This window comes from Teleopsis dalmanni, chromosome X (genome assembly GCF_002237135.1).
Source record: "Teleopsis dalmanni isolate 2A chromosome X, ASM223713v2, whole genome shotgun sequence".
Lineage (NCBI taxonomy): Eukaryota > Metazoa > Arthropoda > Insecta > Diptera > Diopsidae > Teleopsis > Teleopsis dalmanni.
The window spans coordinates 19,793,691-19,865,779 of NC_051848.1; the positions used below are offsets into that span (position 1 = coordinate 19,793,691).

Below are 72,089 nucleotides of genomic sequence, written 5' to 3' on the forward strand. Positions count from 1 at the left end.
TGCAATTAGGTGATTACTTCGTAGCGCTTCAAAAAACTTTTTGGAGAGAATAAAATATTGTTCAGTTTTATAGTAAGAATAACATCCAGCTATTTACCCTAGGTTGATGGTGTAGCTTTGACTATTTAATCTTAATATAAAATTTAAAATTTTATATTTGTTGGTAAATACAAGAGCTACATAACGTATTTAATTAATACCAACAATTCTAATTCATTTACAATTCTGTTCATGTCTTCATTTTTTTATTGTGAGTTGAATTAAACAAATATTTCGACTTAAGGCTTGAAAGGTCCTTTGATTAATTTAGTGCACAAAAAGAATCTCTAAATACCGTATGAACTTTTTCATGATATTTGTAATGCACTTGACTTATACGATTTATGTCTGATGGACACAGAGCAACAGGCAGGCAGATTTGCTAAATATTTCCAGCATTCGCCATGAAAATCAATTAAAATCTTCTACTTAATAAAACATCAACAGAAACTCACTTTTCGAAGTACGGAGGAAAAGTTCGCTTAAGCCGATACACACAACTTAATCAAATGTCTGCAATCTGATAGATAATAATTGGAATGGCTTACTTCATTCATTCTAGTTAGTTTCTTTGAATAAAATAGCCGCCACCAATCTATGAAGCTAACACCAATTCGTGTGATGGATGTACAGAAATCTACAAGAAGTATACTTCCAATCAGTGCAATGGCAAAAATTAGTATTGAAACGAAAACAAATCGCTCAATACGATTTATACTAACAACAAATATTATTTTTCCATGTCAGTTACGTACCAGAGAAGCAAGAAAATAATTGTCTACACATAACTCCACGGCGAGAGAGCTCTTAATACACTCCAACTACCTATGGTATTTTTCCTATGCCCAAGGGATGCATTACCTTATGTTAGATTCGCAAAACTTTTATTTGAGCGATAATATCAGCGCATTATTTCAGTATTTCACTTAATTTTTGTTAGTAAAGTCCGCTTAGTAAAAATGTTGGAAAAGTAGGAAATGTAATAAAAGCAGTATGGGGCGCCAGTGCGTAAGACAAGATTTCTAATGAACTCAATCAAAAATCGATTTGCTTTCGATATTATTGGAGTATAAAGTTCAAATGCAAACATAAAGCTATCTATCAAAATTGACGAGCCGAACATCAAATGGAATTTATGATATAAATTGCCAGTGCTCTAAGTGGTTACGAGGAAATGTCCAGATTCTGCTCCTTTCTGTTATTCATTTGCGATAATTCGAACACTCAGTGTGCGTCATATGTGAAGTAACTCATTTGAAAAGGAAAAGGAATTATTAATAATCGCTGGGGAATTTCGGTTTTGTGATTTCAAATCACGGCTGACGCATTTGCATTGAAATTTATTCATGCTGTGATGTTTAAAAGACTTCATGATTTAATTGTAGTAAATAAAGGAGCATGTGTGATTTGTGATATGTCAGGAATCATAAGAAAAATCGCAATTTTTTATATAATCGCAATTTCAAACAAAAAGTTATTAAAAACCATTAACTACTCTCTATGAATAATAAGCCACTGTATGGTGACAGATAACCCCATTTAACCTCATTAACAGCCATATATTTACTATTAAATTTAAATATAACGACTATGTGTAACACAGTTTTTAAATAAAAAACAAGTTTAAAAAAATTTTTAAAATATTGGATATATACAAAACAATTTCGTCTCAGAATAAAGGTGTCATTTATCATATCTGCATTTCAATAAAAATTACTACTATTTCAGAAATTAGTATACGGTATAGTTATGATTTATTCAATGTGAGCTGAGTTCGGATACAGATTTGTTCCGACAATTTTTTAATAAAATTTTATATTTTATTTTTTATATCATGTTTTATGAAAACAATTAGAACCGATTAGATTATCAACATTTTCAGAAAGCCTTACTCCACCCCAGATTTAATTGCTACCCTATTAAATATCGCAATTAGCATAATTTAATTTTATTATATTAAAATATTTAAGCGTAACTGGTGTAGTTCATCAGGGATCCCAACTAAATCATTTTCATTAGTCATTAGTCGTCGTTTTCCATAAATTAGCAATTTCTGGTTTTGACGTCTGTACCACTTCTTGTCAGTGCTTTATCAGCTTGGAATATTAGCAACAGTTGAGCTGCCCACGGCTTTTTTCAGAAAACGATTACATACTATTTTCAAATCACTATTATAAACTCACAATAACTTTTGTCTTCTAGAACAATGCTTTAATTTGGCTGTTTATAATCAGTGTCAGCAGATCGTACATATATGACTAGCTTAAAGTTAGCCCTTAGCGCTGTACTTTTCATCGTTGCACGGTCTACAGTATCACTATTTTTTTGTTCATGCATAAATGATGCTCACTTATCAATCCAAATGGTCTTGAGTTGATATAACCAAAAAAATCCAAGTTTACTCATTGACGCAATTATTAGAGTACAAAAAATTTAATAGATTCATAAAACCACAATTCAAGTTCATTTTTTGACGCAATCGATATTGTTCACACTTCTACACCGTAATATAATGTAGAAAAAATATATCATTTCAGTATCTTCAGCCAAAGTGGTAGAGATAGCATCCGGCAACATACACCTCCTTTCCTTACCTCCTTAATTTGAAAGAATATTTCTGTACAATGATCTATTATGCATTCAGCATGCATCGTAGATAAATATATAAAAAGTTATAAATACTTCAAAACAAAATATTATTTATATGAAATATATAATTAGTGAAATGTAAAAATTTGGCATGTTTCTACTGCCGATTACTACTGCTCCAAATAAACTTCCTATTCTAATTTTGCTACTCTAGGGATGACAATGCAGCAGGAGTACTATCCTTTTTCGCTCTACTATTACCACTGAATAAGTCTTATTTGTACTTTTTAAAACCATTTCATAAATCACAATTAAGTTATAAATTTGATTTTAAATATAGCGCAGTTATACCAGTTAATATTATTCCATGCAGTTTTATGTACCGTGCCAATCGTCCTTGTCCATTTACGGTTGGCTTGAGTTTTGCTCGAGTAGAAGTTGATAGAACGAAACTCTATGTACCTAAATTGCTTATATATGATTTAAAATATATAATTTGATTAAAGTGAAAAAATAAAATAATATCCGAAGTGTAAAACATATGAATATAAAGCAAAAACAACGAATATTAAAATTGATCTTAGTTTGAATAATGTAAACGCTGAACTAATATATCGAAACTTATTAATCCAATGTCTTTAAGGAGAAACAAAGTGAAACATGAAGTACACATTTTTTTTCGTTCACAAAGTAGAGAATATAATTTTAAAAATAATGTATAGTTTATATATATATATATGCTATATATGTATATAACATATATAGAATTAATTCTTAAACTGCCCCAACCTAACGCTATTCATTAATTTCAAATAAAATAATTATATTTTTATTGTTTGTAAATTCCAATTAAAATTTCTTTATATAAGCATAATATGTACTCTTCAATATTTATTTAAAATTACCAAAATTAATTACTCTTTAAAATAATAAATATTGTTTTTAATCGAAACACAGCGTATACGCGAGTAAAAATAATTTAATAATAACAAGAACATAATTTTCCGCAAGAAATTAAACAAAACGCATAATTAATTTTGGAACTACCCATTAAGATAGGGACTAAATTTTATTTGTAGATTTCGGAAGCGCATAATAAGCGATTAAAACATCTTTAATCAGGCGATTATCGCAGCAGGCGATTCGCATCGCTTTTGTTACTTACTGAATATACTCATATAAATGATTATGTTAATGCATTACCTTATAAAACAAACAAATAGGCAGGCAGACAGGCAGACAAACAGACAGACAAACAGACAGACAAACAGACAGACAGTCAGAGAGATAGACATACAGACGGACCCACAAACGAATAGATAGAAGATACAAGCAGAAGAGATATGTGTAAATAATACGCGTGAAGACTGTAGCGAACAAGCGTTTCTGGTACATTACAGGGCATGCTGCATTTGCACCTTCTGCTCGGTATGTGGTCATTATGAATTTCAAAATATGAAGTTCCGAACACAGGAAATTTAATTCAATTAGGCATCTTAGAAGACTGCATGCTAACAAGATCTGAACGTTTATGAATCGCTTTAATTGAACAAGAAAAAAGGAATAAATTTACTTAGAATTAAAGTGATATATTGGGGAATCAATTGTGTGAAGGCGCTAACGATGCCGCACAGCACTGGAAGCAAGCAAACCCGCGAAGTAGGTAAATGGAATAATTTTTGGAAAAGATTTTATTTTAAGTTGTATCCATTTATAAATAAATAAAGACATTAATTAATTTGTATAAATAAATAATTGGAATTTCTAAAAACTTTTTATCATTATTATGTGCTTCGATAAACAAGTAAATAACTGTCGTTTTATCTAAACCATATATATATAATCAAAGATATGGCATGACAAAAAATAGTTTTCAAATAACTCTAAGATAGGTAAAAGATAGATAAGCTTAAAATTTTAAATTAATTTCATTAAAAGGATTTCGATCATTACTTAAGAAAATCAAAACTAAACAGTTTTAATACACAAGTCTCAAGTTACAGTGTCACTAATTGTTACAATCTTCCAATTCCAACAGGCACAACAGTATTAACCCCTAAAACGGACATCTAAATTAGTGCTAAAAATTATAGGAGCAGCGCAAATCTTAATACTGTACGGAAAATTGTAAAATAGTTCATGGATCACTAAAAAAAATTCCATATACCGCAAACGACATGATTTCCTCTATAACAGTTTTTGGATGACGTCATTTTTCTCAAAACTATAGTGGAACAATCTGTAAAATGGAGATTTTTTTAAGGATCCTTTTAAAACTTCTTAAATCAAAAGGCAAATAAACACATATTGAGTTCTCGAAAATATCATTTTACCAATAAAAATCCTCTAGAATAATGCATATTGTTTCGTTCGAGTTTATCTCTTTTTTCTTTTAAATCAATAAATATATCGACAAGGCAATACACTGTCACCTCTGCTTTTGATTTTCTTTTGATGCTTAGAAAAGCAATATAAGGACAAACAAAAGTACATTTACTAAGGTTCAATTGAGGTCCTAAAATTTCTAGAATAAGCGATCAATCACAACCGCAAGATTTAAAAACAATTTTATAAAAACCACACTGGCACATCTTTAAAGGTCTGAAAACAAAGAAATGTCTAGCCAAGGTAAACACATATACAGCTTAACAATCTTACTTTTATTATAATGAAACACACGTTTAAATGTGTTAAACAGATTAAAAAACTAAATCACGGCTACTCTAACATTAGGCGTACAGTCAAATCTCCATAGCTCGCAGTACTATTTTGCAAAAAAAAGATTCGACATGTGAATATTTTGAGCTAAAGAGTTTTTTTGTAATTGTATGTTATTTATTCTCTGAACCCTGTTGCACTATATTTAGTACAAGTTATAGTTATGGAAGTTGGACTTGAATTTTCAACATGGAAGAATCAGTTCTTATATCTGGATACGAAAAATGTAAAGCTACCTTATATATTATAAATTATATAATATATATTATAAATTAAATTAAATAAATATATATTATATATATAAATGGCCATCACTTTGGCTGTAGATTCTGAAATGATATATTTTTTCTACATTATATTACATTATTTTACGGTGTATATAATATATATAACGTTTTATATATAATATATAATATATTATACATTATATGTTATATATAATATATTACACATTATATATTATACATTATATATTATGTATAATATATATTGTATTATATTTAATATAAAATAAATAACATATTATATGTAATGTATATTACATTTTAAAAACATATGACCCTTTTTCCACCGTTGCCTATCAATAATATGCACTATATCCTTACGAATGAAGATATGACATGAATATCTTAAAAATATCGGCAGTAAGCTCAATCAAATACAAATAAAATATCAGTTGCGATGGATTAAACATGAACTCGGCAAAGATAACAATAACATCGCACTAATGGCATTGCTATAGAATCCGTAGGACTTAAAAATACAGGAAAGATGAAAAATTCCATAAAACAAAATGCGTTATATTGATCATAGCACCAATTCCAAAACATCTTTTTTGACCAGAACTGTTGGAAAAACCTTTCGAAACCTTTTAAAGAACTTCATGCAAAAAGAAGTTTTAAAATATTAAATTAAATCTTAGTCGCTTTAATTTATATACAACTTTTTTTTTATATTAATATAATTTTCATTTTAATTAATATCTAATAGCTACCAATAGCTATCTTGTATACAACAAATACTTTTAAACTAAACACGTCTGACTCTATTTAGATTTTCTTAAAATTTTTTACTTAGCTCAACATCATAATCAAGCACATGGTATATAGGTACGTAGAACAATTCAACAAATCTATTCCAAGTCCTCACACTTAACACATGCTAATAATTTAATTATTTCTAATTAATTACTTTGTTATTACAGCGCCTCATTATTTGTATTTTATGGCTATATAAAGCCCGATACCAGTGTTTTTATTTTATTAATATTTATTATTGTTTATGTGAGAGCAATTAAAAATATTATTGACAGTTTATTTATTGCATTTTTTGTATTGTTTGTTTGTTTTTGTGTTCTGATTTCAAATTAATTACATTTTTATAGCTTTTAAGTTATTAATTGCTTTCTCATCAATTGTTGAGGCATTAGGAAATAAAAAATTCTTAGAAATAATATTCAAATTACTAAAATATACAATATACACTTAGTGCATTATTTCATTAGTTGTGCTGACTAAACAAAACAGATTGCTGACTATAATGTTTCTATATTTTCTCTAATTAAATATTTTTAAACTAATTTTAAAAATTAATTACAACGTTATTATAATAGTTCAATAATGATTAAAGATTTGCTTTAGAAGTCCAACAAAGAGAAATTAAATAGAAGCTTCATATTTTTAATGAGAAGTAAAAACACAACCCATTATGTCGTCAATATGTTTTTTTTACTTAAGATATTGACTCATTAATTTTATGTAAATGAATTCATGAATTCATGTAAATAATCACTTCTGAATTTTTTTTACAATTCGATTTTGATACAACAACCTCTTTAATCCACCTTTTTACATAAATCTGTACATATGTCAACTATAGCAGGAATTGTACTCAGTACCCTTAATACTGAGTGTTTCACAGGTTTATTGGAATAAAACATTAATTTAATATAACTTAAAAGATATATGTTAAATGCAATGAACTTACAACGTGCATTTCTGAGTGAACATTTAACATATTTTGAAAGTGATGCCAATTTGTTTCAACCAGACTTAATGATGTTTTTTCACAACTCTGAAAGAAAAAATTACGGCTATTATTATAGGCTCCAATTAGATATAACTTTATTTTCGAAATGTAATTTCGTTTTAAATTTTTTAAGTTGTTACGTGGAAAATATTTTCTTATACGTATTTTGGCAAATTTGCTTTTGCCTTGATTCATAATAATTCCTAATATAAGGATCGAAATAAAAGTTAATCCTAGAACCCTAAAAAACTAAACCGACTTTAATTTATTTTCTAAGTTCTTCAAACTGAAATAACTTCCGGTCTTTATAAAGATATACTTATGCGTATTTTGGTGAATTTGCTTTTGCCTTGATTCCTAATAATTCCTAATATAAGGATCGAAATAAAAGTTAATTCTAGAACCCTAGAAAACTAAACCGACTTTAATTTATTTTCTAAGTTCTTCAAACTGAAATAACTTCCGGTCTTTATAAATTGCTGTTATGTACTTCCTAAGCGGTAGAAAGGAAGAATGGTAAAAGTGTTAATAAAGAAGTAAAAGTCATTCGGAATATTTTTCTTATATATTATATGTTCTTACTTAAACAAATTTCAATCTTCTGTGTTAAATCTTAGTGAAGTTCATTTATGTACAGTATCCATCCATGTTAACAAACTCATCTGCAATTGTTTTTGTTCGAATTTTTATTCTTATTAATATAAGTAATTCCCTGAATGTAGTTAGGCAATTTGAGGTTCTATTTAGCCGAAACAATTACTGTTGTTCTGCACACAGCAAGCACAAGGCATTGCCAACTGTAAAACTTATAAGATGAAGATTCCAACAATGCCACGAAATGAAATAAAAATTATCATGTTCCCATAATTTAAATGTCAAGTTGTGTCCATATTCAAAATTATTTATACTCCACTCTATACACCAGCTCTAAATGTTGAACTGTTCATTTCTGTATAATATAGATTATTTCCTTTGCTGTTATTGGTAAGAAGATTGTTGGTATGAAATGAAAATTAGTTGCACTCAAGCTTACTCTGAAAGTATGTGGCCATATCTGTGTATATGGCAACATATCCAAATTGAAGAAACTAAAGCTACAAATGTATATCATTCTATTTGGCTTCCTACCAAAATCTCCTGTAGTTGATTATAATAGCAAAAAAAAATAACAATAATACGTTTAAATATTTCTGACTGTAGAAATTTTGTTTCGGACTGCTGAAGTATTCACGCGCCACGATTTCATTTCAAGTTAAACAAAGACTGAGTTCAACTAATACAACCTCCAGTAATTTCGATCTCATTTTAGTGTTGTATAATGTGTATCAAATAATCGGTTGCATGCTGCAAAAGTATTTGCATATAAGTACTATACATGTCAAGATAGTCCCAATTTTGAAATATATCCTCTATAAATATTATAATACACACACAATGCAAATAATGTTACCAATTACTCAATGCAAAAATTTTACCAAATAAAATTATTAATTATTATTAAGTGTTGATTAATAAACATTTAACTAACTACATTTAAATAACTGCATACTTTCCACATCACTAATAAAATTTTTTTTTGTTGGAGCAAACTTAAAAGTTTAAGTACTTTTTCATGTAATTTTCGAACTAACCATTGAGTAATCAAGCACTGGGTATGAATCCAAATCAAACGATGATGTACCAAATGATGACTGTGTTTGAGAAATTGGTGCTGTAAGTTCAACTACACAATTTAATATTTAAGTTGATATGTTCGTGATAATGTTAAATACACCATTGATACGTTTGCGTTTATCATTTTCGCCATTATCATTACCGGTGCTGACTGCAGAAAAGTCTCTCATGGTTGTCAAAAGCGTGATCATTCAACTGTAACTGCTATGACAGTCCGAATCAGTCAGTCTGGTATCCTTTGTAACATCTTCTTAAAAAGACCTTTATAAATGCCTGAAGATTTTCAAAAATCAATTTCATTTTGTCAATGTGGGGGAAAGCAACATTTATTTTATTTATGTATGACTTTGAATACAAAATCAAAATAGAATAGAAACGTACATATATATAATAGGTATAGATACACAAAGTGTATAAGTATACTTATCTATTGACTAAGCATTTAAAAATGTATGTTACATACAAATTAAAAATCAGTTAATACACCTCTTAAAAATAATTACACTCTACTGTTTATTAGATATATGTATCTTAAATATGATAATATATATTTAGTAGTCTTTTACACAAAATATATCATGAAGTATGAATAAGATTTGTCAATATGCTATTCAAATTAATTTCATTTTCAATGGTAACTGGCAATTATTAGTTGAATATATTAATCGAAATAAATGCTGATATATTCTGGGTATTTTTTATAAGTTCATATAAATGTAGTTCCGGTAAGGTTAGAATTAAGAAAAAGGCTGCAAAAGTATTCAGATAAACACAGGTTATGAGAATGGTAAAGAATTTATTGTTAAATTTAAATAGGTAAGTCTATGGTCTATGCATCTAAGGTTATGGTTAAAAACCATATTGTAAACGCAATTAGAGAAATATTCATTATACTGAGGTTCAGTATACTACATTTATTTATAGCAAATACTCAAATCAGGCATTTAATATTGTCCACCCTATTATTAATTTGCTTTTTTTAAAGTAGTTCATCTCAGGGTGTAATCTCAACTCTACTTTAAAAAAAAGTTATAATCTTTACTTCTGATAATCCTGTGATTCGAAGGTCGTTTTCAAAGAGAAATCTACGACTTTGACTGCTTTTTCCTTACGTGAGTATTTAAAAAGTTTGCATGACTCATTTAGAGTAGTGAATCGATGCGATAACTCTTTTGAATTATATTTAAATCGTTTCAAACAATGAATATTCTATGAATATATTGGCTTTATACTTTTAATACAACATACTGACATTATCACATACCTTTATTTGTCTATTCTGTGATTGGCCATGACTTGAGCACTAGATTCTATGCACTATATCCTGAAAGAAAGTATAGCTCCATTGAACTGTATATTATTTATTTAATATAAGGAAAATATCATTAATTTATTTTAATTTTATATAATAATAAAATGTATCGGAATGTATCTCAATGTATCTCAAATTTTGAATAAATTCCATTTAAATTATACTACTTTCATTACCATCACTACATAATGGATTCAATATCTTATATCAGGCTTTATTATCTTATTTGTAAGTTCTGGACGCTTAGTAGAGTTTCCATACTATGGCGTTTTGAAAGTGCTTTCCTCTTTTTTTAAAACGTTGAGCTTATTCAATGTATTATTTATCCACTTTCACAAATTCACTATCAGAGAAAAGAAGAAGAATTTGTTTTTATATATATGAATTCACCAAAACTTACTGTCAAAACTAAAGAAACTGGCATGCCGGAGAAATAATCTAGCCTTAAGTTTTTAATATTATCTATTTAAAAAAAAAAGTGATAATATTTAAGAACCTATTAACTACAGTTAGTAATATCTTCTCAAACTCACGATATGAGCATAAGTGACGAAAAGAAACTATTAAAAAGTTAGTAAAATTCGAATAGAAATGAAAAGATAAAAACAAAAATTTTAGTTAATTTATTGAAATTCCTTTTGCATGGTCAGCAAAATTTTAATAAATTAACTAAAATGTTTGTATTTGTCTTTTAATTACTATTTGAATCCTTCTCACTTTTCTTATTTCTATACTTAACAATTCAAACACATGTCTCAATGTATTTAGCACAGTACAGTGATTATATCATGTAATCATAAATATTTATTGGAACTGATATAATCATATTACTCAAATAAATTGCTTATAAATCAAGACTGGCTTAAATTTAATTCATGCCCAACATGTTATCTGATTTTAGAAATGTTACTCAAGGTAATCTCTAATCATACATCAGTAATATCGACATACAAATGAGCACAAATTTCGAGCACTTTAAATTGATACGAGTATTAAGATTTCAGTGTTTGCAGCCATTAAAATAAAATAAAAAATTAGAAAATAAATGTAAGTCTGCGCCTACAATTGTCATCAAGAATTTTTTGCAATTTTTACTGCTGAAAATGGTGGGAACCATATTCATATCGCATAATCTGAACAACACAATACCACATATAACAACAATATTCAATATGCAAAAAGCGATCTATATACAAAAGGCTCCATGAAGTCCATGAAGCAGTTTTTATTTCTCCATTGATCTCGAGTCAGTTTAGGTTTCTCATTTACCTATAGCACATCCTTAACGTTATTCAAAATTCATTACAATTGATATTGTTTGAATGTATAAATATAAAACAAATAGAAGTGGAAGCCACTAAGATTTTTTGAATAAGTCAAACAAAACGCAAAAACAAAAGAATACTCGTACTAAATGCTATTGTGGTTTGGAGGCTAAAGACTGAGATTCCATATACAGAGTATTAAACCATATGAGCGCAGTATCTGTTGCAGAATATCAGTAAAAGCACAAAAAATAACAATCTTGCTAATTGGATGATTTTAGCATAAACAAATGTATTTTAGCTCTAAGGATGCTACACCATAATCAATGGTATTTTCTGCTAGAGATGCTTAGCACCGAGCAAGTCAGCAGTTCCCTATGCAAAACTCTTTTATTGGAAACTGCAAAACAGCTTCTTTGAAACGTTAATCGAGCAGTCATACAAGAATTCTACAGTATCGTTTGTATATAATGCACATGTAAGACTTAAACAACAAAACATTTCTAATTCAACTATATTAGAATATTGCTTATAATAGTCAAATATTGTATTTAAAAAAGTTTGAATTTTAGTATCTATTTGGGTGTTAAAATAAAGCATAAATATTAACCCAACAGTTAATGCACGTCGTCTCTTTCAAGAAGTATCATTTAATCAATAACGCAAAACGATACTTCCATCCGCTCAGAATTATATTCAAAATTTGTAAATAAAATTATTTATCATTTAATATACATTACTTAATATATATTATACTTTATTTTTAATTAATATCCGTTCTTAAAAGTTTATACATTTTCGCCAGAGCTTAAGTCACATCTTGAGAACACCATTCATAAACCGATTTTAAGATAAGCGTCTAGTTACTTTAACAAATTCTCTTTCAACGCATCCACCGGTTCTCATAGCTAACAATAATGCCTTAATTTAAGTTTTGGGATTTAAAAATATCGCACAGAGTCAAATTTGAAACGTGCGGTACATCCCCGATTCAATTTACCAAGTATAGAATGTCACATTGCAAAAGCCACTTTCCACACATCCCACTCTTAATGACTAATGTACTCTCACACCTTACAAAAGCTACATTATTTATTCACTTTACGAATTATGAGAGAGTATATCTATAGTCAAGTGTGTTCCATATGACGTTTATAAAAGAAACTAGTTAACATTATTTGGATGTTTTGTCAACTTTGGTATAACATTCAAGGTTTGGATATACTTTTAAAGACCTACTCCAAAGGTTATATATGCATTTTTTTATGCATGTATTAATCATTTACATATTATTAAATTTTACATTCAGTTCATTTATCTTCATTTTAAGATAAAATCTGTTGAAGAAATCTCGTTTGATATTACATAGTTTTAAAGAGTTCTTTACTAAATACACACCAACATCTTATTTTTTAGAGAGTACTAATTAATATATCATATGTGAATTAGTTTATCGACAAATGACACTAATACTTATCATAATAATTGTAGACAGTTTTAGCATTAACTAAAAAAAATGAAGTACATACATAAAGTAGATGTGATTAAGTCCAGATATTTTTGAATTATTTTAATAACTCACCAATATAAAGCTTTCTTTTACTCATTTTATATTAAGTATTGTGACATTGTTTTAATATTAAAAAATAATTTTAAAAAAATTGACTTATGTTACATTAACGTTAATTCAATTCATAACAATTGCAGAATAAACTCACACTCTAAGTTTACTCACGAATGCCGTTAATTCTCAACTTAGTAAGGCACATTTAAATGAACAACAGGTGAAGTGTCAACTAACAACACTAAAAACGCAAGAGAAGAAACTAAAAATGGGACTTTGAAAGTACCATTCAAAAATATTAAAAAATTAGTTTCATTACTCCTCTTCGACCTTACCAGTAACATGCTAACTGTAATTGTAACTACTGGGCCTCCTCACCACATCAAGATGGAAGTCTCTGATCCCGATAGTGAACCAATTATAAAATCTTTTAAATAAAACATCTTTTAAATAAAAAATCTTTTAAATAAAAATGAAGTGATAAAACCAACGGAATCTTCAGATTTTTATATGGAACTATTAACAATATCCTTAAAGCGGTAGCATTATACTGAGACGGTCGTCTTTCCATATACAGAAACATTTGACTTTTAATTTGTTGAAAAATTGTTTACTTGAGTTCTAAAATATCTCTGATGGATGAATTCTTGAAATTTAAAACAATAACATGTTATAATGAAACTGGTGGTAATACAAAATACTAAGGTACAGATCGAAAGAGCACTATACCATAACTGCTGTGGTCGCGGTTCGTTAAATTAAGGGGCAAAATGAACGACATTTACACCGTGATAGAAAACAAAGAACTGCTTGACTGAATAAATGGAGTACAACAATGCTTTGAATTCTCAAAAATAAAAGGATTTAAATGCTCCAAAAAGAACATATTTTTAACGACGTCCAAAAAAAGGCTAGACTCGGTAGTAGGAAAGGACTAATAAATTTGCAACTACATAAACTGATCGTGTTTATTTAACAGAGAAGTCTTTCAACTATTTAGATATTTTATTTAGGTTTTTTATCCAATGTAATTAAACAATTACATGTTTTTGTCCAACTTTTTTTCCTCTTTATTCACAATAGCGATAGTTTATTATTTTTTTACCTAATTTCGATGCCTTGACTATCTTCTGATAGTAAGTCCTCTGCTAAGTCCTATATATACATATTATACTATATACATATTGTCGACACTGCTTAGAAGCAGACAAGACTTCCAGTCACATTCTCTGCGACTGCCCAGTCTTGATCTGGACCAGAAGGTGGCCGCTGGGTCGAGAACTATTCTGCCCTTTTGACATTAGGAGGTCCTCAACGGCCGACATTCTGGCTTTCATTCGGAAGAAGGGATGCTTCTGTTCGGTTAGAGTCTGTTACAATACAAAAGATCAATCATGGTTGCAGTGCTCCGCTCCGTCGGGAGCTAGTGCTCCGCTCCGTCGGGAGCTAGTACCTCGTTTATTCCTATTCCTATATATTAATAATAATTATTATACAATATATATGTTATATATACAATTATTTTAATTAAAATCAATATTAATTGAAGTAAATGCATTTATTATAAAATTTTATTACAATTTTATTTTCAATGCTAGTTATCTTGCTGATGCACAGGGATGAGCATGCAGTGTCTGTCCGTCCGTTTAATAGTTGTCCATTTGTCTTACCGTAAACGCTTAAATATGTAGCGCCCCTGGTGGTCACAAATTGTCATTCACTCAGTTTATCAATCGTTTTTCAAATCAAGACCGTATAGCCAGCCGTTTGCTTCTGCTGTTACTTACTTTTGCGGTTAGTTTTTTAGTTTTTTAGTTTTTCTACTTGAAGTCACAATCGATCTGTTGTAACACTGAGCATTTGTTGTTGACTTCTTTAAATTGTGTCAATGCTTCTGCTACAGCAACTCGTACTGTTGCTGCCACAAACAGTCGGCATACCATTGTGTTGCACAGATTGTCAGAGTTGCCATAAATATCATCTCTGCAGCGACAAAAAAATATAATAATCATAATAAAAATAATAAATAAAAGCCAGCAATCTCAAAGCTCCAACTGTGCATTCTTGCCCATATATATATGTGCATGCTTTTTTCAGTTTCATTTGTTTTAATTAAGCCGGCAAGCAGACAAATATTTGATTTGTTGCAGAAAATTGTGGCATTGCCCATTATGCGTAGCATAAACTGAAATTCACTTTACGGTGCATTCATAAAAAGTAATAACAGATATAAATAAAATAAATCAGTTTTTATAGTATTTGTATCTCACATTTTTAGCAAAATCTCCAATGCTCAACTATTAGCGCTCATATTGTAATATCTCTATAAATGACGTAAATCTCAACTTAAATTAGTGACAATTTTCTTAATACAAATTTCAATAAAATGATTTTGAAATCATTTATTAAAAAGTGTCCATTTCAGTTACAACACCACCAACCTTAAACAACAGATTATCACTGTTCAGATACATCAATAACAGATACGATATTTGCATCATCAACTAAGCATATGTAGCGCAGAACAATAGTACTAGCAAATTATTCTTTATAGTACGAGTATTAATAAAAAATACATCCACTAACTTACAAACATACATATAAATGAATGAGTATCTGATTTTATAGATATAAAAATAAATTAAATTATTTTATCAAAATCTATGTTCAAGCAGTGATGTGCTCTAAACTAATGCTGTTCACACTATTCGAATTTTTTAAAAAACCGAAGTTCTTCGATTATTCGAATATTCGTATTTCTTGTAAATTTTTGTTCTCGAAGTCTTCGAAGTTTAAGTGCAGTGAAAAACTTCGAAGACTTCGTTTACTATTCGAATATTCGAATTCTTCGAATATTTCGTAAATTCGAATATGAGCAGCACTACTCTAAACTCAAAAATTCTCAACTCAAAAATATTTTAATTACTCTATAAACGTATTATTGAAGTATATAATTTATATTTATTATTAAAAAAAAATTTATATGAATATATATATCCATATATATCCATGAATATATATATCCATATATGGATGTATAGCGTTTAGCAAAGCCTTAAACACTACTACTCGCCAGCTAGAAATTGCACAAAGGCAGGCTCTGAGAAGACTTTTAAAGGTACCATATATACCAAGTATAAAGCCCTGAACATATTTACGAAAACTGACAGGCTTACCAATACCGCGTTATCGAATCTCGAAATGGTTACAGGCTCCAAGGCGTAGAGAGGTGTTATGAAGAAACCTCGCAGTTAATAGAGAGCAAAAGTACTCAAGTGCACTGATTCAATTAGCAATATAATAATAAATTATTTTAATTGATTTTATATAAACTTTTATTAAAAAGAGAAAATATTGAAAGATAAGAAATATTCTTCAACCTGGACAAATATATATGTTATATATAGTTTAAATATTTTAAATATTTTTGAACAAATAGAATTGATCAATACAATAGTTTTTGCAATATCTAATTTTTAATAAATTAATTTAAAATAGTCTAATAATAATATATATTTTATATATACGTTGATAATATATAACGGACTTGTGGTGTTAATAGCATGAATCGCCAGACGGTCATTGGTCTACACTGGAACATAAATCGACTATTGAAAAACGTTGATCTAAACGATAGATAACTTAGACTTATGTCTGAACCACGAATGTTATTTTTTTTGGAGTTGTGGAGTTTTTAAAATGAATTAGAATACAGTTGCTTACAAACAAAAATTTAACTATTATACTTTATTGCTGACTCTCATTACCTAATAGAGCTCTCATAACTCTTACAAAATTGACGAGTAAATTACACATTCATTAAAGAATCTATCTTAAAAACAATGTTTCTATTTATGATATAACACTACTTTAGAAAATATACTGGTTTTAGGAAGCCAGTACATTTCAATAGTACCTAGAACTACCACTTAAAAATATTTGCTTCACGATCTGTCTATTTACTAACTACAAATCACATGAAATTGACAGTGATAATGCAAAAAAACTATATATCGTGACGAATTTGGATCGTTTAAATATAATTCAGAGTAATTTCATCTTTCAGAGTTGTAAAAAACAGCATCAAGTCTGGTGGAAACAAATTGGCATCACTTTTAAAATATGTTAAATACTTTTTTTTGACATATGTTTTTTGTTGTTTTGTATACAATACGAAATATAAAAATTGTAAACTAAAAATTAATTAATTTCAATAAAAGAAAACAAAATGAATATTAGAAGGGCAATGGTAAGCATTTATATCTTGTATATTTAAATTAATATATTTATTTATGCATTTAAATTTGTTTATTATAATTATATGAAATGTTTATATGATTTTAACGGATGACTGGAATTTTGCAACATTTTTCCAGTGAGCCTCCACAATAGACTAATTTTTTAATTTGGCTGATCTGAAACTTAAGACGTAAAAATTTTTACGAGTAAAACCTAACTCTGAAGATTTTAAGAGCATTGTTGTTGCTTCACATGTTTAGTTTCGTAAGTTGCAAGTATTTATTAGCTACTCTGAATAAAAAAATTGCGCCTAATAATAACTATAAAGATGGCAAGATGGTAAATTTTTTATATGATTGTGTAAGATAAAAATAAGGATTTCTTATCAAAAAACTAGAGTGGTATATATATGATTTAATAGTAAATCATGCCGGAAAAGTAGCATGGCGCAATGTACTCGTAACTCAAAATTAGGAATGCAAAATTTAACGCCATATTTATATAGATATGTATAAATATTTAAATTTTTACTGGAATAAAATCCATGAGTATATGTTTAAGTGTATGCTTATACACTTAATAGTTGCTATTAAGCACTGAAGTGAAACTATATCTGAAGTAGAATGTTCACAGACATAGGCATTGTTAAGACATAACCAGATAGATACTCATACGTAGCGTTGCAGGCCTTGTAAATATATTTCCTACCATTATCATAATGAATGCACATAAACAAAAAGTAGGCATAACAAAAGCATAATTTGTTACTTTTTATTTACCTAATAAGATTACAGAAATATATAAATTTTATGTTTCCCCTTTGCATGCTTCACCCCTAAGGTGTTATCAAGGTACTCGTACTTAATTTACATAACTGCAATGAAGTAACATGTAAATAACTGATTATGTGAACCAGTTAAGTCAAAACGAAAAGAAAAGAAAAATAATTCAAAACGAAAAAACACAATAAAATAAAGGAAAAGAAAATATATTATATTTTTTGTTTATTTTTGCACTAAAAAATTTAGTTGTTTTATCATTTTGACTTCAGGCGTTAAAAATAACGAGTGTGTGGAAAATAAATTAGTGTGAAAAATTAACATAAATTGTAAATTACTTTTTCTTTCTTCTACCAAAAACCGAATTTCGGGCTTACAGCGGGGGGCCAAAAAAAATTAACTTCGAGTATAAAAAAATATTTATTTCTAGCATAAAAATTTTGAAAGGCACGCCTTTCATGTTTGAACTTTACGATGCATTCAGCGAAAGGTTCAAAATGGTTGTCCACTAAGGCATAGATTTGATATGAAATAAAAAACTTCTTCATATATATATAAATTATGTACAATACAAGTACATAAGTTAAATAAGGACACGAAACCAGCGTAATTTTTCAGAAGATACAATGGTACATTACAATCTCTGAGATATGCCTTACCTTCCCTAACGAAACTGCCCCAAATTAACCTAAATTTAAATTAAAACTACTATTTAAACTTGCAATAATTTTTCGCTCAAGACTAAAGACTGCAGGTCTCATTTAAATCAATAAAAACGATAGGTGAATAATACTTACTACATATCACAAAATATGTGGTATTTGATGCCGTTTAACACCCCTTTAATAAGTATTACTTATCAGAAGTCACCAGAAGTTCAATTAACAAGACAAATCTAAAACAGAAACTAAATCCAAAACAGATCTATTTTAACTGTTTGCAATTTAATTATATGGATTGCTATTTATGTTTAAAACAGGTATATGACTTCGTAAATAATATTTATTCGAATATTTAGATACTGATAAACTGCTATGAAGGGTACTTTTCTCCGCAAGATTTTTACTAATTTCGTTACCTACGAACTCGGCTGAAGCAGGTATGCGTAACGACTAGCAATAGCAAATTCTATATACATATATGAGTATAAGTTTAATTATTGAGATATCATTCCGGATAGGGGATTACTTTACTTACTTTCATAGTTGTCAAAAACAGCATTAAATCTGATTGAAACAAAAATTGTAAACTCTAAAAATTAATTAATTTAAATAAAAGAAAACAAAATTAATATTAGAAGGGCAATGGTTAGCATTTCTATGTTATATATTCAAATTAATTTATTTATTCATGTATTTGAATTTATTAGTAAATAAAATGTTGATTTGATTTCAACGAGTGACTGGAATTTTACAACATTTTTCCAATGAGCCCCCAAAATAAACTGATTTTTTAATTTGGCTGCTCTGAAACTTAAGTCGTAAAAACTTTTACGAATAAAACCTAACTCTGAAGATTTTAAGAGCATTGTTGTTGCTTCACATGTTTACTTTCGTAAGTTGCAAGTATTTTTTTGCTACTCTGAATGAAAAAATCACAGCTGTTGTAAGTTCTTATACTTTTATATACTTTTGATTATAAAACATAAATTTTTATTATTTGAATGATCAGTTATTTTATTTAACATTAATTTAAAAATTCACTTCGTTTTTGTGTATATTAATAAAAAATCACCAGAGCAATATTAAATAATTTATTTATTTGTAATTATTAGTGTTTTTCTTTCTCGATGACTTTAAATTATTTCCTTTGCGAAATAAATAAAAAGTACAAATCTGAACACATTTTAATTGATTAATGATAAAATAAATTGAAACGAAAATAATAAAAAAGTCTTGTTCAAAATCAATTACGATTTTAATTTTTATATATAATTTATTTTTCATTTATGTTAAAAGCAAAACCACATATTAAAAGATTTTTTACAAAATTAAAAACAAATTCACTTAACAAAAAATACACTTTACAAAATTACATTCATCACTACTGCATCGCTTTAATGTGTGCTTTATTTGAGTTATTTTATTTTTATTGCATTTTCATCATAATCGGTTGAGCTTTTTATTCTATTTTAATTAATGAAATTACACAAGGGAAAATATGAAAGCATCACAACTACAAATTTTAATTCCGACCAACATATCTTCCTCAATTTTGCAATTTCAATTTCATTTTTATTTATTTTTTATTAATTATATGAAATGTTTCAATTAATTATAATCACGTCATGTTGGTTTTATGATAATCAAAGTGGGTGGGCACGAGAGCTTAAAATCAATCAAAGTAGGTGGACATGAATACTGCAAGTTAAAGTAAACAATTTATAAACAGAATTATATAAAAATTTTCATACTTATGTATATACACGCATGTGCACGGACTTATACAGATGTCAGTTTACACATGAAAGTGCAATTCCGCTTTGCATATAAGCTCAACAAATTAATATTAATCATGTGCAACTCTTTATAAATTTAAAATTGTGCAATTAAAATTCAACCGCAAGGCAGGAGCAACACGTTGCTCAGTGGGCGATTTATGAAACGGACACACACAAAAAACCTTACTGTGGCTTCACTCAAGCTTCAATAAGATTGAAAGGATCAAGGGATTGAGATGAATTTAGTCATATTAACGAAAATACATATGACTGTTACATTGATATAGAATTTGATATAAAAAAAAATTGCATCTTGTAAAATAAATAATCTGTCTCCGATAGATAGATACATCAAATTCAAAATTTTATAACATATGTTAAGTAAACATTATGCCTTAAATCTAAAAACAATAGTTGAATTTACTTAAAAATATATTGAAAAACAAAGAATACGACAATGATTTGATAGTCCCCTCTCGGAGGTGTTGCTTAAAACTATTTACAATTCCAAAATGAAAATATGCAGAATTCAAATTAATCGCTTATGTTTTATATATTAATTAAAAAGCATTAAATTCGTTTATAATTAGTTTTCTGTATTTCCAATCAGAGTCATTTTCCCCATTAAGCACACCAATTACTTTCTCTTTCACTAAAGATTCTTTTTCAAAACAAATTCGTCTAAAAGGCCCTTCGATAGGACAACAGCCGAAAAAGTGCTGTATGCTCTCCGTTTCATTAAGGTTGCACAGTGTATAGTTTCTATTATATTTGCCTTCTAAATAAATTATGCGGCCAGCTTGATCTATTGTGCACCCGTTTGTATTTATACATTTAGTATCTCAGAAGGAGCTCCCTCCTTCTGGAGTTTTTGAATCTATTATTAAATCTAATGTATTATTACATCTAAAATTTTGTGCATCACAGTTAGTGATGAAATCTTTTATAGACTCTTCCTCATTAAAGCAGAATCTGCAAATATTTGTGTCGGATACACTTATTTTGTGGACCAGAGAGTGACTTTAGACTCTTTAGGTTGAAAACGATGTGGCAGATAAAGACACATAATGCTAAAAGCTAATTTTATTTCGAGTATTGCCAAATACTCATCAGCAGTGGTCTTTGGAAATATTCATTGTGCTTGTTAGTCCATATATGAACCTGTGGCCAGACTTAGAGCTCTGAACCTGTGAAATGAGAAACAATGACCTAATTGCTTTTATTTTTTTAACCATATGCACTAAAGCTGCACAAAGCTTTCGTTGTTTATATTTTAAGTTTTTTTTTTTCATTTTAAAAATATTATTATTTTTAAAAATAATATTTGAATATTATTTATAATTTTTTGACAATTCATTTAATTTGTTTAGTGACCATCCAGTTATTTCAAGTATTACCAAATACTTATCAACCGTGGTCTTTAGAAATAAACTTTTTCTATTCATTGTCAAACGAATTATTAAGCCCGAAATAATTTTTTCTAAAGCTCTCTGATAATAGATATTTAGGAATGCTTGATGCAACTGAATGTTGAGTCAGAAAACTAACTCGTGACCGTTACAATTTTTATTTTCGCAACGGTGGTTAAAATACTCACTTAGTACACTAAACTATACTAAAAATTAGTGTGTTCTTTTACTAATTTTGAGACAAAGAAGTTTCAGTACGCTGTGGAGAGCTAACGAACTCGACCCTCGAGTGAATGCAATTATTACCCTTAGAAAAATATTCCACACTCCGTAATTTCTTGCTACTTAGAGAGTTTTGCAGATACCTTAACAATTGGTACACTTAGAGAAATATACTCTAACCATATACTAGTTAAATTGACCTAATCATTTTGTTAGAAAGGTTTTAGCTTATGTGGTAAAGAACATGGTGTAAACCAACATGATGCGTCGAGTAAAAATATTTTAACCGGAGATTTAGGTGTAATATTCTGAACAAATACTGTTATTAAGTGTTAGACTTTAACAACATTAACTTTAAATGCAACTCTAGTATCGTTAATAACACAGGAGTCTATGCAACGCATACCTACCCACACAATTTTTATTTTATCATAAACTGAAATTATTTTAAGCAATTTATTATTTTTTTATAAAAAAAAATTATGTTAATTTTAAAAACATTTATAGTGAATCGATCTCTGTCAGTTTCCTGTGTCACATACTTAATGCATTACGTGTGTGATTGAAGTTCTTCAGCATATCAGAAACCACTTTAAATGAAAGAGCTACTATTTTATTTATAATGTATATATTTTTCACCAACTTATTAACATTTAAAATTTCAACAACAATTGCAACAAAAATAAATCAAAAAATGAACACCAAAACTGCAAGACCACAGATACTTCGATACTTGGATTCTTCGATACTGCGAAACCTGTTGGTGTCTTAATAACACTCCTGTTCCACCGAATAAATCAGCTATTCAAATGGTATCAAATAAATTGCTTCGGCTGGCATGGGAAACATTAGAAATGAAATTAAAATTAATTTTTGGCAATGAAAAAAGTCATATAGCTTTGAAATAAATTAAATTAATAATGCCAAAAACAAGAAAGCTATGGGGCAACAATAATAACTAAACTAACAAAAAACTTTTATTCAAAAAAATATCTCAGAATTTGAATAAATGTTTTCCCACGACAAAATTTCGCACAAAAATGATGCGGTTTTATTAATTTTAGCTTCGGTCAAAATTTTCATATGTTCTGGTTTGATGGGATTCATTGATGGGTTCACCTTGCTCCCCAAATATTTATTTATTATTGCTGTTAAATCTTTTTAATTTAATTTTTGCTTAATTTGTAAATCAATAAGAAGAAACAAACTACTAAACTTTGAAAAATGTTTTAAAACTGTCAATTTGTTGTTTTGTTAATAGTAACACATGTTATCGCGAAGTGATTCAGACGTAAAATATACTTTGATCTTATCGGGAACTAGTTTCGAATCAAATGGTTTCCAAAATTTATAAAGACACCATAAGGTTTGCTGTGTAAAGCGGATAACTGGATTATGAATTTACAAATTTTATTAATTATAAATTTGTTTTTTTAATTATTCGAGGAATAATTATCTGAGATGACAAACATTTTGTTTAATTTGGATATATTTTAGTCGCCACTGCATTTAACTATAATAATAAAAATTTCATTTCGAATTGAGAAAAATACAAATTTATATTGCTTCTTACGCATATAAATATATATGTGCAATAGTACGTAAAAAGCATAAACTTTATATGATTTTTATGAGTTCAAGTAATATAAGTACAAATTTAAACGTTGTTCTTTGATAAAGAGAAAGTGCTATAAGACCTATGATTTTTAAAATTGTTTTTTGTTTACTCTGACAGCCAGGCTGCTCTTAAAGCTCTGCCTTCTTGTATTTTCAAGTCAAAACAGGTCCGAGTTACTTGTCGCTCGGCATAAAACAAGCCTTTACTGGGTTCCGGGTCACAGGGGAGTTTTGGGAAATGAACAAGTTGTTAAGCAAGGCAGAACTGCATCAAAAACTGCTTTCATTGGCCCTGAACCCTTTTGTAGGTTTAATGGACCAGTACAAAAATAAACTATCAAAGACAGGGAAAATCATATGCGGCTGGAATACTGCGAAGACTTTCCAGAACTTAGATAAAGAAAAGCACTGATATAACCATACTCCTACAAAAACATTCTTAAATTTTCAAAATATAATTTAAGGTTTCATTACAGGTCCTTATGGCTTGAAATATCTGCTAATTCGGAATGCAGATAACGACTCGAATATGAGGAAACTGGTATATGTATTCTTTTTGACTGTCGAGCTTTAATAACGCATACTAGAAACTTGTTTCATTTGGAATTTCAGTAATCAGAACAGATTAATAGCTCTTTTCTAGATTTAGTTCTGGTATTTGCTCACAAAGCATTAAAGGTTTTTGTGTAATCAATAGTGAAATTGATAGAATAGGGCCCTTTTGGTCGTAGTACCGACTGCTGGGTGATTTCACGTCAAAGCTTTAATATATATAATATAATGTCCGTTTTGATGAAAAGAACTAAATTCTTAATTTAAACTTTTGTTTTGAATAGAAAGGTATTTCGAACAGTATTAAATCACAACAATTAAATTTTTGATTATTTCATTAATTAATTGAATTTTCGGCTGACCATACAACTGTTTTAAGTAATGCCAAATACCCAGCATCAGCGGTCTTCAAATTATTTCTTATATTTAACTATTCGTAAATAATTTTTTTAGATTGCGAATACCAAGGATTAATAATTTGTTCTATAATAATGGGATAAAAATTTTGAAATCATTTTACTGTCAGAACCATGGGTCAGAATTGAGGAAACATGTATCGTTAAATAGAACTGAGTCTTGTACTCAACTACATGTTTTTTTATACTTCTTATTTTTAAATAAATATATATTCAGGATTGTAATCAACTTAAATCCAAACAATCGGGACTCACAGAAATAATAAATTATAATAATCTTACTTGGTAGTCGTATCTAAATTTTTTATTGCCAGATATGTTATAATATCGGGAGTTTTCTTAGCTGCTTGTGAACGGAAAATGTTAATGCTAGACAGATATATTATTGGAATGAAATTTCTTTTATTATAATCTGATAAATAATTCTATGGCATTTATTTTTTGAATATGATTTCCGCCTAGGAACATATCTACCGTGAATGCGAGTTATATGGTCCATTCGTTCAGTCTAATTTTTGACTATTTTTACCATGTGGCTGTATGGAGTCAATGGTGGCATAAACATTGGCTTTCAATACTTCAAGGGTTGCTAGTTTGTCGGCATAAGCCAATAACTTAACTTAGCTCAATAAAAATTAATGGCGAACCATCTTCTTCAAAACTTCATGCTACAGCAGCAATATTCTCTTCGGTACACAAATTTTTCTAATCTTCTAATTGCGATAATGAACAATAACTGCACGAATTGCTTTCTCCCTTGTCCGATTTTGTTGACCCCAAAATGGACGAAGTGGCTCTATGAACTTCGGGAACAGATTAACTTGTTTTCAAAGTAAATTTCCACTATTTGGAAGCTTTGTTCTACCGTTAAACGATTCATGATGAATTGTCAAACCTTTTTGATTAGAAATGTCAACACAGTTTGACATCCTTAGTTGTCAAACCATATAGTAGTTAGCGATATCAATATTTCTCATGCAGCTAAAAAAATACCCGTTACTTATAATAAGTATATGTCTTATACTTATGAGAATTTTAGTGGATTTATAAATATTTTTATAACATATAGTTTAATATATAAAATATGTAGATAAAAGTACAGCCTTAAAATAGAAAAAATATTAACAAATATCATATATATTTTTATTTATATCAATATTTGACTTTATTTATACTTATTTTATAGATTACTCTATATCTTATAAAAATACTTGTAAATGTACCAAAATTCTTATAAGTTAAAATATTTATATTTTCGTCAAGATTAAATATTTTCTCGAAATTTGTCACCTTTGCGCCTAGCACTAAGTATAATTGATAGGCATAAGTGATTACTAATTTTCTGTGGTTATCTGCGACATATAAGATAGTTACACCATTAATAAGAAGCTTGATTTATTAATGTGTTGATAGGCCAACTTATATTACCCAAGAAAAGTTGCAATTCGATGTCCAAAGCCAGCCGACTACGACTACAAAAAATTGAGCCACAGGACAGCTTATCATGGAGGCGGTTGCTAGCAACAACAAAAACTGCAATAGTTACAGATATGAGAAACTATAATTGTCATGATACAAACGTATAAATTCGCTTAACATGGTTAAGTGTTTTTGGCATTAAGAACTATAAGTGAATCTACGGTTACAATGTGGCATTGTGGTCATGTAGCGGTATGGCAGTGTGGCGTCTACCGGCGCAACAAATAGATATTCGCACATTTTAAATATGATGCCATGAAAGCGACTCAACTGAGATTTATCTGCATAGAAATACATTGCATATGTGCATACATACTTATGCCAAACTTCATTTTATTTTATTCAACCTTAGCTAAATTCATTTATTCTGTTCTATTTTTTCCATTTCACATGATGCAAGTATAACATTTCACAAAGTTTAGTATACCGCAAACGAGCAGTTTCGCTGTGGACTTACTTAAAAGATACTGGAGTGCTTGTTAAGCGTTGTGGTTGGTATCGTTACCGTGTCACATTTTCTGCTTTTTTCCGGAATGAATATCATCAAGTCGCGAATGCTTTTATTTTGAATTTTATCTGTAAGAATTACTTCGTTGCGGGATGATTAGCAAGCTGGTTAGAAACAAATGATCTATCAAGTTTGTGAGCGCACAAAACCAACGATTCACTGATTTTAACTTTAATGTGAATACTAGCACAAGATTTTCTAGGTTCATTATTAAACTTAAACTTATCAAAAGAATGTTTGATAATAAGGTCCAATATTCATGATAACACTAGATTCATATAAATTGTATCTAAAATGGATTATAGTTATTTTATAATCATAATTAATAATATTAAATGAAAGAAATGTTTAAGTTACGAATAATATATAAGAATATCATCGAAAAAGTAAAAATAGTGAATATAATTCATCATCAATCAATTCAAAACCCAATTCGTGAATTTCACCAACGGCAACTGCCAACGTGTAAAGTATTATCCTGTCTTAGTTAAGCAATCCTTTTTTTCTTTACAAATAGAAATTCGTTCAAATAGTAAATATATTTAATTTATATTATAATATTGCAAAAGCCAGAACTAGGGAGCTACTAATGCCGAACAGAAAAGGCATCCGACTTGTCACAGGGTTTCTCACTAGACATTGCGAAATCTAAAAAATCTATCGAATTTAAATATTACAAGAGACGATATCTGCAGACTTTGTCACGAAGAAGAAAAAACATCAAAACACATTCTATATCACTGTGATAGCCTTGCCAGACTCGGACGTCAGTACTTCTCAACTGCGTATTCACCTATAACAGAAATATGCAATATCTCTCTAAGGGACGTAATGGCATTTTTATCTGATATGCGTCTATGGAACTAAAATGGGTTTGTCACAATATTCCTTAAACGATCCAATGACGTAGTGACATAGTTCCCCATCCTTTCAAAATCTATCAATCTTTCTATCTACTATAATATTCTGCAGTAAATTCCAAGCCTTCTTATACATCATCTTTCTAATATCTGCAACAGGGCGAAGAGCACTATTGTAATCTGAGTTTTTCCTTTCATCAAAACTAAATTTAAAAATTTATAAATAAATGTATATAAGTTTTACTTATTTTTGTTTTATAATAATTGTTATCACCATGTACCAATCTGAACAAAATATTCAATAGAGTTCAACTTATCTGCCATCAATTCCAAATTAATTCAGTTCAATATCATGCACAGCTTAATATTTCTCTAAAATATACAGAATAGAAATAGTTCTCTTTAGGTTCAATACATGACCGTGGGTCGTCTAGTAAAATGTCCTTTACAATGTCAGTACAAGAATGATGTCTACGCTTACACAACTCTGAAAGTATTTGACAGTTAAGATGTGATTTTTAGCCGAAAAATCAGTTGTAAGTGTCGATCACTGAGAGCAATTTATGATTATCAATCAATATCGGTACCCCAAATGTTAGATCATAATGAAATCACTTGATATTACTGAAATTCAGAGTTCTGATTCCATAACACTCTGATTAATTAAGATTTTAGATGATCTTTGTTAAATTCGGGCTTTAATAAAATCTGAAAAGATCACTGATTTAAGCTTGCCATTGTGTATTCTCACTCATCACTCATTCACTCATTGTATAAACGTTTTTAAATCGCAAATAGTGCCATAGGTGCGTTTTATCAGTTGAATATTTGGGTCATTGTTTAGTGCTCATTTCTGTACCGATTACAACTCGTTATGATTTTAGACGCAATTCTGTTTATTCAAATATAGTAAAATTTTGACAGTACACCAATGAAAATGTTTATTATTGCTAATAGATGGCCTCACTATACATACGATCTTGTTTACTTTCTCATGCGTATTATATTATACATGCAATTACTTCGCTAAGTACATATTAATAACTATATTACTACTTTTATGCCTAAACTGCTTCAATGTAATTTTAATTTTTTTTTATATTATTTGTATAAATAGAATTGTGGGATAATATATCTGGGATCCTCTATTAATGCAAAAACCATCTTCCTGCTCATAAGAAAACCTCACCCAAACAAAAGATTCGCAGTTATTTTGTATTGTATTGGTAAGAGAAAAAAAACATAAAAATGGGATCTAAAATAATATATTCAAATAAAATATATATGTATATATAAAAATGAAAGATAAAATTAAATAATCATCTGCATATAAAATTGTAAAGGTTCGTGTCAGACTCTGTGCAACAACCACACGATTTTGTTCGATCTGCTTTAGTAATATCACCTTGCATAGCCGAGATGTATGCAGATATATACAGATACACGCAGATATTTAGTATAATGTATGAATGCATATGTTTTAAGACTCTGATCATTGCATGCAAATGTAGACAACAAAAAGCAAATATGCCCAACAATAATCCTAAACAACATTTTAGTCTGTTGCAGGCAGATCATCATCAACTCGGATCAGAATTTTTGCTCTGTTTGCTGAGTTTTATATTTATTTTTATTTATTAGAGGTTTATTTTCTGATTTATTGATTTTGTACAATAAATTTTGCATGTTTGCATCCAATTTAAATAAAATTCGACAATTCTAAATCACCACATTTTGACATTGGCTACTGTGGATCCTAAGTGTTATACGATACCAAGCGTTTCCGATGCGTTGCGATATTATCCGAAATACTGACCCAACAATGCGATACGTAAAACTGATACAATTTATTCGGCTTGGAGCCGACTTAAAGCACATGCGAATTTATCATTTGGGTTCAGTCATGAATTAAGGAATAACCACTTTGCGGAAACTATTTATTTATTGAATTCAAGGTTAGCTAAGAATTTATTAACTTATTAACTTTTAAATAATGATATTCATTTGCAATTACACATCTGTTCAAATGTGTTTGATTTTAAGAACTTAATTTAAGTTGGAAGTACTGATTTGATCTAATTACAGACTTATCAGATTTTGTTATTCTATTGAATATTAAATAGCTTTTTAAGAAATAAATTTAATTTTGTATTAATTATTATATAATTTATTTATATTTAAATGAAATAAATAAATAATTTAATTTAAATAAAATAATTTAATATTATAATATAATAATCAATTAGACAATAAACACAAAAAGCAGCTATGGTGGTAAAGTAAGGTTGTATTTATATCTATTGAATTTTATTTTGATTTTAAATCTAATGCATTCTATGAAGTCTCGTCAAAAAGATGAAATAATCCAATAGCTAATATAGCATAAATTATTCCCAAAGATACAAAAGTTTCCTTTTTTCCTGATTCTTGTCTAATAATATGAGAAATTATTCCAAATTCTGGAAGAATTAAAATATAAACCTGTGGATGTCCAAAAAATCAAAATAAACATTGACATAAAATTGGGTCTCCTCCACCAGCTGGATCAAAAAAGGAAGTATTTATATTTCAGACGGTTAATAATATAGTAATAGCTCCTGCTAAAATATTTCTATTCACTTATTAGACTGTATTTTATTTGTGCCCAACATATACCCTACTCTAGCTGTTGCATCTCTTGGTTGACTTGGCTCTAACTTGGTCAAAAAACGTGTCAGTCAGCTATTGTAACTAAAACGGAATCTGCTCAGCACTAAGGTAACGGTGCTGAGACTAGGTCTTCACTACAATGACATTTGTACCGGCTGTATCTCTGAAGACAAGGAGGAAACTATGTTTTATCTGATGAGTTAGTACCCACCTTTAGCTAGGAAAAGATTAAAAATCTTGTTAGCCCCTTTCCTTACCGATCTGATCGAGCTGTTATCCTGCAATATTAAGGTCTTAGCCAGTTTCATAGAATTGTCAAGTGGTTGCCTTTTTCGACGTTCAACGTATACTGGCCTTCGAATCTATGTACGAACCAACGCTATTCCTGTGGTATCACAACGGGCCATTATTTGAGCTTAAGAACTTCTAAATTTTATTTTTTGAATATCCAATGGACACTTACCGTTTGAATACCGCGACATTGACATAGTTAAGCGCATAAAAATTCAGCGGCTACGCTGGCATGGTCATGTCGTGCGAATGGAAGAAAGTGCTCAGGCTAGAAAGGTATTTGATTCGATACCCGCAGGTGGAAAACGCGGTAGAGGACGTCCGCATCTTCGGTGGAAGGACCAGGTGACCAACGATTTGGAGGCGCTCGGTACTACCAACTGGCGTCAGAAGGCAACTAATCGGGCTGACTGGCGGAGGCTACTCGACGCGGCCAAGGACGACACACGTCTGTAATGGCCAACTAAGTAGGTAAGTAAGTAATGGACACTTACTTATTACTTCTAGTAAGAACTAACCTGTTACATATTAAACTTAACAACATACGGCGATCTAGTGAACTCAGTTTGTAGACCAAAGTGCAATTTATGAACACAAATGTGAAATCTATCTTGTACTACAGCTGTGCAACACGAACGCAGTCCAGACATACATATATAGAGAAAGATGCAAGAGTTTGTCAACAAGTGTCTACATAGAATTCTCAAAACATGGTGACCAGATCAAATATCAAATGAACGCCTGCTGAACCAAATGAATCAAAAAGCGGCAAAAACTGAGATAAGAACGAGACATGGATAGTGGATAGTATTTAGAAAACCGAGAAATTCGAAAAAAATTGGAGAGAAAATATATGTTATGAAGACATAGCATAGATTTTATAGAACACATATCTGCGTAAAGAGTATTGCATTTTACAAGCATTTTTGACAAGAAGCTAACAACGTTCTTATCTGCCATGGCTCTGTATGGCTTTGTATTTTTACAAAAAAACGGGTTTGAAGTCAGTTTCGGTCATAAAAGAAAAATTAATCTCTGAAAAAGATATAATGAATTAAGTTTATCGATAGCGTAGCACTCGATAAACGGTTGATGGGACTTAAACTAATGGTAAGAAATTAATTTATGCATAATAATTTAATGTTTCCCTGTACTTTTAATAGTGATTACACTAAGTATGTTGTATGACATTATGTGTATATTTATTTTTTAAAATAAAATTCGTTTCCTTCATCCTTTGGTATTAAAATTTGTGTTCAGCTTTGCATTTATTGTAGTTTTAACACCTGTTAAACATTTCCCAATTACAGCAAAATTTACACCTTCAACATAAATCATTAAAACTTGGATATATAGAAATAAAAACAAAATAAATTGACGTTAAATGCCGATAGCTATCAAATTTCGCTTCACGGCATGCGAACTTTTGCAGTAAGTCCGTGTGTCACTGCAACATATTTTTGATGAAAGAAAACCTGCGAAACGCTGAGTATCACCAGAACATGAGCATTTGATAAAGATCTCAGCGCATATTACTCAGGATAACGTCTATGCACTTAACTTCCAAATAGCAGCATTGTTGTAGGAAGACAACTTTGCACAGGTCCTGCGTGATCCTGCCTTTATGAGAAATAAATAATTCATTGTTGACTGAAAACATGACACATAGGCGGTTGTAATGCTTATTTCACATTTTTTGAATTCTAAGCCAACAAAACCATATATAAAAAGGCCACGTTGAAATATGTCCAGAAGCCACACAAATTTAGTATAGAGTATTTAAAGTATAAAAGGAATTGGACATAGGTATTGTGGGTAAAAGCGCATTAATATGGAAAGCAACATATTTGTGAGCATTAAAGTGCATTCGTTTGATGTGAAGGAATTAAAATGTAAGGCCGTTGTGTGAGCGTCCTACGCCAGCACAAAAAATTATACTTGTGATATTGTTGGGTCTCTACTTGAACCCTTTCGAAAGACTCTCGTGCTAAGCCTCATTACATGGCACATAAGTTGTGCTCATAACTCAGTTTTCGACTATTATCAAATATATCTCTCTTACGTATATTTATTATTATTATTATTTATTTTTTGTTTTTTTTTGTGAAAACGTTTAACTTGTACGCGCATATGTAAGCTTATGCTAAGTCGGTATCCTGCGAATTAATTGGTTCTTAAGTTGGCACTTGGTGTACGTATTGAAAGGGTTTTTATGATTTTCCTGTATCAATTTCAGAAACTGAAATGAATTGTATCTTTGGGTCTTTGTGTAGTTTTCTTTTCGTTGGTTTCGTTTTTTGTTGCGCTTATTATTATTAATTTTATGCTGTTCGTGCTCTTCTCATATAAATTCTGTTGTATTTAATCTATGACAACTTGATAAACGCGCATCACGCACATTGCACGTCTGCGCCACAGGATATGTCAGGTCGAGCGTTACGCATATTAACACCTGTTCCGGTATGTGCTCTCTATCTTCAGGATATCATTCAGTTTAAGCTAACTGAGTGTAAGCATTTATGGTATTTGAAATGATCTGCGGAGTGTGAAGGCGTTTAACTCGTATTTTGATATTATATCATCTAAGCATATAACCACAGGTTATCATAGTTTTATGGTTTGTTTGTCAGTTTAACACCTTTGAAGGTGTGGCAATGCATTTGGTGTACATATTTAAAAGGTTAAAGGTCTAAAAGATCTTCTGTCTATGCGTTAAACAGAAGAAAACTATAAACATATTTAATTTATGTACTATTCACGCAGCTGAACTAGACTGGAATAGTGCATACGTCAGCAGTTGTTAAAAATATACATCGTTTCGATAATTAACAGCTTAATTATAATTACATTATATAAGCGAAATTTAATATGAAAATATGAAACAATGTTTTTATATTATAGAAATTGTTTAAGTTCACAAGTTAATGAACAAAGTATAGGTTATTAAGAAATAAAGAAAATAAACCCTCCACCAAAGTTTCGAAAAGTAGTGAACTACAGCAACAAAAATTCTTTAATTCTATACTGTTTTAATTAATTGAATTTTTGGTTGACCATACAACTATTTCGAGTAACGTTAAGTAACCATCATCAGTGTTCCTAGAAATATTTCTTGTATTAAATTATTTGTGAATCATTTTGTTTGAGACTGCATGTATCAGGTATTGAACTCGTGCCCTGCCAAATTTGAAAATCAGAGTCAGCGCTCCTTAACCAACTTACTCAAAGCCGTACTTAACTTGTATGTTCGCACTTTTTTCTGGAGTTTAACAAATTAAGTTGTTGTGTTATATAGAAGAGAATGATTGAATTAATTAATAATATTTTTTATTTTTGATTATTAAATTTCAATACTATTCTGTTTGTAGAGGCATTATTTGCTGCATACGTTTATATTAATCTCTCTTATGTAAAGAACCTTATCTAGGAATGTAGTTTGTAATTTTATTTATTTTATTATTAAATATTGCCAAGGTTTCCAAATTTTTTTTGACTTCGTCCTCATTTCATATAAGTTTCATATGAAACTCACTAACTCATTTATTTTTAAAAAAGTATTTAATATGAATCTAAATTTCATATATTTTATTCACTAAAACCCATTCAAATTAATAATTAATATACATATATTGTATAACACTACAAATTATTTTTTTAAATAAATATATATTATTACTAATATTACATAATATTACATTTCATGTATTTGGACTATGAATAAACATCTATTTGAATGACTTTGAAAGCTAATACACAAAAACCAATCCATATACTAACAGTCAGACATCGTAGATAGATCAATAGATCACTTACATCGGCACGCAGATCAAAAATGTGTGTAATTCATTTGCATTATAAAAACATTATAAAAACAACTTCACTGTATTTACTCCATAATAACCGACATTTACGTCTCAAATTTTAACACCAAAGTTTAAATAGTTAGTCCTTAAGATAACACCTTTAAAAAGAATTTTAAAGGATATAGTATGTGTCTAAATGACAACTTTAGTTTTTATTTGGATTTATTGTAACTTTTTGACCACATATTACTATTAAACAAATAATTTGCACCAAAGAAAGGGTTCAGTCAGAAAACCTAATTATAGTTGAGATAACTACTATAACACATATACAAATTTGTAGTCTATATTTAAGATTTTGGTTTTAGCTTCTTCTTAAAAACTGTTTTCTTTGACACTACTATCTCATATTACATAAAGACTCGTCCTGTTAAATAGTTGATTTTGATACTGAAGTGGTTCCCTATTGCAATGAGTTAAAGTCATTCTGCATTGAGGTTGCACCAGCACTTCTTTTATATGAAAACCACAAATACAACACTTGTACTTATTTACATCTATTGAAAAGTTGGACATCCACTTGCAGTTGAAGAAGTGTAAAATATTAGATAGATAGGTTTTATTTATTTTATAAAGGTATTGAAATATTATATTTTTTTCACATCTTTGTTAATATGGTCTAAAAATGGATGTGGGTTATGGGTGTCTGTTGTGATCAGTATATTATATTCCAAACAATGTTTAATTTAAACGCAATTTGAGTAAAATTTTTTTTTACTTTTTATATTTTATATAAAAAAAATATATTATTTATGTTTATGCATTTTATATTATAAATGCAATGCGCCTTATCGGAATGTATCTTCATTCAACTTACTGCTTCCGTACAACAACCTCAAATTGCTAAGTTGTTTTTCTATCTCATGAAACATAAGTTTTGTGCCGAGTGTTAATAATTTCTTCTGAATCCCATGAAATCAATCCAAATCAGTGAATACATGTCTAAGAAAATGAAACACATTATTGAAAATGTATTTTTTAAATAAGTGCTTATATTAAACGCACCTTTACAGGATCTATCTATCAAATAACCAAATAACCAATCGAGACATAGCAAATCCACTAGCGAAAACCAATTGCAGTTAAAGCAACTGATTTTGTAAGATCAATAATGGTTCCAGAAAATGCAATCCTGAACTTTTAAATCCCATCACTAATCAAAAGATGGCTTTATACAATATTACTCCATGGCACTGGCTCTTGTAGTTTAATACACACCAATCACTAAAAAGAATATCTATTGGTTCCGAAGTAGTCCACAATCCTAATCTTTTGCATCTCGTCACATCAGCTGATTAAGAGATGGCCTTATACAATATTACTCCATGTAAGTGACTCTTGCAGTTGAATACAAACCAATCACTCAAAAAGATACGTATTACTTCAGAAGTAGTCCATAATCCTGAACTTTTGCATCTCATTATATCAGCTGATTAAAAGATAGATGGCTTTACATGACTGCTGCAGTCCATGTCAATGACTGTTGAATGTATATATCTAATAATACAAAGCAGATTTTTAAAAACGTTTATTCTTAATATAATAATATTATATATAATATAATAAAAATATAATATAATAATATAATAATCTTAATAAATGTATACCTTCACAGGATCAGTCTAGCCACTGACTAGATATAAAAGCAATTTAGATATAAACCAACCGCTCTTCTATGCTCACTTGCTCACTAGGATACCGATTACTTCCATAAGTAGTCACAGCAAATGTAATCTGGAGCTAAAGATTCGCTTATATTTTTTAAACAAACACATACTTTACTGCATAGTCTTGAGATCCAAACAATTGCTGGAAAATGCTTAAAGTTAAAAAGCGGCTTGAAATTCTGTATCCAATAAAACACCAATTTTGATTCTCAGCGTATGGGAAAACAGAAAAAACAAAACACCTGATCAAAAGAATTTTAAGATTGCTTTAAATAGTTCGAGTTATATATACGAAGTTATACTTACATATTCCATTTCATTTCATACATTCCATTTATAAGAGGCGCCCGATCATCACAGCCTGTATATACGGTATGAGGCCCATAACCTTAAGTAATGAATATTCAATGAATTTGAGTAAAACCTCAGAAAATCCATTATTCAATTGACAGTAGGTGGGCTCAGCTTTAAAATTTTTTATATTTTGGTTTTTGAACTTTTCAACTTTGGAAACTTACGAGTATACATGGTATATATTTTGTTTTAATATTAATGTGAAACAATACTTGGATTCGTTATTTTTCTTCTTAATAATGAGTTTTTATATGGGGTTTATTATATATTTTACATATCCTTGCGTGCTTTTAAAATATTTTCATTTTACCTGCCACGGAAAAATACTCGATCATATCAATAAATCAGCGTCTAACTACTTTATAACTCCGTTAAAAATTAAATTTAATTAATAAAACATAAATAATTAATAATCTTGCACTTTTAACTTTTAATTTTGAATTTTGAAAAATGTCCAAAATGATCCAAAATAAGTTTTGTTAAGTTTTTAACGAATTATTTTTTTAACCAATTATTTTTTTGACGAATTATTTCAAATTTTTTATTTATTATACATATTTTTACTGAAAATTTTTAAAAATTCAAAGAAAACTCGATTTAATAAATATAGAAAATTAAAAATCGGGGGATACTACGATACATTAATAATTTATTTTTAGTTTTGACGTTTGAGTTGTCTTCTACTGAAATTATTAAAAATATATAATCTTTAATGTGAAACAATTTTTAAATTCATTATTTTTATCTAAAACTCAAGTTTTTATATGGAGTTTCTTTTATATTTTATATAATATTACTTACTTGTATTACATTTTTATATGTCCTTATTTTTTACAACTGCTCTCTTTTAAATAGTTTTATTTTACCTTTCATAGATGAATACTTAATATTAATAAATCACTATCCAATTGCTTTACAACTCCGTGAATAATTAAATTTAATTAATAGAAAATTTAAATAATTAAAAATCTTGCACTTTTAACTTTTAATTTTGAATTTTGAAAAATGACCAAAACGATCCAAAATAAGTTTTGTAATATTTTTTACGAATTATTCTTTTAACCAATTATTTTTTTGACGAATTATTTCAAATTTTTTATTTCTTACATAAATTTTTACTGAAAATTTTTGAAAATTCCAAGAAAACTCGATCTAATAAATATAGAAAATTAAAAATCGGGGGACAATACAATAAATTAATAATATATTTTTAGTGTTGATGTTTGAGTTCTCTTGTACTGAAATTATTAAAAATATATTATTTTTAATGTGAAACAATTTTTAAATTCACTATTTTTATCCAAAACTCAAGTTTTTATATGGACTTTCTTTTATATTTTATATAATATTACTTACTTGTATTACATTTTTATATGTCCTTATTTTTTACAACTGCTCTCTTTTAAATTGTTTTATTTTACCTCTCATAGATGAATACTTAATAATATTAATAAATCACTATCCAATTGCTTTACAACTCCGTGAATAATTAAATTTAATTAATAGAAAATATAAATAATTAATAATCTTGCACTTTTAACTTTTAATTTTGAATTTTGAAAAATGACCAAAATGATCCAAAATAAGTTTTGTTAAGTTTTTAACAAATTATTCTTTTAACCAATTATTTTTTTGACGAATTATTTCAAATTTTTTATTTAGTACATAAATTTTTACTGAAAATGTTTGAAAATTCAAAGAAAACTCGATCTAATAAATATAGAAAATTAAAAATCGGGGGATAATACAATAAATTAATAATATATTTTTAGTGTTGATGTTTGAGTTCTCTTGTACTGAAATTATTAAAAATATATAATCTTTAATGTGAAACAATTTTTAAATTCACTATTTTTATCCAAAACTTAAGTTTTTATGTGGACTTTCTCTTATATTTTACATAATATTACTTACTTGTATTACATTTTTATATGTCCTTATTTTCTACAACTGCTCTCTTTTAAATAGTTTTATTTTACTTCTCATAGAAGAATACTTAGTAATATTAATAAATCACTGTTCAATTGCTTTACAACTCCGTGAATAATTAAATTTAATTAATAGAAAATATAAATAAATAATAATCTTGCTCTTTTAACTTTTAATTTTGAATTTTGAAAAATGTCCAAAATGATCCAAAATAAGTTTTGTTAAGTTTTTAACGAATTATTTTTTTAACCAATTATTTTTTTGACGAATTATTTCAAATTTTTTATTTATTATACATATTTTTACTGAAAATTTTTAAAAATTCAAAGAAAACTCGATTTAATAAATATAGAAAATTAAAAATCGGGGGATACTACGATACATTAATAATTTATTTTTAGTTTTGACGTTTGAGTTGTCTTCTACTGAAATTATTAAAAATATATAATCTTTAATGTGAAACAATTTTTAAATTCATTATTTTTATCTAAAACTCAAGTTTTTATATGGAGTTTCTTTTATATTTTATATAATATTACTTACTTGTATTACATTTTTATATGTCCTTATTTTTTACAACTGCTCTCTTTTAAATAGTTTTATTTTACCTTTCATAGATGAATACTTAATATTAATAAATCACTATCCAATTGCTTTACAACTCCGTGAATAATTAAATTTAATTAATAGAAAATTTAAATAATTAAAAATCTTGCACTTTTAACTTTTAATTTTGAATTTTGAAAAATGTCCAAAACGATCCAAAATAAGTTTTGTAATATTTTTTACGAATTATTCTTTTAACCAATTATTTTTTTGACGAATTATTTCAAATTTTTTATTTCTTACATAAATTTTTACTGAAAATTTTTGAAAATTCCAAGAAAACTCGATCTAAAAAATATAGAAAATTAAAAATCGGGGGACAATACAATAAATTAATAATATATTTTTAGTGTTGATGTTTGAGTTGTCTTGTACTGAAATTATTAAAAATATATTATTTTTAATGTGAAACAATTTTTAAATTCACTATTTTTATCCAAAACTCAAGTTTTTATATGGACTTTCTTTTATATTTTATATAATATTACTTACTTGTATTACATTTTTATATGTCCTTATTTTTTACAACTGCTCTCTTTTAAATAGTTTTATTTTACCTCTCATAGATGAATACTTAATAATATTAATAAATCACTATCCAATTGCTTTACAACTCCGTGAATAATTAAATTTAATTAATAGAAAATATAAATAATTAATAATCTTGCACTTTTAACTTTTAATTTTGAATTTTGAAAAATGACCAAAATGATCCAAAATAAGTTTTGTTAAGTTTTTAACAAATTATTCTTTTAACCAATTATTTTTTTGACGAATTATTTCAAATTTTTTATTTAGTACATAAATTTTTACTGAAAATGTTTGAAAATTCAAAGAAAACTCGATCTAATAAATATAGAAAATTAAAAATCGGGGGATAATACAATAAATTAATAATATATTTTTAGTGTTGATGTTTGAGTTCTCTTGTACTGAAATTATTAAAAATATATAATCTTTAATGTGAAACAATTTTTAAATTCACTATTTTTATCCAAAACTTAAGTTTTTATGTGGACTTTTTCTTATATTTTACATAATATTACTTACTTGTATTACATTTTTATATGTCCTTATTTTCTACAACTGCTCTCTTTTAAATAGTTTTATTTTACCTCTCATAGATGAATACTTAATAATATTAATAAATCACTGTTCAATTGCTTTACAACTCCGTGAATAATTAAATTTAATTAATAGAAAATATAAATAATTAATAATCTTGCACTTTTAACTTTTAATTTTGAATTTTGAAAAATGTCCAAAATTATCCAAAATAAGTTTTGTTAAGTTTTTAAGGAATTATATTTTTAACCAATTATTTTTTTGACGAATTATTTCAAATTTTTTATTTGTTACATAAATTTTTACTGAAAATTTTTGAAAATTCTAAGAAAACTCGATTTAAAAATATAGAAAATAGAAAATCTGGGAACATTACGATACATTAAAATTATATTTATCATTTTAATGTTTGTGTTGTCTTATATTTAAATTGTTAATAATATATGTATTATATTTAATGTAAAACAATTTTTAAGTTCATTATTTTTTTTCCAAACCTTAATTTTCCATATCTACTTTCTTTTATATTTTACATAATATGACTTACTAGTATTGTATTTTTATCTATTCTTAGTTCTAACAACTGCTCTCTTTTAAATAGTTCTATTTTACCTGCCATGGAAAAATACTTGGTAATATTAAAAAGCCAACGTCCAATTGATTTACAACTTGGTCAACAATTAAATTTAATTATTAATAAATATAAAATAAATGAATAAAGTAACGATAAGTTTTAGTTTTTAATTTTGAAAAATGTCCAAATAGATCCAAAGTTCGTTTTTAATGAACTATTTTTTTAACCAATTATTTTAGGTGTTTTATTTGTTTTAAAGTTTTTCGCTGTAAATATTTGAAAGTTCATATAAGTCTCATTTTATAAGTTTAAAAAGAAAACGAGATTAAAAGTTGCAGGAAAATATATTACATTGTTAAGATATATATATACAAATCTACATAGATATATGCGGCACGATGCACCATTTAGCTTTTTATTTACTGTACTTACAGTTTTTTTAAAGCACTCATCTTGCATATTACTTTCCTTCACTTTTTGGCTGTTTTTGGAATCATGATAAAAATGACAGTTTCATCTCTAGCGCTATATATACGTTACAATATTTTTTCATCACTTGTTGTAGTACGGCGTAACCTCACCCGATAATTCTAATGCATATCGTATCGTATCGCTCTAGTATGTGTTTACTTTTAATGTGTTAGCTTTATATATGAGTAAGGATATTTATATATAGTATCTTTACTACCGTACAAATAAATCTGCAAAATACTAATAAAAATGTCAATAAGTAATCAATTATTTTCTGTACACACTATTATATTTGAAAGGACATATCAAGGAACAAACGGATCAAAGAAGATATGAAGCAAATATCGTATATGAGTATATATACATTTTTAAGTTTTTGTTCCTTTTTAATTGAGAATAAACATGTTCGAGGCCTTAAAGGCTTAATTACTTGTGCTGTGAGTTATATATAGCCCCCACAATGTGCACACACGCAGAAACTGAGACACTTGTTGCGAGTACTGCCATATTGATATCATTCAAAGAAATCAGCTCATTAAAAATTTTGTTAACTTGTTCTGTATTTTCTCACATTTTATGTCTTAGGTAAATATTTCGACTTTATAAACTGATATTCATATATAAAATCACACAAATATATATGTACATACATATATATATATATATATATGCATATGTATATAAAAGTATTTTTTGTATTTTCATTTTGTTTTACAAAATATTATATTGACATTTTTGGACACGCATACCGCACGATGCTACACGAGTTATGTTGTAGACGATAAATGAATTTAGCACGGTTTTGTACAACACGACCATGAGTATAGCACCAAGATTAAAAATCATTTCCCAATACTACCCATACTACCCATACTACCCATAAGTGATATAAGTACGCATTCTATATGTGTAGCGAAAAAAGAAATCTTGTATTCAACTTCACACAGTTGATCATAAAAATTGTATCGCTAACAATAAGTTGGCGAAAGAGTTCTGTGACCAAATACATTCCAACAAAATCTGACATTTGTACGAACTTCGATGAAATGTGCACGATAGACAGTCAGCTAAGACGGACGCCTTAGTAAGAACGCGAACATTTCGTGGAAGCTTCACAAACGAAAGATATAACTTATATCTGTGCATATCAATGAGAGTATCGAAACCTATTGATCCTGTTTGACAGCAACAGCAACAACTACAGCAACAGCAACAACTACAGCAACATCAACAGCAGCACTTTCGACAACTAAAAATTTGTTTATACAAACTTTAAGTAGCAACAACATACAGTGTCGTACTACAAACAGAGCAGATTTTTACTAACCAACAGATAGTCAATGTAGAAGCGACATTGAGAATATGTCAACATGACAATATCAAAATTATGGCCCAATAACACTATCAGTAGCAGCTTGTTATAAATCTCATAAACTTTCATTGTGAACAAGTTTTTGTATGCCAAAGAAATCACTATACTAGTGGACCATTGACTTTAAAAAGAAATGCAAATGAAATACATTTTGGTATATAACTAAAGATATATTTTAAAATATGAAGTTTTTTTGGGTTCGTTATTGTTTAATTTTAAAAAATGTCACACTCTCAATATCAAATCATCAACTAGTATAAAACAGAAAATTATTTTGTCCCTTAGATATAAGAAATATAACTAGTTTTCTTTGCCATGAAAACGCCACTTTTCTGTAATTAATCACGATTATATATGTTCTTTATGTTAAATTTTTAATAAATTGTTACAAATTTATTTTTATTATAATTGAGGTCATATATTTATAGCGTTATAAAACTATTAGTTGCATTCGGCAGCTTTTAGTGTGGCAAAAAAACAACAAGTTGCTCGCTTAAAGTTGCTTAAATATACGCAAAACAATAACACTACTTTCTCCATCTAAACGACTAGTTATGAAGTAGCCAAATATTTTAGCGACTGCAAAAAAAAAATGTCATCAAAGTGATATTCCAGTCCTCCAGTCCAAATTCAAAAATTGTGAAAATAAAATATATAAAATTGTAAAAAATAAATATTTAAAAACTACACAAAACTTTTAAGGAATGTATGAAGAAAGTATAATTCAAAGCGGTTTAAAAATTTTAACTTATTAATGCTAACAATTTAATAATTATTAAGGCATAAATATTCTTTATTCTTTTGACATGAATGCTACAATAAAACAACGTCAGATTACTTAAGAATCACTTGGCACCACTGCTTAAGTCAATAAACAAATGAGCAGTAAAAAAAATTCAAGCTAATTTGGAGTTTATGAATATTTGCAATCTCCGAACGCAAGATTATACATCGCATACTTGTCCAATTAGATAAGAGGACTGCACCTATCAGCAAAGATTTAATGACGAATGCAAAAAGAGCTAGGAGAACTAGCAAAAAACTAAAGAGTAAAACTAAAGCAATTACAATGGGCTGAACATATTCAAAGAATGAGCATAAGTAGCCCAACAAAAAAAAAATATCAATATGCACCAGAAGAAAGAAGGAAAAGAGGGCGTTCAAGTTTACGCTGAATAGACAATGTGGATTAAACAGCGCAATAGCTTGGAAGAAGAAACTGGAAAATTATAGCAAACGACAGAGTAACGTGGAGCAATTTTCAAAGGTAGGCCAAGATTCAACTAGGATCGTTACGCCACTAATGATGATGATGATGAAACTCAACATTCCCGTAGTTAAGGATGTTATAAAAAGTCAAGTCAGATATCACAAAAAACGTATGCAATATAATTCTAACCATTTTATTAGTAGAATTATAGCAGAAGGAAGAATGTTCACACGTCTGCGTAAACAAAAGCCACTGGAACTTTAATATATGACAGACTTCAACAGACGGACGTCCTACTGAGCTCAATCCATTCAAGATTACAAAAAATTTAAATATTGTCTTAATACCTATTGTTTATTGCCTTTTATTAAGTGACTGATCGCAATAAAACAAAAATAAATCAAAAAAAAATATTCCTTAGTATCACTGAAACACACAATATCATAACAGTAAAGTTAACTAAATTATTAATAATCTATTATTATTGTTATTATTGACATGTTTAGAAATAACATTTATGAACTAGGTCTAATCATAAGAGATTTCCAATTACTAGTTTTCCAATTCAAATGATTTGTTCATTTCTTTACTGATGGTACTTCTCCATGTTGTCCTCGGCCGACCTCGATTTCTTCTTCCCTGCGGATTCCACTCGAGTGTAGCATGAACAATTTCGGTGTTTGGCTTGCAAAGAGTATGCCCCAATCATATCCGTATTTCCTCTGAATTATTTTTTTATCAATTGGCTGTTGGTTAGTTCGTGTCATGAGGCGTTCATTGCTAATAGCTCGTAGCCACCTTATTCTTAATATCTGACGCAGACAAACAGTTGCATCTTATGAGTGATAGCTGTACTCACAGCTAATCTACTCCATAAAAAAAAAGAATGCTATCTCAAAGGAGAAAATACTGATTTTATTAAATTTAATAAATGCATTACATTCGTCTCGTTCCTTTCCCTAATATCTGCTTTTTATTTTAATCAGTCTTTTAATATTATTAAGTTATAATTTACTTTCAAATTCCAAATTTTAATGAATAATTTTTACATTTTTTACCCAGTCTCATCAACTTATTTCTTTTATTGCATTTTTTTTTTGTATGGAAAAGCTTACTTCATATTCAAATTGCCCATCAAAGCAAGTGTTATTAACGATCGAAACGTGTCTCAAGGCGTTACCATAATTTGTCAACACCCAAATATTTTATGGTCTGTCATTACAATATAATTGACTTTTATAAACCAAGCGAACGATTATTGTATTTCTCTTGGCGTTCCTCATTGCTTATTGCTCATTGCTCATTCATAATTGCGATTCATAATGGCTGCCATATCTGCAAATTTTAGCGCAACGTTCTATTTAACGGACGAAAAAAAACTATAAAAATGGAGATGAAGATAAAAATATAAATATAATATGAATACTGAAAAAAATCTAAGCCGAACTTATGTTTTATGTATACAGTAAGCCCACGTAAAATATTTAAATCCATTGTGTCACATATAAATCAGATCACTTTTTGTACTTTTTTCTTAAAGGTTGTGAATGTTAAGCCAAATTGGCATAAATTTAACTAAAATAAAAATAATAAAAAAAAATTGCATATGAATTAAAAAGCAAAAACTTCCATAAAACTTTAAAATTTTGACAATAATTTTGAAAGCTTACAGAATTAAAATTCAATTCACATTAATATGATAAAAAGCTAAAGAAAATATGCATGTACATATAATATTTGTATAAAACATTAACAGTCATGACGGCAAAACATTAAATTAATTTAAACAAAATGATAAAATAAAATAAACTAAATAAATAAATGTGGATCATTCGTCATTGGAGGTAGAAAAACCCATAACTTTTGGAGCAATAAATAAATTTAACACTCCATAGTAAGCGATGTGCGGGGGATAGCAAAACATCACTTAAAAAATTGCAGAAAATACTTTAACCAAAGAAGATTAAAGCTGATAACAAAAGTACTGTACAATTACGGATATGGATATATATTTATTATGCATATTGTTTATACTCATATGAACAAATTCAGTAGACTCTGTAGTTTGATTAAGAATTTCATTTCATAACAATAATTAATTAATTACTTAATTAGTACTTGTGGAAAAACACGATTAGTCATCGCTTCTAATTCGAGTGACACAAGTTCTAAGCCTGGCTCTTGAAGTCCAAACAAATAACATAATATACTCGAAACTCGAAATTAATTAAAATATTCGAATATTTACTAAAACCACTGATGATGAGTACTTGGCAGCTTTGTACGGTCAGCCAAATTTCAATAAATTAACTAAATTGTTTGTAATTGTCTTTTTTTTGCTATTCGAACCCTTCTAACTTTTAAACAGTTTCTTTTCGTCATAAAACGCGTCACTTTCGGCAAAATAAAATTTATATTAAAATTAATACAATTTCTTAAAAGAAAGACTGGATACAATTGTTTCTCACAGAAGGGATTCATAATAGTAGTCCCCATTGTTTACCTACACAAACAATATAATTTTATAAAACATATCTAAAATTGCAAATAAAACTGATTTACTCTTGCTTGTATTCTAACCAAAATATAAAAATTTCGACAGATTAATAAAAGTTCATTGTTGCCATTAAGATCTTCACATATCAATTTAATTTCGTCTATGGAAATATTAAGGAGTTAATTTTCAAGAGACACAAAAAAAGTTAATTTTGATAGGCTATCACAACCAATTCGCGTTGTATATGCCGACAATATGTTTAAATAAGGGCTCTCGTCGAATAGTAATTTAATTGACTAGGATTACGGATATTAACATGAATCTGGCATTGATTAACTTCAAGCTTCCGTTTCCATAATTAGAAATTTCTTTATTTAAGTTTTATTTAAAGTCTCTTATTATTATTATTATATCATGATATTTTTTTCGACAATATTTAAATTTCTGAAACCTTTTAATTTTATCTGGATTTTTTTTTCTATTAATAGCTTTTAACTATTGATTGAAATATTCGTCAAGATATCTAATGAAGGTTTACAATAGATCGCTTAGCGCTATAGTAACACCTTTTTCTGCAGTCTCTTAGATGATTACGTACCTCATAACTAATATATCAGAGCAAAATAATAATAGATTGCTTATCTCTTTAGTAACATCTTTTTCTACAGTCTCTTCGATAATTAAGCACAGCATAGCTAATCTCTTAGAGAAGAGACTAATAGATCGCTTAACGCTTTGGTAACATTTTTTCTGCAGTCTCTTAGCTAAGTAAGCACTTCTTAACTAATCTGTTAAAGCAAGAAAGCAGTGTTGTTGTTTTGCATATAAACTAGAGACTTTAACAAGAGACTTGTTGTTTTTTGTCACACTTAGGAGTGGCCGAATGCACGTAATATTAAACATAACTGTAAATATATACGTATTAGTTGGCGTCTCACAGTATTTAGGAGTAGTAATGCTTACGATATAAGCTGTGATCCTCGTATATGGACATTATTGGTGTTTCATTAAAATCAGTTAAGTTTAATGAAAGTACCGAACATACTCAAAAACGGAGATTGTTAATCGTTCGCATTACATTCGACCAACTTAATTGATTTTGTGTGAAAGAGTTTCGTTTTTATAAAGAAAAAGTTTTGTGAATTCTTTATGTAGCGAACATTGGTGAAACTTTGATTGAATTTATCGCAAGCATACGCAATGTCAAAGGAAATTGATTTTCCTTTAATTTCATACATTTTGATTAATTTTTATACACATACACTGTAAAAACTGCATGCAAAGAGCATAAAAAACAAAACTGAGAAATTAAAAAAGTGCGAAAATGAATCCTTTTCAGTTCAAAGAGAATATAAAATAGCCTTTCAAAAATGTATTAAAAACAAAAACAAAAACAAAATCAAAAACAAAAACAAAAAGAAGGAAAAGTAGTCATTTGGCCAATGGTTTTTATGCAAAATCGTATTGAAAGTCCATTGATGTTGTGGGCGCTGATAATGAGAGGAAAGAGCTTGAGGCACAAAAGCAGAAAAGCGTCGTTTGTTCAATATATCAGTACTCTGCCCGTGGGATACGTAATCCGGATTTTCCATTCAGAAAGTGTAAATGAAAAATCTGTTTTTGGAAGCATTTTAGCGTAAAAATGCAATATTGAATTCATTTAAATGTAAAAAAGGTAATATTGTAGCAGCATATCACAGCAGTAACCGAAACAGAAACACCAACCACACTAACTTCAGCTCGAGCTCCAGCTCCAGCTCCCGTTCCACCACCAGCATCAGCATCAGCATCATCGCCAACTGAAACGGTAACACCAAAAACAAAAATATGTACTTATATTTGTTGGTGCGAATGTTGTATGCGTTGCACATGCACTTGCACCGTATTGCATTTTGTAATTCGTATTTGCATGCATGCATTTGCGTATTAAAAATGTAATCAAATATAGCGAAACTGTAAAATATAAATTGTTCACATTAAATTTTTAAACACTCAATTTAAAATTCCAAAAATGCAAACAACAACAAAACTCCACAGATGAAAAATAGTAGAAGCAAACATTTTTGTGTATGAAAAATATCAGGTTTGACAACTCATAAATTTGCAACAATGCCAACCGAACAAGTAAAATGCAAGAAAAAAAAAATTTTGTCACCTATCAAAAATGCCCTAAAAGGACATAACTCGTACGATTACTCAACCATTGCGGCTTCTGTGGAAATTCAGCAACAATAACAGTTCCATTGACGGTAGCCGCGGCGGTGGAAGTGGAAGTGGCAGAAAATGTTGCATTCAACTTCTTATGATGTGTGATAAATGTGCATTGTCGTGGATAGTTATAACGTCGACTATATTCAAGTCGATGCCAATAGTGAAGCCGATTCCAATTCCGATTCTGAGGCCGATAGCAATAGCATTGATGCGGTCAACATTGAACATTGAAGATCTTGCGCATTCTCAATTGTCTTCTTACATTCTCCACGATGATGGCAATCTGTATTTGCATTTCATTTTATTATTATGATTATTGGAATAAATGAATAAGGTATTGAGGAATTTGATGGAAATGTCTTCAGAACAAAAATGGACGTGGCTGCTGCGATCATTACGGCCAGCTGGTCAACTGGTCAGCTCATGTCTACACCATATTTGTAAGCAGACATGAGAAACCTGTAACGATATCAGTACAACATATCAGGTAAAAACCAACGTATATATTAAATTGATACAGATAGCACAATCCCATCAACACATATCGCTTCAGATCAATTGACAAAATTTTAAAGTATTCACATGTAAATTTTTATGACATACGTGAGCGAGACGAAGTCACGCTTAAAATATTCTAAAGATATTATTTTAATAATAGGGCTATTATATTTTTTTATTCTCGAAAGTTTCGAAACTGGTTTCAAGTCTACGGGACTTTTTTAAATAATTCAAATAATTAAGCAATTAGCTCTTAACAATATATTACAAAAAATGAAAAATATCAGTTTTTTTATAATTTATTATTTTAATAAACAAATTTTATATATAAGGGCTAATTACTCAGTTATTTAATTAATTTATTTTTAAAAAATATATTTACTGTCGCCAATATTTCAACTATAGTCTACAGTCTTTAGTCATGACATGATCTCAAAGATTTTGAGTACTAACTGCGTGGAGTGAAACAGTTTATTATGACATGGACATCAACCCAATTTATTAAGAACATTCATATGCAGTGCAACCTTCAATTAATAATATTGAAGATTTTAAAAAATAAGTGGAGTGAAGGGATTTATATTGTAATTGTTATGAAATTAATTTAGTAATATAATTCATATGTAATATGAAATTTACTTCAATAAATAATTGAGTAATTGAGTAATATAAAATTTTGAGCACTGACTGCATGGAGTGAAAGGGTTTAAATTGTAATTTATATTTAGTAAGATGATTCACATCAACCGTGACATAATTAGTAAGATTTATTGGCTTCAGTGCATTATGATTTTTAGTATTGATTGAGTGAAGTGAAGGGGTTTTTTCATATGAAATAAACATAGTAAAGTAATTCACATGCACTGTGACATTATTATAATTACAACTTATTTTATTTTAATATTATTCAATGATATTAAAGATAAGGGCTTATTTTATGATTAACATGAAATTAATTTACTAAAGTATTTCATATTGTCTGACATTTTCAATATGACTTTTTTATTTCACTAAATAATGTTCAAGATACTAAAACATCAGTCTAAGTCACAGAAAATTTTTATGCTTAATATAATGGCTTGTTTCAGGTTAATGTATTCATATCATACCCTTTCTATAAGACTTTGGCTAATATTACACTATGAAAAAAAAAATATTTTTTTTTAGTTTGTGTTAATTTTAGTTTTGAATTAGTTTTGAAAAGCTCTCTAATATGAGCCTTTGGCGTGAGTTATGGTTCAAAAAAGAAATGAACAATGAAGCAACCTATATTTATGTAGAAACTATCCTTTATGATAAATAAATAAATTTTGGACCGATAAATAAATTTAAGCTAGTTTAATTTGCCGTTTTAATCGATAATAAAAACCACAAAAAGTGATGTAAGGAAATGCATTTGATAAATAAGAATTTATATATGAATACTTTACTCAAAAAACATGCTCATCTAAAATTATTGATGTAGTTTGTCAACGAATTATAAGAAGATAATTAGTGATCTAGAAAACTGCAGAAATTGCAACACTACACTCGAAAATATAATTCCAATACAACCCAATGTGCTGGTGCCATATAGATGATTTGTCAAGTCCTGCGACAATATCTAGCACATAGATTTTTTTAATCTAATCTGTCCAATATGCCAATATAAATATGTCCAATATATATAATATTTGGCTATATTATCTCAATATAACACAATGTGCTTGTATATAGTACATTATATATAGTATAGTAATTGACTTGTTGAGTTCTGCGAAAGTATCAAACAGATAATTTTACTAATCTAATCTATCTAATATATTTGGGTATATTATCTCAACATAACCCAATGTGCGTGTGCTATATAATTGACTTATTGAGTTCGGCGACAATAACTCACAAATACGTTTCTTAATCTGAATATTACATATATTTAAGCTCTTTACATTAATACAGCCCAATGTACTGGTAGCATATATGTTGACAACCCCGTAAAGAATGGATGACACATAACATTTGGACGAATGGAACTAACTTTGTAATTGTCATTAAATAAAATGAAAATAATAATAATTTTAATTTTAATAATAGTTTTAATAATAGTTTAACATAATAGTGACAGTATTTAGCACATAGGTTTTGTAACCTAATCTATCAAATATCGTGTACAGTAACTGTATATAATCCAATGGTCTCGAACCATACAACTGACTTGTTAAGTCATGGAAAAATATCTAACTAATAAATTTTTCAATTAATTTATTTATTCAGTTATGTATTTCTTTGCCGCAAAAACAAAATGGGATTTGAAATGGCATATCTAACTTTGACACCACTCTTAGATATTGTCGCAATTTTTGAGAAATAATGTACTATGATATAAGGTTATACGTAGGTATATGTAAAGAAATCATATACAACGTCTAAAATATATATATGATATATATATAATATATATTTATATATATGAACGTTCATATTTCCACAAGAATATATAATTGCTGATCGTAATGTAAGTGTATTTTCTTTTTTAAGTTAAGTGCTTACTAATAAGACCGAAAATATGCGCATAATATAGAAAATATTTCTATTGCCCTCAAAGGGTTCAATGCAATCAGTACTAACGAGCATCATTACCCAAGTCAATAACAGACACAGTGCAGTATGCACACTTGTACTATACTCTCCATGCTGCCTGATATACCGAAGCGTTTGAATCTGTTCCGAGGTGACATGACATTGGCAATTCTACTAAAAATGGTGATGATATTCCATTTTTATGTTTGTCGCTACTGCCTTCTAGCCACTTGTACATTATCGAGTGTGTGTTCTGGTTGCAACAAGAATAATGGTGTTTCCTACGGAGCAGACATGTTCTCCACATTGCCAGACAGCGTGTCTGTGCGGCGCGTTCACTCGAAATATTTTGCACATTTTGTCATTTCATTTATGGAACAGATTTGTTTTTATAAAATTTTATTATTATTTTTGCCTTGTAGCGTCTTCCCTTCTCTTCTTTTAAATAAGCTTTATCACAGTGCTGTTCTTGTTTTGCTTGTTCTTGCCGTTTTATTGTTAAATAATTTCTTAAGCGTCATTTGCGACACCTTGTTCGCATCAATATCACATCAGCCAAGAGAAAAAACGCTAATATAATAAATAAATCTTGTATAGCCAATGGAGCTTCTTTTTATCATTGTAATTTTTGTTACCTTTGTAGTTGATATTGATGATATGATGTTTCTGAAAGAATGGATTACTTCTCTCTATAATCAGCTTTAGCAACATTATTTTGCTATAGCGAAAATTTTATCATATATATAGAGGGATTTTAATATAAGTGCCAAAAGTTTATAGATAACACATATATATATATTTGTGAACAGAAGTCACTATCCATACTAAATTATAAACACAAAAATAAACCTTAAGTAAACATAAGCTACAAGCTATATCATTTCAGCCAAAGATAGTTCCCAGGAGTTTTAAATTTGGTGCATATATAACACTATTTCTGTGTTACGTCGGTACTCGGATATGAATTCCACATATCTGTCGATATCAAAACTGATTGACTTAAAATAGATTGATATTTGCTTAAGGCCATGTCGTCAGACTTCTTGACGACTTCTGTAATAACAAAATACGTAAAATCATCGATGCAAGCTAAGAGTATCTTCTGCGTTATGAAATCTCAGTGAATAAAATGATCAACACATCCTTTATGGACTATAGCAGATAATGCATCAGCAAAGTAAATCCTACAAAACAGAGATATGTAGTATCATCAATCACGACAAGCCAATGAACGGTGATATGGTTTTTACTTATATACATAAATATATATGTGTACTTATATATTTATTATTATATATACTATAACATTAGCCGTAATTTTTTCTTTCAGAGTTGTCAAAAAAACAATATTAAGTCTGGTTGAAACAAATTGGCATCACTTTTGAGATTTGTTAGATGCTTTTTTTTGATATATGATTTTTATTGTGTTGTGTATAATTTGAAATATAAAAATTATAAACACTAAAACTTAATTAACTTAAGTAAAAAAAAAAGAAAATAAACAATAGACGAGCAATGGCAAGCATTTTTTATCTTGTTGTTTTGATATATTACAATTTATTATTATTTCCGGTTATATGCTTTTGAGGGATTATTGGAATCTTACAACATATTTCTAGTGAACATACACAATAGACTGATTTTTGAATTTGGCCACACTAAAACTTAAGACCTAAAAATTTTTGCGAGTAAAACTTGACTGAAAATTTTAAGAGCATTGTTATTGCTTCATATATTTTATTTTGTAAGTTGCAAGTATTTTTTTGCAACTCTGAAAGAAAAAATTACGGTTATTATAATAATAAAATTTTAGAAAAAAAGTTTTTTTCTGTAATTTGAATAAAAATAAGTACTATTATATAAATATGAAACTGTTTACCACACTAAACTAAAGTGGAACATATCAAGGCATTTATATGTAAAAATATTATTGAAACCAACTCACGAAACATCAGGCAAAGATCTGTGGACTATGTTTGTATAGACTATGTCCACTGACATACCCAAATAGACTTAAAATATAAATGTGTGACCTACATATTCATTTCTAATACGTGTCTCGAGGTTTATCTTATTTTTGTAAAAGTATTGGAAGAGAACTTCAGTTGTGTGACCGGTGGGTTTGGGTGCAATATAAATGCGATGAGCGTAGTTCTTTATAATTCAAAATTTTTCTACATTGATTGTCGGAACATGTAGTTGTTTATGCAACTATTCATTCATTATATATCAATATCTAATCATGCGTAGTGTTTTAGATTGGAACTGTTAGATAATTGCCAGGTTAATGTTTGCTGCAATATCCCATAATAATTTCTACATATAATATTTCCGCATTAGTGTTTGATATATGTATGATGCAAAGCCTATATTATAACAGAAAGGTAACAACTATTAAGCCAATCGATATTTATAGTATTCATGGAAAACTAAATTCCATATATACCAGATCAAACCACGCTTAAAGGTTTTAATACAAAAATGTTCACTAGTTCACTAGTAAAATTGATGGAGCTTGATGATAAAAGTATCTGTTAACAAGTAGTAACTAATTACTTTGGTCTTTCTCTTTTATAAATCAATTTAGTCTCATTCCTCAACAATCATGATACCTGTTTCATATGCCGACTATAGCAAGAATAAATATTGTATTTTACATTTTTATTTCGAAAGAAGGCGCGATATCAAAACCAAATAATATTTATGATCATTGTAGAATATTTATTATTTTTTGTTATATGTTATGTTTTTCTTGCACAGATATTGGCATGCGGTTCAGATGCTTTTTGTAGGTATTTGCTGTCCAGATTTCACCGATACAATGATTCGAAAATTGGCATACAAAAGCTTCTCCTGAGAATTGTCACCCAAGCATAATGTCAACACTTGTCATACACTAATGGAATTTCAAAAGAAATATGTGAAATATATTAAATTTTATGCACATCCTGTTATGATTTTCAAGATAAATGCATTCAAAGCGGTATTTATTGAACCACTAGTGAAAGCGAGCTGAAAAAGCATTAATATTTTTTAAACAGAATTCATAAATATGATTTCAAATACATAAATGATTTTGATTTCAGTTAGTTAAATTGCGGACGTGTTAAGTGTTTATAGCCCTCAAAATGACACGAACGGACTGGAATGATTTATAAAAAAATAAACCAGTAAGAATACATGGACGTAACTAGGTGTAAAACAACGTCATTTGATTTCATAACAGTGATTTATAGAGGTTTTAAGAATAATAACTCTTATCTCAAAATATATTAAATATATTCTAAATTTTTTTTATTAGAAAAATAGGACCTATTGCATAGTTCCAATCACTACATTACTGAAAAAAGTATAACTATTTTTTAAAGCATTCAAAAATTAGAACTTTGAAAGACACTACGTGGGGTTATACAAAATATGAAGCAATTATTGGAACAAAAAGATTAGGTCCTTCGTGTTATCTATCTTATCTATCAAAAAATTAATCTAAATTATGTATAGTTCCTCTATTATAAAATATCTATTTTCTATTACGTATTTTGCACTATTAAAAAAAATTTTATCACTATACATTAAGTTCAAGAAAGGTAAGAATTCGCCCTATTCACAATAAGAATATATATTATATATATTTTTTATATATATAAAAAAATTCATTCTTTATTAAGAATTAGAAAAAAGAAGAAAGTAAAGCTTCGCTCTCTTCACAATAAAAAATATATACTATATATATTTTTATATATAAAAAAAATTCATTTTTATAAAAAATTCGTTATAAATCATATATATAAAATCTTTTATATTGAATTTTTTTTTATTTTTTATAGCATTCATAAAATAAAATAAGTATTCACAAAAATGTACTTAAAAATACCTTGAAAGAAGCAATGGTATTCAGATATTCTTAGTGTGACTTAAAACTGTCCACAGATATAATAGAGTTAAGGTGATGAATCACCAACTCAGACATCTGCATATCATATAAATAATATATATATTTATGCATATGTTAAAAAATAATGTTTAACATGAGATTAGAGATCAGGTCTCAAGCTCTTTATTATAACAAAAATTCATATTTAGTGCTAGCAAGACCCAGAAGCAATCCAACAACTAGCGATAGAATCGGTTTAGTGCTGTCTATGCACTGCCGACTTAACTGGGACTATTCAAATATATTCGAAACGCTATATATCTTTAAGAAAAAAGTTCAAAAAAAATATAATTTCAGTAAATAATACAAAAAAATCTATGACTACATCATTTCTTCAAAGAATGGACAAATTTTTAGATTGAATGATAAACAACATGGTATGATATAGAAACGGTTTTTTTATTAATAAACTACTAAAAATTTAATAAATACAGATGTATTATTAAAATAAAAACCGTTTAAGTCCACACAATATATAAATTTCTATTTACTGATTTTAAAAAAGCATATTAAAATTTAATATATATCGATGGATACACAGTTTATCAAACAGAGCACACAGTAGTTAAATCAGATAAATGCCCTCAATTTTAGATTAAAACTACTGTTTTTCACTATGTGATTGAACAATTTTGTTAAGAATACATTTAGTTTACATATATATACAAAGAAAAGTTTAAGGTTTAAGCTGTTTTTCAACTTTTTTTCTATAATATCACTTTATAGTCCATCATAATGGACTACTGGTTTTAGAACGAACATTTCTATGCAGTAATATATACGACCATATTTGCTAAGCATAATAGCCACGTTAATAAAATCATTATTTTCTGATATGTCTATTCAATTTTAGGAGATAGAATGTTTTGAATATAACACTAAAGAATGTCCATGTTTCCTCATGCTTTCAAAAACTTTTTTGTTACACCTATTCTCCAAAACAACCAAAGCATTTGGAATAAAAATCTCCTTTAATTGTAAATCTATTGCACTTATAGTTAATTAAAATGATTATACAAAACAGAAATATTATTGGAATGAAATTATTTGGTAGATAATTTCGTGCCATTTATTTTTTGAATATGATTTCCGGTTACCTATATGGTCCATTAGAACACTTCAATTTTTGTTTATTTTGTTAATAAATTAGACCGTATAGTGTTAATGGTGCCATGGACATTGGCTTCTAGAGTTGCTGGTTTGTCGGCATAAACCAATGACCAATAGCATAGCATAGCCCCATGAAAGATAATCTGGAGACATCAAATCGAAAGGGCAGCTTCTGAAAATAAAGTTGTCGGCATCTTTATTACTTTACTATGCAAAAGGATACTTGTTACAAAAAAATATGCATATATAAACGAATTTTTAAATATGATTCTCACTTTATCCAATTATATATTTCAGCAAAACTTTAAACCCATTTAACTAATAGTACTCTTGTTTATCACTCCTTGAAATCGTTTTCATATGACAATCTATAAGCAATGTTATTATCACTTCACCATTCATATCATATTATTCAATTCAATCTATTCAATTAAATTCACGCTTAAATTATACAATTTTTTTTAAATTATTTTAACAAACAAAATTAATGGTAAATGGTATATTATTTTTACTTAATATACTCGTAAGTAATTTTTCTATTGACTTTTTTACAGGCTGTCAATTGCATTGCACACGCCTAAAGCGTTCCACATGTGCTACGGTTGGCATATTAAATAAAAAACGCCCCTTTTTTATTGAGTCTCAGTAAACTTGAAATGCTTGTGTACATAAACCTGTGCTATTACATGTCACAAACAATAAAACAACAAATATTTTATATTTGAAATTATAATTGAATGACAAAACACCTGAGGCCTAACACATATAAGGTGTGGGGGCCAACACACCCCGTATAAAATGGCACGCCATGAGCATTAACCGAAATAAAAAATAAATAATTTGAATTTTATGAATTATAATTATAATTAAAACTCTAATACATAAGTTCAATAATAGATTTTTAATTCAAAATATAATTACATACACCCAAGTGGTTCAAAACATTTTATTTAGTTTTCAAGAAATAATTTTATATTTTTTCTAACTCTCTGACAACTCAACAAAATTGTTTTCACCTGTCATCATTGATAAGTCGAAGACACGCCACATTTACTGCTAACGGATATATGTATGATAAATATGTAAACATCATTGATAACAAATTAGACAAATGGCTCCATGATCACATCATAAGTAGTGATCGCGATAAGAGATCGATGATGAATCACAAACTTTGCCTTATAAGCAGGCTGCATCCATTTGATAATACATACTAATACCATACTCTATTCTCTAGTAGTAAATAAAAATGACTTTTAATGAAAGTAACAATATCTTTAGTTTTGTTAACAGGGATATATTTTCGCCTACAATGTTACTCTTATACTATGATCCAACTCTAACCTATCAAAATTTTTCAATATATTTTTATAAAGATCTTGTGTAGACTTCGTCTACAAATAGATGTCATACATATTACTGCATATAAGTCGTTACAGTCACTATAGAATCCCGAAGTAATGCTTAAATGTGTTTCCGGAGAGATTTATGGTTATTAGATGCTCGGTGTTAGAATCGGCTTTAGTACGTAGGCGCAAATCAAGCCAAATAGTAAGTTTTGGTTGCGAATTAGTATATTTTAAAGATTCCACATTCTTAGCTCGTATAGCTAACAAAAAACAAGAAAGACACTAAAGACAATATTAAATAGGCATTATTAATGCTAATGTGATGCTTGTAGTATAAACGTTCCTTTATACAGCTTTCATAATTTCAAATGTAGTGAGCGTAATTTAAGCAAGAGTATAAACGCCGTGATGTCATACATCAACCTATTTCCACTTTTATTGTTATAATATTAATTACCACACGTGAAAGGGGTTAGAATATTCCCTAGGTAAAGCATGCTTATCGCAAGAGGCGACTAAAATTCAATGGGCACCATCCGATACTTGGATATTTTGGAAATATTTGGAGTATAAATGTTTATGACTAAGTTTCACTTACGACATCCGACCGATGGTATAAATATGGTAACCTGGATCTCAGAGCCTACAGTTTCAGCTATCCTGAGCAATTGATGTTGTGTGTTTCATGGGAGTAGCATGGTCGCTGTGGATAAAATCCAAACTTATGCGGATGAAATGACTGTAATTATTACTTTCATTTCATGTGCAATTGCAATCTTTAACTGAGTAGTGTGACCACAAGAAGAACAAAGGTGTGAGATAGGTCTTACTCCCTACCGAATGTATCCAAACGTTCCAAATTCTTTGGAATTCCAATACGGGCGTTGTACCGATACATGTGTTAATAACATCGGGAAGATAATCCTTAATGGCAGATAATCACATAAAACAACTGTAGACTCTGTTACAATATAAAGATGTTATAATTATAACATAAATATGAAAAGGTATGATAATTTCGAAATACGCGAAAGGCTTTGATTTAATTTTAAAATTCGACGTATGAGTTTTAAATAATCGCAGTGATGTGTATGATTTGATACTAAGAAACAAGTAATTAGTAGGAACTATTGCTTACCTCAAATAATTTTAAATACAGGAGTAAATGAGATAGATATATAAACCTGCTAAAAATACATGATCAGTTATAAATGGTGTTCTCATCAATTAAATAAATACAAAAGACTAAACTTGATCAGAGCATGGGTATTGCCTTTCACTAAGATAATGCGAGACCTTATATAAACTTGATAACGCACTACTAGTTCTTAGAATTTGAATAGAATATAATACCATACCCGCAATATTCTTCAGTGACAACAGTCTGTTAAGTATCATTTGTTACGAACTTTACTGTTACGAAATTTTTTAAGATAGTATGACAAAACCTTTTCTTAAAAAGAAATTGTCAAAAATTACTTGAATCAGCAAATTTTTGCAATTTGTTCAGATCAGGGCTGTCCAGACCAGATGCGATCGGGGGATAATAAAAATCACTGTACAGATTGGAGAGCCGCAGAAACAAATACATCCGTTCTTTGTTGTTTTTAACAAAAATAAAAATTACGTTATAATGTTAAATTTAGTTTTATTAATTTATTAATTTAACTTATTTATTTGGTATACTATAAAAATAAAGTAATGTAGTTTTATGTTACCAGTATATCAAAAAGAAATTTGAGTAATTGTGGTAGATTAAAAACATGTCGTGAGCCGCACAAACATTTGCCGAGGGCACGAAGTGGCCCGCGGGCCGTGCTTTGGACAGCCCTGGTTTAGATAGAAAGCCAAAACCTTTACTTGAAAAGTGAAAGTCAAAAATTACTTAGATCTGTTTTTCTTTAATATAGGACAGAACTTTAAACATCATGGAGTCGTATTGCTCCCAAAAGGATGTCAAAACGTATTGTACCAAAATTGAGAATAAATATCTCAATAAAATATTTATATATTGTCACTGAAAAAAAACTGCCCTATTTGTTTCTAACTTTAAGAACCGCTATATAATTCTTTGTTAATATACATAAATAATGTTAAAAAGTGCAATAAATTGTTTCTTTTTCAAGTTTTCAAGTAATGATGGAAGCAATTAAGTCTGCTTCTATGACATATTAATTTAACTCTAATTAAGGGAAAATGTGTGCTTCAGACAACATCCACAACAACAACAACAACAACAACAACAAAAATTGCTGAAACAAAATAAAATTTTTGTAATCAGAAAATCACATTTCAAGAAAATAGCAAACAACGAAACTTTCAAAATTAAGAATAACAAAATAATTGAACAATTATGTCCAAATGTCCAACTGCCACTCATTATGACAGACGAAAATTAAGCGAAGCGTAAAAGGACATTTATAATTACCTCAGGGCGTTTGGGGATAATTTTATGCTTAATTTTTGTTTTTTTTTCGGATTTTTTTTTTGTTTTTGTCTTTTGTGATTATATTTTTGTACTGATGCCTTCTTTAAGTAAATGCTTTCTGTGCGTCTCGGTTAATAGTGTTACTGCAGACGCTGCTGATTCAAGTGATTTCGTTCGTTATATTTATCGTAAAGATTTTTGCCCCTTGATAGCAGCACTTTTTCCGCATCCTTTTATCCGAAACACAACAACAAACACTTTCACGCGTACAGGCACACACACAGATATACATCTAGGGTCACGTAGCCAACTAAACACCATTTACAGCCACAAAAACCAACAAGACCAACAAGACCAACAAGACCAACAACCTAAAATAGTGCCACACCCCTTCCAACATTGCTTCAGATTAGACTTAAGGAGCTTGATTTGATTCCATTGCAAAAATAAAGGCATTCAAGGCGCAGCGTAATGATGAACAGAAAAATACACGGTAAAGGCATCATTATAAGCAGGAAAATCAACACAACAGACAATTTTCTGTAATGGTGGAGCTCCATTTGCAGCTCCAAAAGGATGAGCACTACACTGGGTCTCTGTGTGTGTGTGTGTGTGAGAAGAAATGAAATTAAAAGAATAATACATATATATTAGATACAATTTATATGAGACACCACTGCTGCACCTTTGCTTTCTGAACAAAATTAATACTCAGATAATATGTCTCCTCGTACACTCGTAACTTTATTTTTTTATTTTTGCATTAAGTTGCAATATTAACAACCATACTTATTGTGTAATGGATGAAGATGAGGGCTTTCCCGTTCTGTCAATGTGCATCAGGTCTTTTGACTGAGTCAATCCATCTATCAGTCTCGCATAAATGAACAAATTTTCTAGATGAATGAACTTTACGTAAAACAGAAGAATCTCAATTTGACAATGCAGTCGAGCAAGTTTCCGCAAATTGCTTTTAACAGCAGAAAAGTTATTTCACTCACCAAATGCTGACCGCACAAAAATAAGATATTAAAGATTATCTTATCTGCTAACATCATGCACTTTCATATAGTTACGAATAGGCATAATCAAGATCTTAATACAATTAATGTAAGCAAAGAAATACATTATATTGGATGCAATCCTTATTATTTTCGAAACGATTTATCTAAATAATAGGATACAGATACAATAATCCATAAAATATCTTTGAAACAATTTCTGGCCAAAGAAAATAGTATATGCCACTTTTCCTTACAAAACTCAAGAAATTCAAGAAGTAATTCCTTACTTTAATGTATGTTAAAAATAATATTATCTATTCTTAATATTAATTACAATACAGAGTGTCAAAAAAAATACACACTAGAGAAAACTGTCAATCGTAGAATCTTTAACATTTCCTAAACGATTTATCTAAATAACAGAAAACGAATAAAACAGTCCAAGTAATATCATTGAAAAAAATATAGTACATTAGGCATTTCTTAACAATCATGAAGTCATTCATAATATAATAATATATAATATACTAATATAATAATTAAATAATGTAATAATATTATAATATAATAATATTATAATATAATAATACAATAATATAATAATATATAATAAATATAAGCCGCGATCCGCATGAGGCCCATTGGTCGTGCTTTGAACAACCCTGATCTAAATAATAAAAAACAAATAAAAGAGTCCATAAAATATCTTTGAAAGAATTTTTCAAAACACAAAATAATACATAGGGTTTTTCTCTACAAAGCTATATAAATTGAGGAGATAATTCTTTGGCTCAATTTTCAATTAAAAATTATTATTCTTTAATAACGAAAACTACATATCGAGTAGAAAAAGGGGTAATTGCGACATGTACGTACTATTTTATTTTAGAGTAATTAAGATGTTCAATCAGAAACATTCTTAATTATCTGATGTTATTTATTTAAGCGGCTACTCTCTCTCTCTCTCTCTCCGCAACAAATTTTTCATTATGGTTCTCAACTCATTGCAAATTAGTGTCTATTTAGTTATATTTATCATAACATATATTCCATATTCCATATTATAATTTAGTATTTATTTAGGCGCATATGCCGAAATCAAACACTATGACAAAATATAAATAATACAAATACATAGACTAAATGTATCAGTCTATGGAACTAAAATCAGTCTATCTATCAGTCTATTTGAACTTGTATAGTATTTTTACAAAAAGCTATTAGATTCTATCATTTCACAAGGGTCAGTATATAGCTATGAATCACAGCCATTGTTAGCATTATAGCAACATGAAACTATGCACGCCACCATCTGTATAAATATCAAAACTAAGATCTTTAACTCTTTCTTATATTAAGTGAAATTTTGGCAGGGCACGAGTTCAATTCCTGGTACTTGCAGTCTCAGAAAATTATTTATTTATTTATTTAAATACAAGAATTATTTCCAAGATCACTGAAGATGAGTATTTGGCAATACTCGAAACAGCTATATGGTTAGCCTAAAATGCTATATGGTTAGCAATTAATTAAAATAATATAAAAACAATTTTTGTTGTTGTAACTCACTACTATTCGAAACTTCTCTAATAAATACCACAGTTTCTGTTGAAGTAAAAATAGTCACTTTTGTGATATTGACGTTAAAATCAATTTTAATAAAGTGAAAAATATAAAAAACCATACACATCTGTATATAAATACTTTTTCAAATCTTTTTATTTGAAATATTTCCGTATAGAAAAATATTAAAAAAAAATTAAAAATAATTGAAACAATAATAAATTAACTTTAACATAAAAGATTATGTAAAAGGAATATTAGATACACTGGAATTAACCGCTACTCATAAATTTTCACATAAATAACATTTTAAAAAAATAATCGCAGAATCAAAACAGAAAGTTTTGTTCCGCAAAAACCGTAGGAGGCGATAAAAATCGGAACGAAATTATTATGAAAACCATAAAACAGCATTAAAAAGGGTTTTAATTTAAAGTTTTCACATTAGACAAACAAAATATACAATTTCCGTGATAAACTTTAACCTGTAATTATTGTCGGCACTGGAGTACAGGACAATAACACGAACTGCACTAACGCTAAACGCTAAACGTTAAACGAACGCTCGTGAGTACACAGACGATTTCCGCCACAGGACAATCTGCCAGTATTCATCATTAAATAATAATCAAGCAGGCAGGATATGAGTTCAGAGTTGCCCTGCACTGTGCGCAGTGGTAATTTTTTACGCCTAAATGTAGGCACGCGTGTACTGTTTTAATCTCTTTGGCATTAAATAATATGTAAACTAAGCTAACAAGGAAAAATTAAATATTGTACGCTTTATTGGTGGTGCTAGTTGTGGTGGAGAAATACTTGCGGTGGTGTCTGACTATATACATTAGCCAGCCACATTCATAGTATTTGAACCGCACGCGATTGCAAGGATAACTTTCGTGACTTAATGGCTTACGTGTAATGTGGTTCTTGTCAAATCCTTGATTGAGTTTGATATACAACGATACAAAATATTTTAAACGTTACACTCAATAAAACAATGAACATTTTTGAGATTCATATGCAAAACTTACAGTGGAGCATATGAATATTAAACTAAATACAATCTCATCACAAAAAAAAAGATTAAATAAATATATATTTATATACCGTAATTTGATAATTTACTTTTAATTATCATCATCCGTGACTATAGATCAAATTAAAGGTATTTGATTCGGTACCCGCAGATGGAAAACGCGATAGAGGACGTCCGCATCTTCGGTGGAAGAACCAGGTGACCAACGATTTGGAGGCGCTCGGTACTACCAACTAGCGTCAGAAAGAAACTAATCGGGCTGACTGGCGGAGGCTACTCGACGCGGCCAAGGACGACACACGTCTGTAGTGGCCAACTAAGAGTGACTATAGAGTGCATGTTGGACTTAAACCTGTTTAAGAACAGTCTTCCATTCTTCTCTGTTTTTTACTTTTCTTTTCCAATTTCCTATATTTCCTGCTCCACACTGTCTTTCCTTCGTTTTCTTAATCGCCCTCTACTTCTTCTGGTTCCTACTTCGTTCTCATAAATCTTAAGCGGTGCTCTCATATCCGGCATTCTTAACACATGTCCAACTCATCTTAATCGCTGCTTTTAATTATATATGTATAAAGTCACTTATAAAGTTCAAATTACCATCTGAATCTAAAAATTAATTATTATTAATTAAAAATGTACTTCCTCCTGCAACTACAACTCTATGCGTATACATAGACATATGAACAATATAACTACATACAGTTATGATTAAGAGTCCTTTAAGCAAGAACGTAAGAATTATCAATATAAATAAACATTTAAAAACACGTCAAACTGATTGAATCGAGTATTTTGGTGTTCCGATATGCCTGTATTACTCATATATATATGTCAACAATAATAATGACCAATTATTATTATAAGATAAAATGAGGCTACTATTAGCCTCATCTTGTTGCTTCGCAAAATACTAGAGAGAGTGACAGAGTTTCATTCAACAATGAAGCATTTTTAAACTTCGAAATTCTAGCACGTTTACCTCAAAGGCAGATCGACTGAAATAGCTTTACACGAGATGCAAACACTCGTTCGGAACCTTCGTAAATATACAGCTGTCTGATATAATTCCTGAGATAATAAGAGGTTTTATGCAAAATGCGGTGACCAACCTAAGTACCTAAGCTAAAGAACTGATTTATTGTTATTCATCGCTAACCTACAAGTTTTTAGTCCACCTTCATGAGATGGACAGTAGCAGTGTCGTTAAGCGTGAGCACCTGCCATTAAAGCTTAAGACCACAGTACCATTGGAAATTCTAATAAGTTTCCGCCTGTTCTAATGAAATTATATGTTTTGGACATAACTTCCTCCTCAGTAAGGAATGATGCCCATCCTACCTCTGTTGATCTTTGGATCAATAAATATATGAAACTCAATTGCCCGCAGCTTATAGTGGTATCGATGCCAGAAGAATCATGTCATTATGATGCTTAATTGATTTCCTAAAGCTGCTTACTTTGCGGAATCAATGTGCGTAATTTATTGCATTATTTTTCTCTGTTATTCATTATACATATAGTGACACACCCATTTTAGTTCCATAGACGAATAGCAGTTAAGAACGCCATTATGTCTTTCGGGGAGATGTTGCTTAATTTCGTTATAAGTGGTTAGGCAGTTGATAAGTAGTAAAGTCTGAGTCTGGCGAGACTATCACAGTGACACAGAATGTGTTCTGTTGTTTCTTCTTCTTCGCAACAAAGTCTACAGCTATAGTCTCTTGTAATACCTAGATTCGATAAATACTTATTTACTCCGCAATGTCCAGAGAAAAATCCTCGTTGCTTTTACAACTATTACAACAAATTATTAATCATCACACTCCTGATAAACATTGGTTTGCAAGTTTACTTTTCATGAAACAATTCTGGACTACTGTAATATATATAAGGCAATTTATAAGTAACAAAGCATTTAAATGTTTACACTTGAAGTGTGCTAGAAATTACCTGTTCATAAGTAATTAACTTCTAACGATAATTGTTGCCAGCATGTTATGATTGTGGAATAATTTTTACTTGGATCGAATAATATGGGTTTGAGGTTTTATGAATTAATAAAAAAAAAGCTATAAATTAAATATCTACCATCAAAGACTTTTGATGGTAGGAGGACATTATATCTTCACATTGCAACATTTATCACATACAAAAGCTAATATACAACAACACCCTTTTGTTTTGTTTTTTCTGGTCATACTCTGCCTTCAACTTTCTGCTCCAACTCTACTTCAGTATTTTATAATAACCATCAAGAAATCTTAACATCGTTCGTATTCAAAATTACTTTTCAACAACACTTCCTTTTGCTGTGTCAAATTCGTATATCCTTACCGCAAGTCTCTGCCAGTACTGCCAAAAAGTTTTAAGTGCTACTCGAAAGTTTTTACAAGTTTATAATAATTTTCTTTTAACTGAGACTGAAAGAGGATATTTTATGTCCAAGACATTACAGGAAAATTTACAATCAATTTTAATTTGTACCAACATTTAAAACTGAAATTCCGGTGACCAAACGTTTACTTAAGTGTAACGATGTAGTGAAGGCCCACAACAAATCCATCACCCGAAATTTCTTTAAACAACATTCAATGGAACATCAGTGACGCATTATTGAGCGGCACATCTTGCGTGTGCAATAAGGTTACTAAACATTCAGATCCTAATATTTGATTAGCTTTCAATCCAAAGGAATTTTACCTTCAGCTGCTGCTGCTGCTAACAACAACCCCCAGTCGCCCATTTGCCCAGACGCCCAGTCGCACAGTCGAATGCAGGACTCCCAACTACTTTGCATGCCGACTTCGCTTGTGGCCTAATAATATTGCAAAATGATTTGTTTTGTTACATGTTTGTTACCAGAAAACATTAAATTTGATTCGACTTTTAGCGTCGTCAACGTCGTAGATAGCATATGCCAGGCAAACAGGATAACTCCGGCTTTTGCTATAGATTGTACTGCTACTAATTTGCCATTCTACCCAATGCCTCAGCTCTAGATACTTAAATACCTACTCATATGTTAATTCAAGTGGAATTAATTGTTTCCGGTATTTAAGTTGTTCCGTACGCAAAATTTTTGTTCTCTTTTTGTTGTGGTTACGGAACTCACACTCTGACGCCTTCCTATACATTTCTAGATATACTCGTATATTCTCCAGCTATTATATTTGCATGTCCTGCTTTTTTTATAATTTATTTATTTCCGTATTTTGTTCACTTACTATTTTTGTGCTTTCATTTCGTTTGTCGTTCGTCGGTGATTGGATTTAATGAATTTTTGGCTTTATATTCGTTTTGAAGTTTTGTGGTCTACTTTATATAAATGAATTGAGGTTAATGGAATGAAAGCAATTACTTTTGATTTTTTATTACGAGTAATATTATTTCCTCCTCTTTTGATATTACTCGATTGGTTTTCTTAGCTACGTACAAATTTACATCAAAGAAATAATTATATTATTTAGGTAATAATTTATTTGCAAATCCTAACCTCCAATTAAAACAAAATTGAAGGAAGTCTTATTTTAAGTGCCAGAGAAAAAATACAATACTGTTATTGTAAATTGAACCCTCAATCATATGAAAGTAAGTAATTATTTATTTACAAGATTTAAATCAAAATTTATTGTTTGTTACGGATACTCGATATTTTATGGTAATGAAACAACATTATAATTTATTATAAAAATTAAAAATATTTCGGTAACTAAACTTTTAAGCTAGACTTCACTAGAATTTAATAAAAATGGTGTTATGTTAAACTTTTCAGATGAAAAATATTTTAGGAACTAAACGAGAGCAATTCAAAATTATTGTATTAAAAATATAATTATTAATAATTTTCTGTTAACACTATAATATAATGCACACAAGATTACTAGGATGATATACCAGGATTAACACAATCCAAATTACTTATTAGTACGTATAACAAAAAGAGATAGTATGAACCAGGATAGTATGAACCTATCAAAAGAAAAACTTAGAATCAACACAGGAATCCTAACAGAGCACTGTAAACTAAAATACCACTTACAAGACTGTGTGTACTTATGCTGTTCAAGGCTAATGCACTTACGGAATAGGCTCCTGGAAATATATATTCTTACGGAAGAGACAATAAAACTCTGCAAAGTAGGTTCTATACTACTTTTTATTGACGCAACAAGACTTAGAGATGTAGGTCTCTAAACCCAGAAGGGGCATAATAGACCCGACGATCGTAATGCCACATCCCTTAACAATAAAAATAAATAATGCACATCATAATTAAAAATAAAGAAACACTTTTAAATAAACAAAAATAAAATGTTTCTATTTATTTCAAGACTTATCTGAGCTTGAATGTATTAATAGTGTTTTTCTTTATAAATATTTGAAGATATTGAAATTTATTTACCATTATAGTTATTTTAATAAAATGAATGGATTTTTTATAAACTTCTTCCAAACGATTTCATTATAACTTCTCTAAATCATTTTGCTGAAATGCTATCAAAGCTCATTTCTCTATTGTTACGAATGGAGACATGGAATATGACATTTACTTTGAATTAATAAATAAAATTCACATACATGTTAATTTTTGGATATAACTGGTAAAAATTCAGTCAAAATGGCTCGACAGTGCTCGCCATTCACCATAACGGCAGCACCTTCCTTATGTCGAAAGAAGATGCCGCTAGTGTGTAAACCACAGTCAATTTTAATGGATCTAATGGTGATTCGTTAACGCCTTGAGGCGTTAACTTCGCTCCATATATGACAATTTTGTTTATTGACGTAGCTATTTAAACAGAATGTGTATTCATTAAAGACATTGAACACAATTCTTCGATAAAGAAGAACTGGCTCATCTTCGGTCAGTTTCAAGCGAGCCCAATCAGTAAAAAGCCAAAACAAACGATGATCTTTTGGATTCAGCCCTTGCACGAGTTGTATTTTATAGACACATAAGCCAAAATCTTTAAGTAAAATTTTTCATATAGTCGAAAAACAAAGGCCAACAAATTGAGAATAGTGACGAACCCATTTCTCGGCGTGCTCTTTAAAACTTCGTGCTACAGCAGCAATATTCTCTTCGGTACGCATATTTTTCTCATCATATTGATGATTTTAAACTGAGTATAGTAAAATTATTGCGAAAATTAACAATAACTGCACGAATGGCTTTCTTACTAGTCCAATTTTGCTAACCGTAAAACGGACGAAGTGGCTCTATGAGCTTCGCAAACGGACTAATTTATTTCGAAATAGATTTTCACAATTTAGAAGCGTTGTTCTAGCGTTAAACGATTCATGACGAATTGCCAAACCTTTCTGAACAGAAAATCTGAACTAAAATCCATTTTGTAAAATGCTATGTCTAGTCTATACTTCTGTACGCCATGGAAACCTGGACTTTGAAAATGACTGATATAAACAAGCTCGAAGCATTTGAGTTATGGATTTTTCGGAGAATTCTCAAAATTCTATGTACAGATCATGTAACAAATAATAACAGGTTGAGATTTTTAGCCGACAATCGATAAGGACAGTTCTCATGCAGCTACAAAAAAACTCGATACATCGTCACAGTCCTCAGTTTCAGATCATTTATGGGTAAACTAGCCCATAAATTGTTTATAGAAGAAACAACAAATATTATATGTAAAAAATGCTTATCTACTGCCTTTTCATCGATATCTACTGTACTGTTTCATACACGTCTAATATGTCCATTATTCTGAAAGATATAAAATTAAAGGTTAAGTTTAGTACATAAATATTTTAATAACATTTTGCTTCTTGTTGTTGTTGTTGTTGTTGTTGTTGTTGTTGTTAAATTGACATTAAAAGAAATTAATTGCTCTCGTACTCAAGCAATATACCACACCAGGAACCGTTGTAATAAAAAATCAATTTGATCGACATATCGGCTTCAATATATATAAATGAAAATCAAATTGATTTCCGAGTGAGCGTACGTCATATAGCAAGGTAAACAATTTCACAATAAATCCTGTAGAAAAAAACTAAAAGCACAAAAAACAAAAAAAAAAAGAAAAACCAATTGAAATTTACACTTACACAAGGAAATTAATTGGAATTTTAATCAACGAAAAATTTTGCAAATAAACAAAAATTGTGAGGAATTTTTTCCATACATTTTATTTGCAGTTATGCATATGCAAAACTGCGAGTCCTCCGCAAGCCAGCAAACTTAAAAAAGTATTCCACAAAAAATTGTAAAAAGAAGGAATTTTAATTGTGATTGATTTTTGCCCAGATTGATAGGATTTTAATTAAAAGTATTGAAATAAACATAAATATTAAAAACATAAAAATATTTGTGAAATTTATTGCATTCCACTCAAAATACCCAACCTTCGTAGTGCGTTATGCAAAGTCAAAGAAATTTTAAAACGTGATGTCTATAGCCTATCTATCGACACAAAAAAACAAAAAAAAAAGAAAAAAAGGTTCATCAAAGAATTGCAGAAGGACAAAAAATTAAAACGCTTCACTTACGGAATTTAAAATTTAACAAAAGATATGATTTGCAAATTAAAAATCAACAAAACACAATACAAAAAATACAAAAAACAAAGCCACTTACGTGCATTCTGCAGATGCACTGATGGACTTATATGTAATATACTTCATAACTACATACATGCCAGGTATATACCAGCAACCATCGCTCACTAGATCAGTAAGTACTTGCACCCCTTTATCCTTCATACTAGCTATGTCAATTGTTGTCAACGTGAAACACTTTGTTTGTACACATGTCATCTTCCAAATTCGACAATGAAGACCCATGAAGACCCGACATGAGCTACGAAAATAGATACAAATTGTGTAATTGTAGTGTGCGCTCAACTTCATTTGTCCGTGTTTTTAAAAAACATATTCCTGTCCCTATTCCTTTCCTATCCTGCATTATTTTAATTTCGTACAAAGGACAGCTATTTAAGAGGGAGGCCAAACAATGCAGAACATAAGTTCAATTTGTTATAAATCATATTAATACACAACGAATTATGTTAGTTTACAGCAATTTACCCGAAATGATAATATCTCTGGAACAACAAACGATTTCGCATATATCAAATGAGGAACACTTCATGCTCAGCAAGCGTTAACACTTCAGATTTATACAGATACATTTGTGATATCTGATAGTAAATTTTAATAATTTTAACAATTTACACATAAATGATGAATCTGCTGAAATAATTCACAACTGAAGTAAATAATTTTCGCATTAACTGATCATTTTATTTGTACATCATTTCAACTGTACCGACACCTGAGGATTTTCTATGCAATTAAGTATCATGGGCTTGTAACTAGGATATTATATTATAATTAAAAGTAGCCGCATAGTATATAGGTCTCACTAAGGAGAAATATTTGCTCAGTAAAGAGCAAAATGCACAGAACTAATATTCTGTATAGCTAATTCTTATAAAAAGATTTCATTTCTGTTAATAAGAAATTTCTTTTGAATCCGCAAACTGTATTGAAGTCCACCCCCATAGGACAGAGGTTAAATTATATCCAAAATAAGGCATACCGATAGAAACCACCCGATACTGTTTGGAATATAAATGGTAGTAAGTGAAATAGTAGTGAGTAGGTATGAAACTGTAATCATTGAGTTCAAAGCCCACGATTTCGGCTTTGCTGGTCAATAGAAATTGACCCCTAAGGGGAGTAACGTAGACGCTGTGGTGAAAACCGAAATTTATGTGGATAGAATGACTGCACTCATTTAAATTCAACCGATGAGGAGTTGAATTTTTCCAACCAAGTGCTGTGCCCCAAAGAATGGCAGAATTGTTAAATATAACTCGATCACTACTAAGGAGAAAACTGTATTTATACGTATCGCTTCAATTCGTACTGATGGAGTATTATGGAATTCCAACTGTTACGTTTATCTGGGAATTATACTGATCTCTCTTCTAGTGGCGAATTAGACCTGGATATGTTCATAGTACCGTAGATTAAGGCCCCACAAAAAGTAACCACCTTAAAAAACGATGGACTCTGTATTGGAATCAGTAAGTCCTTAATAATAGTACGTAAAATAATTTATGAAAGTTTTTGAAATACTTTTTTTTAAAGTGGTTTTTTTTCGAACAGTGG

At 29.1% G+C, this 72,089-nt stretch overlaps 1 long non-coding RNA gene across 1 annotated transcript; it reads right to left on the reverse strand.

Moving 5' to 3' along the window:
* Positions 1-35,263: 35,263 nt before the first annotated feature.
* LOC119662204 lies at positions 35,264-36,938 on the reverse strand. The gene is made up of 4 exons (XR_005250725.1): positions 36,487-36,938; positions 36,121-36,422; positions 35,519-36,010; positions 35,264-35,455 (listed from the first exon to the last, which is right to left on the reverse strand). It is a non-coding gene; the product is annotated as an uncharacterized LOC119662204 (long non-coding RNA).
* Positions 36,939-72,089: the final 35,151 nt, after the last annotated feature.